Source organism: Sinocyclocheilus grahami, unplaced genomic scaffold, assembly GCF_001515645.1.
Source record: "Sinocyclocheilus grahami isolate Dianchi unplaced genomic scaffold, SAMN03320097.WGS_v1.1 scaffold2253.1, whole genome shotgun sequence".
Lineage (NCBI taxonomy): Eukaryota > Metazoa > Chordata > Actinopteri > Cypriniformes > Cyprinidae > Sinocyclocheilus > Sinocyclocheilus grahami.
This window is the reverse complement of record NW_015507432.1, coordinates 1-57194: the sequence shown is the minus strand read 5'-3', so window position 1 is coordinate 57194 and position 57194 is coordinate 1. Positions and strand designations below refer to the sequence as shown.

The 57194-nt window shown below is 40.0% G+C and overlaps 7 protein-coding genes across 8 annotated transcripts; 2 read left to right on the top strand and 5 right to left on the bottom strand.

Annotated features, from left to right (window-relative positions):
• Positions 1 to 1503: 1503 nt before the first annotated feature.
• On the bottom strand, positions 1504 to 5426 carry rgrb (retinal G protein coupled receptor b). Its single transcript, XM_016260953.1, has 7 exons — positions 5328 to 5426; positions 4757 to 4913; positions 4277 to 4398; positions 3892 to 4051; positions 3540 to 3657; positions 1743 to 1856; positions 1504 to 1647 (listed from the first exon to the last, which is right to left on the bottom strand). Exons 1-7 carry the CDS (start codon positions 5401 to 5403, stop codon positions 1519 to 1521), a joined length of 876 nt encoding a protein of 291 aa, XP_016116439.1. The 5' UTR covers positions 5404 to 5426; the 3' UTR covers positions 1504 to 1518.
• A 1880-nt stretch (positions 5427 to 7306) lies between these two features.
• On the top strand, positions 7307 to 10375 carry lrit1b (leucine-rich repeat, immunoglobulin-like and transmembrane domains 1b). Its single transcript, XM_016260957.1, has 4 exons — positions 7307 to 7594; positions 7995 to 8455; positions 8556 to 8861; positions 9123 to 10375. Exons 1-4 carry the CDS (start codon positions 7446 to 7448, stop codon positions 10196 to 10198), a joined length of 1992 nt encoding a protein of 663 aa, XP_016116443.1. The 5' UTR covers positions 7307 to 7445; the 3' UTR covers positions 10199 to 10375.
• Positions 10376 to 19792: 9417 nt separating this feature from the next.
• On the bottom strand, positions 19793 to 21069 carry LOC107574496 (cadherin-related family member 1-like). The gene has a single exon (XM_016260950.1). It carries the CDS (start codon positions 21052 to 21054, stop codon positions 20341 to 20343), a length of 714 nt encoding a protein of 237 aa, XP_016116436.1. The 5' UTR covers positions 21055 to 21069; the 3' UTR covers positions 19793 to 20340.
• A 644-nt stretch (positions 21070 to 21713) lies between these two features.
• Positions 21714 to 27642, bottom strand: LOC107574495 (cadherin-related family member 1-like). Of its 2 annotated transcripts, none has more exons than XM_016260948.1 (14): positions 27126 to 27642; positions 26569 to 26664; positions 25934 to 26079; positions 25772 to 25822; positions 25047 to 25136; positions 24878 to 24964; positions 23994 to 24146; positions 23664 to 23807; positions 23301 to 23379; positions 23082 to 23182; positions 22781 to 22981; positions 22212 to 22364; positions 21954 to 22118; positions 21714 to 21814 (listed from the first exon to the last, which is right to left on the bottom strand). In XM_016260948.1, the coding sequence occupies exons 1-14, from the start codon at positions 27172 to 27174 to the stop codon at positions 21743 to 21745; spliced, it is 1587 nt and encodes a 528-aa protein (XP_016116434.1). In that variant the 5' UTR covers positions 27175 to 27642; the 3' UTR covers positions 21714 to 21742. The 2 variants fall into 2 exon arrangements, with proteins under 2 accessions (XP_016116434.1, XP_016116435.1); XM_016260949.1 differs by having other exon boundaries at positions 23994 to 24110.
• A 1498-nt stretch (positions 27643 to 29140) lies between these two features.
• Positions 29141 to 31726, bottom strand: LOC107574497 (cadherin-related family member 1-like). Its single transcript, XM_016260951.1, has 6 exons — positions 31562 to 31726; positions 31005 to 31100; positions 30370 to 30515; positions 30208 to 30258; positions 29483 to 29572; positions 29141 to 29400 (listed from the first exon to the last, which is right to left on the bottom strand). The coding sequence occupies exons 1-6, from the start codon at positions 31608 to 31610 to the stop codon at positions 29269 to 29271; spliced, it is 564 nt and encodes a 187-aa protein (XP_016116437.1). The 5' UTR covers positions 31611 to 31726; the 3' UTR covers positions 29141 to 29268.
• A 2932-nt stretch (positions 31727 to 34658) lies between these two features.
• On the bottom strand, positions 34659 to 37932 carry LOC107574498 (growth hormone-inducible transmembrane protein-like). Its single transcript, XM_016260952.1, has 9 exons — positions 37802 to 37932; positions 37467 to 37568; positions 37268 to 37358; positions 36752 to 36863; positions 36121 to 36262; positions 35812 to 35920; positions 35504 to 35692; positions 35242 to 35413; positions 34659 to 35102 (listed from the first exon to the last, which is right to left on the bottom strand). Exons 1-9 carry the CDS (start codon positions 37802 to 37804, stop codon positions 35015 to 35017), a joined length of 1008 nt encoding a protein of 335 aa, XP_016116438.1. The 5' UTR covers positions 37805 to 37932; the 3' UTR covers positions 34659 to 35014.
• A 665-nt stretch (positions 37933 to 38597) lies between these two features.
• Positions 38598 to 45001, top strand: LOC107574494 (carbohydrate sulfotransferase 3-like). The gene is made up of 3 exons (XM_016260947.1): positions 38598 to 38895; positions 41813 to 41965; positions 43322 to 45001. The coding sequence occupies exons 2-3, from the start codon at positions 41886 to 41888 to the stop codon at positions 44523 to 44525; spliced, it is 1284 nt and encodes a 427-aa protein (XP_016116433.1). The 5' UTR covers positions 38598 to 38895; positions 41813 to 41885; the 3' UTR covers positions 44526 to 45001.
• The last annotated feature ends 12193 nt before the right edge of the window (positions 45002 to 57194 follow it).

The window sequence follows — 57194 nt, the reverse complement described above, 5'->3', positions numbered from 1 at the left end:
AAAGTCTCCTGTGAGGGGTAGGTTTAGGGGTAGGGTTGGTGTAGGGCAATAGAATATACGGTCTGTACAGTATAACAACCATTACACCTATGGAGAGTCTCACAAAATCACAAAAACAAACCTGTGTGTGTGTGTGAGTGTGAGAGAGAGTGTGTTTGTGTCAGGTGAGTGAGAGAGTGTGTGTGTGTGTGTGAGAGAGAGAGAGAGTGTGTGTGTGTGTGTGTGTGTCTTCTGCCTTTCTAAAAATAGTGCTCAAGGTGTTTTTTCTGTGCATTTCTTGAAATTAATCAGTGTTGACCAGTAATTGTTAAAATGCTTTGAAACCTGTTAAAAATATATTTTGAAGAGCTTAAAGAGCAAATAACTGGACAAATAGACAAAGCATTGCCATGAATTTGTGCAAATAGCATTAAAAATTTATTATTTTTTGCCATGTTCAGTTTTTTATCATTTAGCTCATGTTAAATACACCTGATTCCAGGAACTGTGGAGGACTGAGAACGGATAGACGTCAATACATACAGTTCACTCGCATTAAAAGAGTAAGAAAGACAATAAAGGGAAAAAGCTCATAGTGAATGAATGAAAGAATGAACAGACGCTCTTCTTCAGCTCTGCTCTGCTGTGTTTCTGAGGAACAGAGTCGTGTCAGAGTTCGGTCGCTGGGTCCGAGAGTCGCCCGTGACCGGCTGCAGTAAAGCTCTCCTGATCCTCTTTGGTCTTCAACACACGTCAGAAACCCAAATCTACTGATATAAGAGCAGCTCCTTGTGCAGAGGAATTACTGCAGATTACAAAACCCTGGAGAATTTCTAATCCTAAACGTGAATGTTAATTAGCCTCCGCTTCGAGATCTGAGCTGGAGAATAAGAAGATCTGTGAACTGTGTTCCTTGAGCAACAGACCGAACCTGTAATAAGTGAACGTGGTTTTGAATAAAAGCATCTGCATAAATGAGCATTCGAACTCCTAACTAACACACACAGAGGAATCAGGGCATTTACTGAGTCAGATGACTGTTTGTGAAGGAAACCAGCTAAACCAGTGAAGATGACCATCTGCAAGCCAATCCTTGATCAGAGATTCTAGTGGAGTTCATTCACCTTCATCAGTCCCCTTCTGAGCCCCTAAAGAACCAGTGACAAACTGTCTTGTGCCTCACAGTTTATTCTGTGGATTAACAATGAAAAGCCCTTTTGTTTTTAGCAGTTCATTCACTGGTCTCAAGCTTTGGTTACTTTTACACATGAATAGTGGATTCTCATGCACTGATCAACAGCAACAGTAAGGCAAGAACAATTAAATGGTGAAATGGTGTCCTGAATGAACTGTGTAAGTCATCTCTCACACTCCAGGAAACTGAAATAAGGCTTCATATGTCAGTCTTCAATAATTCTGGACAAATATCTCCAAATGTGTTAGGCACTGATTTGACATATACAGTGAATTACAGTCACATCACGTGTCAACTCTTGCAGACTCGTCTGAATACAACAATACATGGCTAAAGCTCTTTCACTATTTCTTTTTGTCTCCAGACTTCTGCCCGGTGAGGAACTGCCAGACTCCTTCGCGGTAGAACTCGTTACCGAACGCGAACAGGACGGCGTGGAAGATCGGAGACGTCTTCGCCAGCACCGGGAGGACCTAGAGGATCAGACGACCGTCATCAACACTGAGATCAACACGAGAACAATGATTTATCAAGCTAATGAAAGATTTTAAAGTGTTTGTTTTCTAACCATTCTGAGCTTTGGTGAAACGAGGTTAACGTTCTCGAAGCAGGCATATGTGCACATCAGAACATACGGACCCCAGCAGAACAGCAGCGCTTTCAGAGGTAAACCTGTGTTAAACTGAGAGGAGAAGCACTGACACAAGACACCAACACACACCATTCACTGCTCAAACCATGCTTTTATCTACAACATCACGAAAAAACAGACCAGAAATCTGACGCTTGCATTACTTAAAGGCACAATATGTAATTTAACGCCGCTAGAGGGCGCGTATTCAAAACAAACAAAGAAACAAAGGCCACAGTCGAGCGCTTCCGCTGCTTCCGGTCGTGCGTATGTGGGGTAAAGCAGCAGAGCTTTTATTATGCCACAGTCGAGCGCTTCCGCTGCTTCCGGTCGTGCGTATGTGGGGTAAAGCAGCAGAGCTTTTATTATGCCACAGTCGAGCGCTTCCGCTGCTTCCGGTCGTGCGTATGTGGGGTAAAGCAGCAGAGCTTTTATTATGCCACAGTCGAGCGCTTCCGCTGCTTCCGGTCGTGCGTATGTGGGGTAAAGCAGCAGAGCTTTTATTATGCCACAGTCGAGCGCTTCCGCTGCTTCCGGTCGTGCGTATGTGGGGTAAAGCAGCAGAGCTTTTATTATGCCACAGTCGAGCGCTTCCGCTGCTTCCGGTCGTGCGTATGTGGGGTAAAGCAGCAGAGCTTTTATTATGCCACAGTCGAGCGCTTCCGCTGCTTCCGGTCGTGCGTATGTGGGGTAAAGCAGCAGAGCTTTTATTATGCCACAGTCGAGCGCTTCCGCTGCTTCCGGTCGTGCGTATGTGGGGTAAAGCAGCAGAGCTTTTATTATGCCACAGTCGAGCGCTTCCGCTGCTTCCGGTCGTGCGTATGTGGGGTAAAGCAGCAGAGCTTTTATTATGCCACAGTCGAGCGCTTCCGCTGCTTCCGGTCGTGCGTATGTGGGGTAAAGCAGCAGAGCTTTTATTATGCCACAGTCGAGCGCTTCCGCTGCTTCCGGTCGTGCGTGTGTGGGGTAAAGCGGCTCTGTTTTATCATACTAGATACATTTAGTTCTGTTATAATGCTACTCTGTGCGCTCGTCACCGGTCTATTAAAACACACAACATATTAAAGCGTCTTTGCTGTTTCCATGTTTTCTACAAAACAAAACTCGGAAATCGAGGGGTTATGACGTCATCGGCAGGCGACACAATGACACTATAGACATGGTCTGTGCTTCTAGTTAAAATTGCTTATTTCTCTGGATTTAAACATTCTTTGAAACATTTGGAATAATGTAAGTACACAAGTCAGCAAAATATATAACACTGTTCTAGTGATTTTTGGATATTTTAATAAAAAAATCTTACATATTGTGCCTTTAATGCAAGCAGGGGATCTTAAAGCACACAGAATGCTGAGCATGTGGCTGATCTATGGATGATTCATGTCATTCTCACGGCAGATAAATGTCAGAGACGTGCCTCTCTTCTGCATGTACAGAGTTAAACACAGCGTCATTACAGCCCACTGGTTTAGTTTGCTGCACAAAACGCATCACTGATTATATTCGGGTTATAAAAATTGATAATTGAAATTTACAACATCATAGGGGACAGCAATTACTTAAAATGATCAATTATACACATATATACTAAATGAATTTAAAATATGATTTTTAAAAAATGTTTTTTTATGAAAAATGCAACGTGAAATCATACTAGGTGACAGCAAAGTTCCTACAAATCAAGATACGTTGTGTCTAATTGGAGCGTATGTTGACTAAGGAGAGTGCGAGTACCTTAAAATGGTGCGTCTTTTTGAAATAAGCATAGATGGCATTGTAGGAGGACTGTAAAACCATAACAGGGAATGCTAAATACAGTACAGTGATGGACAGCATGTAGGTGATGTAACTCCTGAAGAAGACAGAGAAGAAAACTACGTATTACTCTTGCATGCAAATTCACATCATGATATTCAAAATCATCAGTAGTCATGTCCAGGCAGGACAGACATTATTGTTTGTCCATATTTTCTTAACATGATTTCTGATTAGTAATGTGCTGTAGTTTTTGATTTGAGTTGCGTGAGCTATGAAACAGAAACTAGAGCGAAGTCTGTTTGTGTTCTCATGTGTGAGATGGACGCACCGGTCTCCTTGTGTGTAGTCCAGCGTACAGCATGTTTTCATCGGCTCAAAGTCAAAGACGCCCCATCCGATGGCCGGCAGCGGCAGAGCGGCCCAGAACACAGCCAGGATCCAGATGATGGTGCTGATGGTCACAGACGTGCTCCAGAACATCTTCTGCTCTGAAAACAAACACAATTAACTCATCGATTTACAGCCGGTCAGTTGAGACAGTGCAGGAAAGCTGTATTAAAATGACGATAAAACCCACTAAACCCAGGAAAACTACTGAAGAATTGAATGCAAGCCTTACAGAAACAAGAGTACCACTAATGTCTTGCATGTCAATACTGAACAATAATAAAGTAACATTTTATGGATGGCAGATGCTCTCCGTTTATACTCACTAGTACAGTACTGATGATATCTGTCCCAAGCAATGGCAGCCAGAAAACTGATGCCGGCGAGGATCGACACCATTCCCTGAAAAGCGTGCATCTGACAGCCCTCCGACCCAAACGGCCAGTATCTTCCAGAGTTCAGCAAAAACACAAATATACACAGGTGTTTGAATATTTATATATACGTGTGATATTTTCATATTAAAACTATATGTTCTTCTGTGTCTAGCGGTTGTATTTCTTTTCTTTCTTTCAAACTTTTGTTTCAAGTCAAATTCCTTGTCTACAATAACACCAATAAGTTATGTGAGAAATAGTCATAACATTTTTATTTATTTTTGTCATATCTTTTCACACAATTTTAGAAGTTGCTATTTTCCAAATTTCAGAAGCAAGTGTTCAATTTGGAAAGATTCGGTTCTGGATTCTTCAATTTGGAAAGATTCTGTTCTGGATTTATACTATAGTTTAGCTGGTTAGTCTCACCTCAGGTAACTAGCGTAAGCAGCCACTAAACCGTTAATGTTGAGGCTCAGATCAGCCACAGCCAGGTTAAAGATGAAGAAGTTATTGGGCGTCTGCATCTCCCGGATTCTGAGGAACGCCATCACCGAGATAAAGTTAAGAAAGAAACCGAGAAGACCTAGAAGAAAATATTCAGATATTCAGACTGTACAGAATTCATAACACTGTGCACCGTATACAAAGAGCAATCATAACAAAACAATATATAATGCTGTTAGAAGAATTACCATGTCCACAGTAACAAGTATCAATAAGCACCACTGTGATCAGATCAGATGCCATCACTGTATGATCATTACACCACGGAACTGACTGTTTTGTTTTGTCTTTTTCTAATCCAGAAACTATTTACGAAGCTTTCTATAGATCAATAAGAGCAGCCCTCATTAATCGATAGAACAGCCTTCACTAATCACAGACATAAATAACTTTTGCATGTTTGTCAATACATTCATCATTGAAGAACAATCCAGCACTGATGAATGGATGGACTGATTGATTGATTGATTGATTGATTATCAGTAGCACTCACCGCCCACCAGCAGCGCGGAGCCGAAGGCGAACATGTCGAAGTCACTGAATCCCTCCGGTAACGTGTATGAAGCCATTGTCCAAGATACTTCTCACTGCTGACCACTGCGCTACAGTGCGAGACTTTATATGTGTGTTTATTCCTTATGAAAGCACGTGTGTGATTTAAAGCCTAGTCTGAAATCCCCGCAAGAATGTTTTAATACCACAAAAGTTTGTGAAATCAGATCTGCAGCGCTCGCTCGCCTCAGTCCTGCGTCTGAACTGTGCATTACAAGCAGATCACAGTCCTCCATATACAACTCTCTCTGGCTTTACTGATGCTTTAAAAAAACAAACGCTTATACAACAATGAAATATAATGCTGCAGCTGCAAAATATTTTGCAATAAATGATCAGAATATATTAACTACATATTATACAAAAGTGTTGTTGTCATGATAAAGTTTTTGGAAAGGAGTGCAATTGCAATTCCACTGCCAGCTAATCCAAAATTCACAATGTTTGTAAATGAAATGTTTGTGTCCTTCATAAAAAATAGTGGGAAATTAATTATAATTGGTTGTCCCGTTCTTCTTAAAACACATTGATTTAAATACCTTTTATTGTGTTATGTTTGAAAACTTTATATTGTGAATGAAATGAAATCGTAGCCATGACAATAGAAGCGACAACAAAGTAACATCACAAAATGTTTGAGGTATAATGTGGTGATCTGACTACACTGGGCTCCAGCGCAAAAGGCTGTAATTAGGAAACAAATTCTTATATCTCAGCTTTCAGATGTTAATGCCATTGGGAAATAACATACGTACACTTCAGTGAAATGTGTTCACTGTAATCTCTCTAAATTCTTTTGGCTGACTCTTTCTAAAGAGCGCAGAACAAAACATTTCAGAGCAGCATATGTGCTTTCTCCTCAGGATGAATTGCTGGTGTTGTGGTTTCCCCAGTTCCTTTGAGAGAAGTGTCTATTAAATTAATATATTAAAATATACAGTTCTGAATGAGCCTGAGAATTCATTAAGTTTGAAAGTGAGTTTATTCATAGACTGAATAATTGGTGTGGATATCCATTATGAACTCTGAGCCTCATATCCTTTATCTTGACACTGGACAAAATGTGACATTGGATAGTGGAACAAACATATATTTGTTATAATATAGTAATATGTTTGTATGTAGTATACAAAATATAGGCTAATATATTTTGAATAAACACACACAAATATCTGTAGGCTACTTTAGTCTGAGATGAAGACTTTTGCTCTGTACTGCCACCAGGTGTTTTAAATGCATATTCACTCTGATTTTAATATGTTAAAAGTATCACCATCTGCTTTTTTTGCTTTAATCATATAGGCATTATAGACCAAACAGACAATAAGGATAATAATATTAGGTAACCACTATTAATATGTGAGTAAAGTTGATGCAATAGTAAAGATATTATACCTGAAAAAATTCATATTTTTATAAATTTAAACATACTTTCATATTATTATAAATTTAATGCATCATAAACACTGTGTTTTATGCTAAATTCCTGCCTTTGCTCATTACTGAATCAATTGTAGTTTTGATGTCTTTGTATGTCAAGTCAAAGGTCAAACTAACAACACTGATCTTTTTTGCATGAATAAATTAACCTATAGTGTGCTGGGTTTCCATTTCTATGTCTGTTATAACATTTTCAATTGAAATAATCTTCAAAAAGACACATCACAAAAAAAGCAACATTTCCTCAACACTCTATAGATTTACTCAGTATGTCTACTGAAAATAGAGCAAAACAAAGCCATTCACCAATAAGATGCTGTGAATTCACAAACTGTTGTCCAATCCCAGGTCTAAAATTAACTCTCCAATCAAAAAAAGAAATGTCTGTTCTCTATATATACAAAAGACAAGCACACAGCCTATGGGCTTCCAGGAAGGAATAATCGTGTAAGTCAAAATACCCCAAGTCCTTCCTCTAATCTGCTCTATCCCTTTTATCTGGGGATTCGGAGCAGAGCGAGCAGAAAGTGCTTGAGAGAGACACAGAGATGCTGCGTGTGCTGTGTGATTAACAGACTCAAACCCATCCGGACAGTAGCTAGAACAGATAGAGCAGAAGATGTGCGCTCTGGGCTTGTGTGCTTTTGCATCCGGCCGTGTGTTTCAGGTTTATGCGCTGGTGCTGTGCTGCTTTCCATTGATTTGCAGCACCTGTCCTGCTCAATGCAGCTGCTTCTACCACAAACTGAGCGACGGATCGAAGTCGAGGTGAGATTTCACATGTACTGTCATTTACCTAAATGAAACCATCCTGTAGAAAAGTCTCATATGGACCGTTGTCTACAGAATATTGACAGGCCAGATTGACTGTGCTCTTTATTTAGTCGTTGGATTAACGTGTGTGTGATTTTTAATCTTCTCTGCTTGTTAGTTGCAATGTTTCAGACACACACACACACACACACACACACAAACACAGTAAAGATAATAAACTACAATTAAAGAAAATTCAGAAATGAAAGCTAGTCAAAGAGAACTTTATCATAGCACTATATTGTAGCAATGTTGAGTACGATAATCTCAAAGTGGAGTTTTCTTACTTGACTGGCATTATCAAATATCTCAACAAAAGGAGACTGTGCTTGACCCGTGTGATGTGTTTTTATAGGAGCGTCCTGTGTAACGACCCTGACCTCACCATCATCCCAAACAACTTTCCCTCGGACACCTCCAAACTCCGCATCGAGAAAACCGCCATCAGCCGTGTCGCCAGCGAATCCTTTCATTACCTCAGCAGCCTGGAGTACCTCTGGATATCCTTCAACTCACTCTCCTCCCTCAGCACAGACAGTTTCCGAGGACTTTACGCCTTGGACGAATTACGGATGGATGGGAATGTTCTCACTTCCTTTCCTTGGGAATGTTTGATGGACATGCCTAACCTTCGGCTCCTGGATTTGCACAATAATAAAATCAGCAGCATCCCAGTTGAAGCAACCATTTACATCAAAAACTTGACCTACCTGGATCTGTCCAGCAACAGTCTGGCCACCGTTCCAGCAGAGGTTCTTACTTCATGGTTCTCTCCGAAACCTCCTCGGGATGCAGAGAATTCCAAAATGATATTAGGTGAGTTAGTTTCTGCTCTTAAACCATTTCAGTTCTGTTGTAAAGTCTTAGTCATTGACAAATGAAGAAACGTTGACAAAAGCGTCTGTTCTTTGTGCAGGTCTCCACGACAATCCCTGGCAGTGTGACTGTCGTCTCTTTGATTTGGTGCAGTTCCAGAAGTTCCCTTCCTCCTCTGTGGCGTTCATCGATACGTGTCTGCGCTGTGCAGAACCGGAGAGCCTGTCGGGAGTCCTGTTCCCTGATGCTGAGCTCCGCAAGTGTCAGGTTCCCCGCGTGCACACGGCCGTTGCGAGGATACGCAGCTCCATCGGAAACAACGTCCTGCTGCGCTGCGGGACCATCGGCGTTCCCATCCCTGAGCTGTCCTGGACCCGAGCCGACGGCAAGCCCATGAATGGCACCGGTACGTGTGATGTTTGCATCTCATCTCATGTCTCCCTTGGTGTATTGCTACTGTTAAATAAAGCATCCAGGCATGGTTAATGCATCTGTTAAATAAATGGAATCTGTTGCTTGTGTATTAAGAGAGCAGCAAATATATAAATAAAGCATGCAGGCGAAATTTGATGTAATTACTGTTATGTCTAACTGTACTGCACAGTTAGATGCAAAATGCAACTTTAGAACTTATATTAAAGTGAGTGTTTTTTGTTTGATCTTGTAGTTCAACAGGAAATCTCTAAAGAGGGCATCATCTGGTCCATTCTCAGCGTTCCTGCCGTTTCGTACAGAGATTCAGGGAAATACGTTTGCAGAGCCACTAACTTTGTCGGGAGTGCCGATGCCATTATCTCACTTGTCATTTCTGATACGTGGCAAATCGACGAAGCGGTCGCCAAGAGAAGTCACGGAAAGAAGAAAGCTGGATACGGCCGAGCGGCGTATCAAGAGAAACTCATCGCCAGATACGTGCCGCCAGCCACAGCAGCTGCTGTGCCCATCATTGAGCCCCTAAACGGACCCAAAGCCACGTCATCCATCCAGATCGAAAGCTACAGCATTTCTGACGGTGTTTCCAAAGCGAAGGCCACAGCAGCACCTGCAGCAGCCGCAGGAATGGACAGCGGCATGGCGGAGCTTCAGAAAGACATCTTGAGTAACCTGGAAGCTAATGCATCTTCTCTGCAGCAGGGTCCGGAGCGCAGAGTGGTTCGGTCGGTCAAAGTGATCGGTGACACGGACCACACGGTCTCGCTGAATTGGCGCGCACCCGCCGCCACCAACACCACGTCCTTCAGCGTTCTGTACGCCGTCTTCGGAGAGCGGGACATGCGTCGGATTAATGTTGCCCCGGGCAAGAATCGCATCACGATCGGAGGCCTCGTGCCCAAAACCAAGTACATAGCCTGTGTGTGTGTGAAGGGCCTCGTCCCCAAGAAAGAGCAGTGTGTGATTTTCTCCACGGACGAGGCGGCCAGCGCCAGCGGCACACAGAAGCTCATTAACGTGGTGGTGATCACAGTCGCCTGCGTGATCGCGGTTCCTCTGACGCTCATCGTCTGCTGCGGGGCACTAAAGAGGAGGCTGCAGAAACTGATGGGCCGGAAGTCCAAAGACATTCAAGACTCGTACGTGACGTTTGAGACTCTGTCTCCAGGCACCAAAGCCAAAGGGCTGGAGGGGGAATATCTCAGCAGACTCAACCCAGACGAGTCCAACCGGCTGCTGTCGGCCCGCTCTAGTGTGTACTCTGAGGCCACGGCCAGAACCGAGGGCCAGCCCAACGAGTACTTCTGCTGACCGACCGGCGGCGTTTCAGACGACTCTGTGCCTAGGGCACCCTTGGTATGGGCAGGATTACCCTTTTAATGTGTCGAAAGCTTCAATACATATCAGCTTTGTCCTTTCTCAGCCCTGAAAGGGTACAAACCACCTTAGAGAAAGTCCGGTGTTCAAAAAGGGAAAATTATCACACAAGAGTGAAATAATAATGTCTGTATTTTTTATTTTTGTCATGCACTTTTCCAATGGTATGTTTATCATTGACTCATTTATCATACATATTCTGCAATGAAATGTCTGTGTCCAACACATAATACCCATCTGTCTAATACAGAAAGTGAAGCATTAAAATTTTCTGTTTGGACCGTCAGGATGTTACAAAAAGAGAGGGTTAGTGATGTACATGCTTAATAATTTTTCCTTTTTACTTGTTTTCTTTATACTGTTATCTTGTCACAGTGTACTGGGGCAACTATTTTCCACTTTAACCTTAAAACTGTGCTTATAATCTGTCATATCAGGAATATGTTGATGTCTGTACTTATTAAACATGTTTTAAAATATGACTGAATAAAACCATTTTTATATGGTTCTTGTTTTCTGAATGTTTCCTCTTTGTTTATAAAGTGAAAACACATTAGCTGTGCTATTCCTAGATTGTCCGAATGTTCAAAGCAATATTTAGAAAATATTAAGGATAATAGGATTTACCCCACTGAACCAGTGAACTGCCGTCAGTCATGCAGAGCTGCTCGTGTCTCCTGTAAACGTGGAACTGCACCGCAATTTATTTGTGTATTTGACATTTTATGTCTGAGATCCCAAATTTTATTCTGTACTGAAGATATTTACATAATAGAGGGAATTCATGTCTTCACGCTTGTTTTATCTCGTTTTTTGTCTAGTCTCTCTAGTCTCTCTTGTTCTCTCTAGTCTCTCTTGTTCTGTCTAGTCTCTCTAGTCTCTCTTGTTTTGTCTATTCTCTCTTGTTCTCTCTAGTCTCTCTTGTGCTGTTAGATACGTGTCTGACCGGATGCTCCTGCAGAGACCAGCCCATCAGCAGCATCCCTGAGAAATTTGTGAAAATCTGTATTGAAATATCAATACCGAAATATCAAAATGGCTTATGGCTAAATTTGAACAATATAGCACTCATGAATGTTAGAAGCTTGGAGGGACTGCACAACTTGACAGAATTACGCATACAGGGCAACAAATACTTTTGATACCATGGACTGCTTTTTAGGACACACTGAACCTTGAAATTTTGGACCTGCACTGCCAACAATTTCACCGCTAACTCGTCTGTCAGTGTCCGGCTTGGTGTCCTTCTATCCCAAAACCCCACTCTCCCGCTCTCACCCGCCTTACCTCTGGCATCAGTGGATGAAAACATCTATATTAATACACGCATCGCCAATCAGACTGTCTATGGCATCACTATCGAACGGTTTGCCCTGACAAAACCTGCAGAAACCTGGTTCACGGTTTATTTCAGCCGTTATGATGCATATGAGATGTAATTTACATGAGTTCAGGAGCCAGCCGCTTCTCAGTGACCTGCTGCCACTTACAAAATATGAAGTGTGTGTGACGTGAAGAACCCTAACTAACCCTAACCCTAACAACCAGTGCATGGTGTTTGTGACGGGCAGCGATCTGAACCTGCTGGAGCAGAGAGACTCATTATTGCCATTGTGTGTGTCATGCTGCTGGCTGTGCCTGCTGGGATGTGTGTTTGCACGAGCGACACAGAACACTGCTTCGAGCGCTGCACGATAGAAGAAGCGACGCGAGAGACACGAGATGCCGGTGATGAAGGAAACAGCACTGCCCAGCTATACTAGACCACATATTAATACACGTGTCAGAGACCAGAGATTCTGTGATTCTTTGTGAATAGAAGCAAACACTGACTGCACTTTAGTTTTCTTCCATTTTCAGTGGGAGGGTTTTCTTGTATGTGCATTGTTTTAAATGTTATAAAATGTCAAACATTAAAGCCAGTGTTGGTAAGTAACTAGTTACATGTAACGGCGTTACGTAATTTAATTACAAAATAAATGTAACTGTAATCAGTTACCGTTACTAAGAAAAAATGTGTAATTAAATTACAGTTATGAAAATGTTAACGATTACAAAGGGGATTACATTTGAATATTTACACACATTCACATACAGATTTAATTGATTTCTTTCCCAAATTGCACTGACTACTCTGCAGTTGTGGAGGTAACGAATTACAACTACTCACGTTACTGTAATTAAGTCATTTTTTCGGGTACTTATACTTTGAGTATATTTTTAAAGCTGTACTTTTACTTGTACTTAAGTACAAATTAAGCATAATAATCTACTTCGTTACTTTTAAATCATAGTTCGTTACTGAGTACGCCCACAATTTGAATTGATATTCAAACCTTTGACTGCACTTCAGTAGCCAATAAAGATATCTGACCGTAAACGGACCAATAACAGCTCTGATATCTGAAGCGGGAAAAGCAGGTGAAGAGCTGATCAGACAGTGAGGGAGCTCAGCGTAATTTATGGACTCAAAGTCTGGAGAAACAAACTACATGGTAGTGTTATCATAAATATCTATATTTTGATACCGATACTGAAACATCTGACACTGTTCCATTACTCATTTCCCACAGTATCTACCGAATATACACCGACACACGCTGCGTCTCTCTCCTCTCCGACAGTGAGTTTGACACGCATCGTCTCCTGTCGATTACAGAGTCTGAATATTCGCACGAGATTGCAGGTATTCCGCATAATTTTATTCATTCCTGCGCAAATGTGGAGAGCGCTTTATTGTAACATGAGAACACAGTCATGTAATCACAGAAAACTCGATGCAAGCTCTCAAATAGGCCTAACTTATACAAATGAACTGCCTGTCCTCTCACTCCGATATTGCTTGTGCACAGACAGTGTGTAATCATGATCTCTCCGTGTTTTTAAAAGTAGACATTATTTCTCTTTGCTCCTGGATTAAACTTTGTCAAAAGTTATCAACCATTCAGAATAGATCCACACCTGACTGATGAAAATGCTACTGGAAATTTTATTGGCTGTAAGTGAAATGCACCAGAAAGCCTTTCAACAATCAAAGATGGAACTTTAATTTCTTTACAATGTGAGTTTATGCTAGAAATGTTTTGGAATGGTATATTTGTCTGATTTGTACATATAAATATCCTAGTCTGCCTAACTGCATCACTACATTGTACAGTCACTACAGGTCAAAGCCATCTGATGTTCCATTTATCTAAATAAACCTCATATATGGCTCTTAAATCACTGCTAATAAAAATTCAGTGTTGTCATATTTTGAATACCTCAAACTGAATTGAGGTAATTTGTTTTATAATTTTATTACTGACTGTGTACTTGTCTTTTTTTGTAAATTCAATTCAGTTTGAAAGCAAATTTGAAATCAAGCTTCCTGCTGTAAGCTTTTGCAACAAAGTTTCCCTATTTTAAAGACACAAATACACAGAATGAGCAAATTTATTTCTCTTTGCTCCTGGATTAAACTTTGTCAAAAGTTATCAACCATTCAGAATAGATCCACACCTGACTGATGAAAATGCTACTGGAAATTTTATTGGCTGTAAGTGAAATGCACCAGAAAGCCTTTCAACAATCAAAGATGGAACTTTAATTTCTTTACAATGTGAGTTTATGCTAGAAATGTTTTGGAATGGTATATTTGTCTGATTTGTACATATAAATATCCTAGTCTGCCTAACTGCATCACTACATTGTACAGTCACTACAGGTCAAAGCCATCTGATGTTCCATTTATCTAAATAAACCTCATATATGGCTCTTAAATCACTGCTAATAAAAATTCAGTGTTGTCATATTTTGAATACCTCAAACTGAATTGAGGTAATTTGTTTTATAATTTTATTACTGACTGTGTACTTGTCTTTTTTTGTAAATTCAATTCAGTTTGAAAGCAAATTTGAAATCAAGCTTCCTGCTGTAAGCTTTTGCAACAAAGTTTCCCTATTTTAAAGACACAAATACACAGAATGAGCAAATGTTTAAGATTTAGATTTTTGTAATGGTAATTGATCAATATTTATACGTATGTAAATAAAAGCCTATATAAAATCGGTTCATCATATAAAGCCAATGTGTATTTTTAGAAGACTTGGATTAAACCAATTTCAAAGCTTTTTCAAAGCACATTACTAGTCTCGTGGCGAACAATTGAACCATGCAAGTCAATACACTATAAAAAAAATCGGGAGAATCCTCTTGTTAAGTCATGATGTAAAAGGACTGCTCTTTCCAGGTCCATGCCTCTACTTATTTCACTTGAGAATACTATCTCAGCAGCCATTTATTAATTCACTATTGAATTAATATTACATATTTAAGCTAAGCAGTCTTAGCTTAACAGTCTCCGTGCTCACAGTATCTCAGACACTAATATTTTAGCTGAATCACTGTCAGGCCATCTGGGATTTCAGTATGGAGATAAAGGTTAGGGTTATAATTTTTCAGTATTACATGACATCATGAGTGTGTATATGCACAGTTTGTTGTTTTTTGGGGGGCGTCTGGCAGAGCGTTAGGACCCAGAAGCGGTGAAGCATGATGTCAGACGAAACAAGCAGAGATTCTTAAAGGGGTCCTATTATGCTTTTTCACTTTTTGAATTTTAGTCAGTGTGTAGTGTGTATGTTTGGGCATAAAAAAAGATCTACAAAGTTACAAATCTCAAAGTCCACTCCAAAGGGAAAAAAATCCCTTTTCAAGAACTACAACGAACAGCTTGTTTGAACTACAGCGTTGTTTTCTGGGGGTTTGTGATGTCACAAAGCAGCCCATTAGAATATCAGTAAAATAAATCCCGCCCACGGAAATTCGAATGGTTGGGGGGTGGGGAGGGGAGGGGCGAAGTCGTGGTTAGAACGCTTGGTTGAGTGCATCAGACAAGACGATGATGAAGAAGTGCTGCTCTAGCATCAAGTTTTGAGGGGAGTCATGAGGGAGTACAGTGCTGGTTTCGCCAAAAAGCTTTTGCTGAAAGACGGAGCAGTTCCCACTTTGTCGGGACAATCTGCTGTATCTGCATCACAGCCTGTAAGTGTGCTGCTTTATTTGTTGTTGTGTGTGTTATTTAAGTTTCAAAGTATAAGTTGTATGCCGTTTCTGCGATGTAATACATATTACCGTTGCACTTATCTGTACATAGTAAATGCAGTTGTTTTAAATTGGTTGTTGACATCCTATCTAAAACATGATTTAGCCAATAAAACAACAATAACGTTTCCACTCTAATATGTCTTGCAATATCCGTGCATGCAAAGGTTCTGCGCGATCCTCTTGTTCAATATTCTCTGGGTCTGAATCCGGCTCAGATTGATATGGCAATATTGACGCCATCCTTAACTAAACCGGAGCAGACGGAACTTGCTGCTTTGGCAAGGGGCGGGGCAGTACTGAAACACTGTCTAAGCTGTTCACCAATCACAATGCACTGGGACAGCTAACCAATCACAACACATTTCGTTTTTCGGACGGCGGGCCTTCATCAAACCCGGAACTAATCGAGCCGTTTGTGCCAGGATGGAGAGAAAGGTATGTTAATAATGTAAATGATGTGAAAAATAATGCGTTTTTCGAACCACCAAGCATGAGAGCATGTTCTAGTACACCCCCAAAACTAATTCAAGGCTTTGTAAAAGAGCATAATAGGACCCCTTTAACCTCTCCTATCCAACCGTGAATCTGCTCTGAGCAAGAGCTGGAGTGGAGGTGCACCACAATAAAACCCCGCCCTTTATTCTATATTCCGTTTCACTTGGAAATACATCACAACGCTGAAGTCAGTTGCAACTTCCGGTTCACGGGTACTTTGATACTGATATTTTTCAAGGTATTGAAGTTAGAAATTCCTGTATCATGACCACTAATTCACATACTTTGTCAATAAGATAAAAGTGGGTTTTGTTCAAAGTAGCTATTATCCACATAGATCTTTGATATGAATATTTTTGGTAATTCATTAAATATTGCCGGCTAAAAAGTAACTAGTAGTACTCTGAGTAGTTTTTGAGAGGAGTACTTTGTACTTTTACTGAAGTACTGTTTTGACACCAGTACTTTAATAGGACCCCTTTAACCTCTCCTATCCAACCGTGAATCTGCTCTGAGCAAGAGCTGGAGTGGAGGTGCACCACAATAAAACCCCGCCCTTTATTCTATATTCCGTTTCACTTGGAAATACATCACAACACTGAAGTCAGTTGCAACTTCCGGTTCACGGGTACTTTGATACTGATATTTTTCAAGGTATTGAAGTTAGAAATTCCTGTATCATGACCACTAATTCACATACTTTGTCAATAAGATAAAAGTGGGTTTTGTTCAAAGTAGCTATTATCCACATAGATCTTTGATATGAATATTTTTGGTAATTCATTAAATATTGCCAGCTAAAAAGTAACTAGTAGTACTCTGAGTAGTTTTTGAGAGGAGTACTTTGTACATTTACTGAAGTACTGTTTTGACACCAGTACTTTTACTTGTAATTGAGTATTATTTCAGCAATGTAACAGTCCTCTTCAGTACTCTTTCCACCACTGCTACTCTGAGACGCAGACTGGTTCGTAGAATCCAGCCATAAAAACGGAATTCCTATAGCCTAACGCGGACGGAACATGCCACATTTTGGACGAATAAATCAAAAGAAGGTCAGTACTCTTGAATCAAAACGCGATATGGACTTGTGTCTGTGAATATTAAGTCGCAAAAAGACAATCTATGAATCCTGCAGGTTCTGCCTCTCTGTGGAAATCAGGCGTGGACTGGCCATCGGGAGAACCGGGACTATTCCCGGTGGCCTGGCAGCCGATTTGGCCCGTTATTTTAATATCATTATTGTATAATTGCCTGCCGAAGGTACTAAAGCGATTATTTCCGAATTAGCCATTTGATAATTAAATCTCTACTAAATCATGAATCGGTTAGTCATGGCAAACGGTTTGGATCAGAGTAATCAATGCGAGAGAGAGAACGGAGAGGACTGTGGAAGCGCACAGATGGAGCAGAGAAGCACAACTACTGTTCAGGGTTTCAAGAGCAGGTCAGTTTCATCTGTAAATATGCTATTGCAGTTTTCTCTTTGTTTACTTGGTTAAGCAGCAGCAGCCCATTGCTCATCAGTCATCACTCAAAATACTGTATAAAGGACATCATTATTATCTATTGTAATGTTACAGTAGTGATTTAGCAGAAAAATAATCATATTTTATAATAGGTTTAGGGGGAGCTAGGGCAGACAACAACACAACCCATATGAAAATTAACGATGATTTTACTATAAATCCAAAGACAATGGTTACTATTGTTAAACCATGGTAACCACAAATTAACCATAGTTTTTGCTACACTAACCATAGTTTAACCATGGAATTTGTAGTAGAAATAAATACAAATCAAATCTGTTTTATGGAGTTTTGTCTAAAATTTGTCTCTAAAAGATGTTTATTGAGCTGACCATTTATTATGTTAAACAACAGTACAATCCATTGAACGCACTGTACTTCTTTTCCTCACAGCTTCATTGTCATTCCTGTCAAAAAGTAAAAGACGGTTTCCGGTCTACAGTCTGTACACATTACATTTCTGTCAGGACCAATATCATCAGAGATGATTGACAATTAGCATACAGTTTGGATTGGCGGTATGGTTCTGTTCTGGGCAAGAACTCCCTGCGCATCCATGCAGCCTAGCATAAGAGAGGAGCGCAGCGATAACCCCCCAGGGTAAACAGAACAGAACCAACATGAATGTATTGCTGATATCGTTAAAGTTCAATAATTTTATGTACACATTTTAGAATTAGTCTGATTCAAAGGAGAATCAGAAGGCTGAATCTCGACTGACAGAGGAGGAGCTGGGGATGGAGGAGGGTAATTAGCTATTGAGCAATGCGAAAACTGCTGATAATACTGAGGGACCTTATACAGTATATGAATGCTTAGATAGGTGTTGTATTCCTACAGGTTGATGGGGATCAGCTGAGAGTCAGCTGATGCGAGCTTGACTAACGTGACCTGCCAGAACTAACGCTACACTTGATTTATTTTGCATGTCCCCAACCTAAGGATTTAAACCTTTTGTATGTGAGGCCCATACAAAAAGTAGGGTTGTCCATGTTTCAGAATATGTTGTGTGGGGATGGAGGAGGGTAATTAGCTATTGAGCAATGCGAAAACTGCTGATAATACTGAGGGACCTTATACAGTATATGAATGCTTAGATAGGTGTTGTATTCCTACAGGTTGATGGGGATCAGCTGAGAGTCAGCTGATGCGAGCTTGACTAACGTGACCTGCTAGAACTAACGCTACACTTGATTTATTTTGCATGTCCCCAACCTAAGGATTTAAACCTTTTGTATGTGAGGCCCATACAAAAAATAGGGTTGTCCATGTTTCAGAATATGTTGTGGGTGTAAGACTGTGAGATTTCCCGGCCTGAAATTTTTTTCCCAGTCCACCCCTCGTGGAAATTAATGGCGCAGACATGCGGTTTCATTTAGAAAATTTTACACATAGGCCTAATGAAGCTCGCGGTGTTTTCAGCCTCTGCCGCCTCAGTATATGAGTACATGAATACATAAACAATCTCTAGAACTGCTCTGAGTCACTTCATGAGCATTTTACTTATTTTGAGAAAACTATCATCATATCATATACAGAGACACCAATGTTTCAGGAGTTTAGTACACAGAATAGGACACATGCTTATTAGATAACCGTATTTGAGTTGATGTATATGTTTTTATTTATTATTATTAATTAACTATTTTTTTCCCAAACCATTGTTAGATGCAGCGATTCCTGTAGTTATGCAAATATTTGGTTTCAAAAACAGTATCAGTAAACTATTTCTTATGATTTTAACAGAACTTCAGATCAATCTCAAAGTAAAAGGTGGTACTAAAGTCTGATTTTGTGGAGGATGTGTTCAAATTTGATCTTAATTCAAGTGATGAAGGATTGTGAAAGTCTGGCAGTGTGAGCACTACTGTAAGGTTAAGCCTGCATGGTGTAGATGTTTGAAAATGATTAACAGTTGCAAATAAACATTCATTAGAAATTTAGAAAAGTAATGTTACATTACTTTAATAAAGTAATTGAAAAAGTTACACTACTATTACATTTGATATAGGGTAATTTGTAATCTGTAACCCATTACATTTCCAAAGTAACCTTCCCAGCACTGATTAAAGCTTAGTGGGAGTCATTGCTTTCTTTAATGTAAAGCGGACCTAAAAACGAGATGTGAAATATTAATGCCAAACACTTCTCAAGATATACTGTACTACAGTTATAGGAATCTGGGTTAGATTACAAATACAATTATAATTTATATTATTATTTAACAATGTAAGAAAATGTCAGTAGAAAGCTCTGATTTTACTAGTATTGCAGCACTGTTATAACACATATTCTACACATATTCTTGCTTTCTGTTATAAATCGCTGGTTTTACCTAATTTAAGTTGCCTTCAATAAAAATGTTTGGTAAATGTTCATGTAAATGTAACAATAAAAATTGAATAGTAAGACAATTACATCAGTCTCTTTTAATTTCTTTAGATAACACTTTAAAAAATTTTTATTTCTAAATTCAGTTATAGCACAGACTTGATATGATGATTCATGATAAACACATTTGACATTCAGATATGCCCTACAGCAAATAGCACATGGATGTTCATCTGCTCTCTTTCTCAGAAAATGTACAGGAAAATTAAAAAACTTTCAAAATATCAGTGAAAAACTCTTTATAAAACAATAAAAAAAAAAAAAGGTTTGACAGCAGTAACTACAAATGAGAGTCCGATGTCCATACAGTCTGCAGACTTTTACCAAAGATCCTCAAGGCAAAAGCTGAAGAAATACAGTCAGTACATACAAGTCACATAAATAATCTATAGAAATCTTAAATGACTGTACAGCATGTTGAAAAACAGAAACACTTAAGGGTAAACCAGACGGCCACTTTAAAAACACTTTCACAAAAAAATAAACATTCTTCTCAGCGAGCTGTTCGTAACATCAAGCGTCCAGCGGTCCATCAAATACGCATCGTATCTGTTACTCACACCGGTCAGTGTGTCAGTAATAGTAGCCTTGATTTGCCTCATTGATTTTCTGTTCTATTCTCATTTTAAGCTCAGACACTAGAGCGGAGCTGATGCCACTGCCGTCTTTGTTTTGGCCAGATCTCTGGGCGCCGTCTGTGCTTTTGCTGGTCCTCCAGCTGGAGCTGCGGCTGGTGTTTCTGGAGGCCAGGGAGCCGGACACCGTGGGCACTGACCGCAGCCGCTCGCTCGGAGGCGGAGGAGGGAGCACCGGAGCGCTGGGGGCCGGCGGCTTGGCTCTGGGGCTGCTGTGGTATGTGTTGTCCCTCGTCTCATCATCAGTGAAGAACTTTCCAAAGCTCAGGTCGCTCCGTCCAAACCACGGCCTGAAGGTCCAACGGCGCGGCTCTTTGGGCCTCCTGCGAATGATGCGGCGCGCTGGTTTGATCCTGTTGGACTTTGTGTTGCGAAAGTACATGATGGTGGAGATCATAACTGTCACCAAAACAATCACAGTAATGATGCTGATGGCCAGGCCAAGAGCTTTCATTGGATTGTCTCGGCTCTGCATTAGAAAAGCAGCCATGGGCCCTTTGAGCCCATTCTGAAAAACACACAAGTGTAAATAATTAGCACATAATGAACTTTCATTTTCTTCACATAAACCACAGTGATATACTATTAAATCATGAGTACATGGATGAAAAAGTACTGTGGATGAACTATGAAATACTATGTTAACTTCCATGTTAGCTCCATGTTTTTATACCAAGGAATTCAGATCATAAATCAAAGTACTTGTGTTTTTTGGCCGCTATTTTTCACACCATTATATTTGCCTCCTGCATTGGGGAAGAAGCAAGGCATAAATTTACAGGTTTTGCATTACCCGCATGTGTTCTACCTCCAGCTGTCAGATCGCTCGTTAATTGGGCCCTGACTCACTCGCGGGTGTGGAGACGCTATTTTTACTTCTCCAATCCCATTACAAGATTAGCCAGCTCCCTCGCTGGAGTCTGTCTGTAAACTGTTTTGTGCTTGTCCTTTAGTCCTTATAAAAACAAGCGAAGCGTCCAGATACGGACGAGCGTGAGGTCATCTGTGCCACTTTTCCTGAACTTGACCTCTAACCCTAAACTCAAGCACATGACTGACAGAACTAACCAACCTGTGAGAATGTCACACACCATCCAGTTAAAATCACAGACTTTGAGTTTGGTCCCCTCCTGTTTGAGCTGAATTGCCCATTAAGATATCTTTTACTTGCAAAAATATCAAGCTGTTATTTGCAGTGATGTCCATTATTATTTAAAGCTTAATCTAAACAGATGACTGAACAAAATTTTTATCTCCGTTATTGGACCTCTGAATATGGCATTGCATAAGAGAAAAATCACTGATTAAAAGCCAGCAATGTTCAATACTAAGGTCTGTACTCACAGATCAGCGCCAGAGCCGTAGATGGAATATTTCACTTCTCCCCAAAGCCCTGAATCCGGGTCTGTCGCCTGGAAAAACACCAGATACACCTCAGTGCTCAAACACAGACACATAACACACACAAACGCTCCAGACGTCCAACATTAGACCCGGAGCTGCAAGAGAAAGCTCATTCTTTACTGTTAAACATAATGTCAAGCTGCTCACGGTCACTGAGACGAGGTTGGAGCCTCCTGGGGAATTCTCAGGGATCCTGGCGATGTAAAACTCAGAGGAGAACTTGGGAATGTTGTCGTTTGTGTCCAAAAGATTGATGACGATCTCCGCAGTGGCACTGAAGCGCTCGGGAGTGTTGATCTCCACCGCTAACAGCTGAAAAACAGCACACACACTGCTCAGGATAAAACATTCAGCTAAAAGATAACCTACTGTCAGTGTGATCAAAATAAAAGATCAGGATCAGACCTTGAATGTTAAGAACTGGTATTTTTCGTAGTCGATGGCGGACGAGTTTTCCACGATGATGGTGACCTGGGCTTCATTGAGAACCGTCTGAGGAACCACACGGAGAACTCGAGAAGGTCCCACCAACAGCAGCCTGAACTTAGCATTTGCTCCCTGAACGAGAACAGGAGATTCAGAGAATATGGAACATTAATGGGGGAAAAATATATTAAAACAGTCACAGAAAAAGCTCCTCATAATTTAACAAAGTGCTATTTCTAATAAAAGTGTTTTTTTAATGCATAGAAAACAGTCAAAAACAGCTAATCATTTGTATGGCAGGTGTCAACAACCTTAATCTTAATCACTGTGCCATAATGTGTGTGAATCTCAAGAGTTTGTGGTTTGTGTGTGAAATGTGAAGGACTGAAAGCATACAGCACTGCTGCCTTATTCTTCTGTTAACCTGGAGTTTAATTCTCTCACTTTTAGTATTTATAGCTTAATGCTATTAATTTGAGCTAAATGAAATACACCTCTCTCGCTCTGGTAGCTAACCCGGGTGTATAAAGCAGCAGTTTAATGTGCACCTGGTCCGAGTCGTTGACCGTGATCTTCAGGCCGCGGAGTATCTCTCCTTCCGGCGGATGCTCGTACATGCTCAGCTCGAAGCAGTTCTGTGGGCCGTTCTCATCGTAGAAAGTGGGCGGATGGTTGTTGAGGTCCACCACACGAACAGTGACTGTGGTCACGCTGTAATCAGAAAACCTGTCGGCTCCAACCTCTGCAGCCTTGATTTACAATAAAATAAGTTTTATTAGGCCATGTGTGATGCTACTTAGAAACACTTACTCAAGCTTTAGTGATATTCATATCATAAATATAGACAACCTTGACTTGTAACTCGTATAACTCGTTCCTCAGCTGTACAGGGAAAGATGTCAAGCTGATACAGCCGCTCGTGCTGTTGATGCTGAAGAAGCCATCGCTGCCTTTAGTGAACAGAAGAGGAGACAGGAGATATTACTGATGGAAGTATTTATGACACGATGAATGTCTAGCTCTGGAGTTCAGAAGTTAAATGAGCAGTGAGGTGATAACGCAGCTGACCGCTCAGAATGGAGTAATGCATGGTGTTGGGGTTGTTCTGGTCGCCGTCTTTGGCAGAAACAGTGAATATCTCTGAGCCCTGCACACAAAACACACAAACAGACAGAGCATCGCCATAAAAGCTCAGTTACTGGACATCCTCCGCCAGTCAATACAGTCAAATACATTGGAGTCTAGCACTCATTTATCACTAACCAGTTACAATGAGTAGAATTTTTTTTTTTAATGTGACTCCTCTAAATGAAAATCTCTGAAGATTTCTTGAAAAGTAATTGAACACAAGCACAATGAAGGTATTACTTGAGCTGGAATGTTTAGTTCTATTTTTTCAGGATTTTAGATATGAAATCATGTCACACTTACTGGTACAGAGACTTCATACACAAATCCAAAATACGGAGTAGCAACAAACACTGGAGGAGAATCCTGGGTATCGAGGACATTGATGGTTATGATGGCTGTGGAGGTCATGACCTGGTATTTTCCATGATATTTACCCCCGCCATCCTGAAACAGACACACAGCTCTGAGCATCTGGTACTTACTGAGAAATCAGGAGAAAATTCTTCTCCTCTTTGCACTCCATGTGGACTTCACTGTTACAAGATAAATGCCTTTACGAAAGATCACCACAAACAAGCTGGTCTATCTCAGAGGACAGAGGGATTTCACACGGTTGAGTCTGTTGTTCACCTTTGCAACCACAGTGACAAAATGAGTCCTGGAGACCTCGTAGTCCAGCGATTCTCCGGATCTGATGCGCAGAGCTCCACTGTGACCGTCGATGGTGAACTTAGTGCTGGGTGTCGACTGCAAACGAAATGATAACTGATGAAGGAATGTCTCCTGAAACAAATAATGCAGAGATTCTCAAATCTGGCCCACGAGATCCACTGTCCTGCAGACTTCAGCTCTAACCCTAATCAAACACACCTGAGCATGCTAATCAATGTCTTCAGGATCATTAGAAAATCACAGGTAGGTGAGTTTGATCAGGGTTGGAGCTAAACTCTGCAGCGCATTGGCCCACCAGGGCAAGATCTGAGGAACCCTGATATAATGCATCTCTCAAACACTTCAGGAAGCAATCTGTTCCAAAATATGACATATAAAACTCTCACTGAACACCGTCACAAGCTGCTGAGATATTAAACAATACTGGATGAAGTATGCAGTATGCATGGGCTCACAGTGCAATTTTGATGCGCTTTGGATGTAATTATAACAGAACTGATGAGAAATGATAGACATTCACTTGTCATGTGTTTTCCTCGGGGGAAGCTGCACTGGAGGCTGGATGCTCCGCTGACCTCAGATGCCTCACACTAAGCCCTCAACCTGCCTAAATGTAATTGAAATTTAATCCAGTAGCAGCACATTTTCTGATGGTGCTTTGGTGTCACGGTCTGTTCGATGGCCAGCGATACGAGCCTGTGACTGTCCTCTACAAACTGAGCCTCACACAGATTTAATGCTGGCATTACAGATTCAGATATCCTCACTGATTATTATCTTGTTCCCTTGAAGAGAGACTAAATGATTGAAGCGTGACTCCACAGGAAGTGGTTCTGTCTGACCTGCAGGTAGTAGGTCACACTTCCTCCGGACCCGAGGTCTCTGTCGACGGCCTGGACTCTGTAGATGCTGCTGCCTGAAGCTGCGTCCTTCAACACACACCACACACACTTCAACAACAACTCATGATGACACTTATCTGTTCATTTCCAAACCGCTTCTCATTCTTACCTCGGGGACGTCCACTACGAGCGGCAGATCCAGAAACTCAGGCTTTTCATCGTTAGCATCTGTGATGAACACTCGAACATTTTCTACAACCTGGAGAAGAGAGATATAAAATAAATCTGACTTTACCAACAGTACATACACCCTAAAAACACATTCAACACGATACACATAATAAGCAGAAGACTATGGGATTAAATAATAATTAAGGAACAATATAATATTTATGAAATCAGCTGTCAAAGGCAAGCATATTTCTTAAAGGTGAAGCGTGTAATTTTGGCACCAGTAGGTATTAATCAAAATACAATAGGTAACAATATATTATTATTATTTTTATTATTAATCAAAATAAAATAGGTAACAATATATTTCTCCAACAATAATTATACTAAAAAACAAAACAAAACATTTAAAAACATTGAATCAGGGTTCTATATTTTTAACATGGCATAACATTAAGTATGTATGAGCTTTATCTAAACTGAGAGTGTTTGTTGTCTGTGAAACAGCTGTTTCGTCATCAGAGAGACTGCTCTGAAATCACTCTCGTGGTGATGTTGTCATTTCAGTCCGAAGCGAATCGATCTGTGCAGCGAACACAGCGGTTCTCTCTTCAGGGATGACTGACTTACACACCACAAACTAGCTGAACATACAAACAATCACACACTTCAGCTTTAAGAAATAATCCTGTGATCAAAGCTTAACAGAATCATGTTTTTCACCTTATTTCTGCCATCTGTGATGGTCACAAATGCAACGATCTCATCCTGAACCTTAACAATCGAAACGAGTGAATTACTAACACAGATACGTTTGACTTCATGGTTTATTTTCCAGAACTATGTCGACATATTGTGTCGGGATCGATCCCCATCTACTCTCACCTCTCTGTCCAGTGTTTGGATGAGAGTCACGTTCCCTGATTTGGGCTCGACGCTGAAGTACTCTTTGGAGCCCTTATCAAAGGTCATGTCGTAGGTCACCGGCTCGCCTTCGGGGTCAGAGCCGTTCAGTGTGTAAACATGAGACCCTGTGGAAGAATGAGTCAGAATTACACATGATCTCCGGTGAACTGTGTGTGTTTATGATCTTAAAGACAATATTTACTACTATAAAGTATCTTAGTAGCAAATATTATCATATTTGTTAAATGTAGTACAAGCAGGGTCATATCCACCATAAACAGATATAGACACGTCCCAGAAATTCAGCTAACATTAAAATGTGCTCGTCAATATCGAGAAGATCCTAGAACCCAAACAATTCCCCATCACTCGTATTAGATTACAATTAGCTGAATATTTCTTTCTATAAAAATCAAACAAATATTTGCACACAATAAATATGTATTCAGCAGGATCAGAGTGATTAGGCTCATTATATCGATGTTCTTTGATTAGTTCAATATGACACATTCAATCTGTGCTTATATACAGTAAGTACATGTGATGTTCTTTTATCATATTGTCTGTTATTCCTCTCTATCTGACAGTACGTTATCATAGAAGTGAATGCTAACCAACGGATGTGTCTTCAGAGATGCTGAATAACCCCATGTTTCCGTTGCTGCTTCCAGCTCCATTATCATAGAAACACGGCGCAAAGTCAGATCGCCCTGAAAAATACAAATCCCTGAAACTCAGCATTAAATGACATGGAAATACACATCAAACATTTAAACCTACTACACCTCATGATGATGTTCACACACACAAAATCACAGACAATGTGGTAAATAAAGTGTGGGCTGTGATGTGATTTTGAGTGAAATCATTGACATTAAAATCATCTGGACCAATTCAACTGAAATTCAGTCTCAGTAAAGAATGTCACTGAATTTTAGATAACTGCTCCAAAACTAAAACAATAGTTCTACTGCAAATTCTAATGATTTAAGTCAAGAGTGTATTTTAAAGCACAAAGTAGCTAATTTCCGAAGCACAGCTCTGCTGTCCTGCAAACACTCGCTCAGTTCTTCTATTATACTTAAAGGATTATTGAGACAATCACAGTTTGAAGCGGATTACACACAGACTACAGACTCGTCTCTAACCAGTAAAACAGCCAGTAACTCACCCATAGACACGCACAGTGAGATGAGAAGAATTAAAGTCATACTCTTCATCCTGCAGCAGAAGTGTAAAGAGACTGAAGGATCATATGGAGAGCGCTGCAGCTGCTGCTCGTCTGAAGACGTCTTTACACACGTCTGAGCGCAGCTTCAGTAATCCTGTGACTCAAACCAGACCCAACACAACACCGCCGACCCACAGGAATGAAGGGAAACTCAATGAAAAACTCAATTTGAATAGAAAGTGTCAGGTTAGTGTGTTCACTTAAGAGTTTTGAACACAGTGCCATGTCTTTATTTTCAAACGTAAGATGCAAGTTTATCCTTCAGCAGCAGACTCCATAACTCCCGCTGTGACCTGGACTCAGAACTAAATGAAATGGAATGACAGAACCTTCAATACATCCATACTTTTCCTATGAAGTCTACAAGTGCATCAGCTCCTGATAAAGCACAGCATGTCACTGACCTATTTTAAGGGCTGAATGTGACGTACATCTGTTTTTTTGCATCACACATTTCACACATTATGGAGCGAAAACACAACAGAAATTGAGTTCTTTCTTATTTGAGTAAGTGTACGAGTAACTGAACATTAAAGATATGATCGATCTGCCCTGAACACACAGACTAGCAGACACTCCAGAGTTTCACTGCAGGAACAAATAGTTTCAAAGAATAGTCTGGATTTCTGGATAACACTTGATATGAATGACAGCGAGTTGTTGAGTACAAGGGCTGGAATGATGGAGCTTCTTTTTGATGCTGTAAAATGTTATATGCAGTTTGAAAAATATGAAATATGATCAAATAAACAGATCAGATTTACTCTACTCAACCAAACAACTCACAGAAGCAGTTCAAGGACGAATCAGACAGTAAACAGTTCACTGAGGTTTTGTGTTTTTTTGTCTGATCAGTTTCTATGCCATCGCTGAAAACATCCTACATCCATTTCAGTGCGAGACGAGCCTATCTGTGTTCCTACTTCTACTGCAGAACAACTAATGAACACAGATCATATTTGAAAACATATTTAAATCATTAAGCCACTTAAGGCATGCATTACTGTAAGTATGTTGTCAGTAAAGCGTGCTGATAAGATTTGGAGTGAAATCACTGTACTCATGGTCTCAAGCAGATTATTGCTTTATTAAATGGCGGAAACAGTAATTTAATAACAGACATCCTTCTCAATACAACATTAATATTAGGAATAAATAAATTATTGTTCCATCGAGTATTATAGTTTATTAGCTGTGGCTGTTCACAATTCTCAAGCAACATAAAAAAATAGTCTTGTTAATATGTATCATATGCGTCAAGCTTCATACGATTCATCCACTCTGAATTTAGATTTGTAACAATCTGTATTAAATATATATAATATGATGGCAAATTAAGAACTTCTTAAATCGTAATTATGACTGAGTAACTCAGGATCTTGAAGCTTTCAGTCGCCAAGGGTTTTCAAGAAGGTTTGGTCATTATATTTTAAAATACAGCTACTTTGTTTGCATCTTACCTCATATGTGTTTAAGTGTAACATTTGTTACATAGCGTGAATTTTACTGTGAAAAAAATGTATTCTGTTCACTCTGTGAACTGAATCTGTGATTGTGACTTCAGTGTTTCTCCTCTCAGGGGCGTATCTACAGCATTTTAAACGAGAGGTCAGTCTCTGGGGCAGTGTATACACGATGTTAATAATATATTAATTGCGCAGTGTGAGATTAATTGGTAACAGAACTTTGTGAGATCGCGATAAACAAAGAGTGACAGCTGTTTAGTGGTTATGATCGCTCTCTGCGAGCTTTCTAGGCTTATAATCCATTTAAAATGTAGAACTTTGTTTTTCGGCCACACACACACATTGCGAAGATTCGGTTACCATAGCAATAGACGGGACAAAATATGTGAAAATGTGCATTAAGACTAGAGCACCCTCACTCATTTCAGAAGCACCCGCAGTGATTATTTCTGGAACCTGGTTGATACACTTTTATTGTATGGTGTCACGGTCTGTTCGATGGCCAGCGATACGAGCCTGTGACTGTCCTCTACAAACTGAGCCTCACACAGATTTAATGCTGGCATTACAGATTCAGATATCCTCACTGATTATTATCTTGTTCCCTTGAAGAGAGACTAAATGATTGAAGCGTGACTCCACAGGAAGTGGTTCTGTCTGACCTGCAGGTAGTAGGTCACACTTCCTCCGGACCCGAGGTCTCTGTCGACGGCCTGGACTCTGTAGATGCTGCTGCCTGAAGCTGCGTCCTTCAACACACACCACACACACTTCAACAACAACTCATGATGACACTTATCTGTTCATTTCCAAACCGCTTCTCATTCTTACCTCGGGGACGTCCACTACGAGCGGCAGATCCAGAAACTCAGGCTTTTCATCGTTAGCATCTGTGATGAACACTCGAACATTTTCTACAACCTGGAGAAGAGAGATATAAAATAAATCTGACTTTACCAACAGTACATACACCCTAAAAACACATTCAACACGATACACATAATAAGCAGAAGACTATGGGATTAAATAATAATTAAGGAACAATATAATATTTATGAAATCAGCTGTCAAAGGCAAGCATATTTCTTAAAGGTGAAGCATGTAATTTTGGCACCAGTAGGTATTAATCAAAATACAATAGGTAACAATATATTATTATTATTTTTATTATTAATCAAAATAAAATAGGTAACAATATATTTCTCCAACAATAATTATACTAAAAAACAAAACAAAACATTTAAAAACATTGAATCAGGGTTCTATATTTTTAACATGGCATAACATTAAGTATGTATGAGCTTTATCTAAACTGAGAGTGTTTGTTGTCTGTGAAACAGCTGTTTCGTCATCAGAGAGACTGCTCTGAAATCACTCTCGTGGTGATGTTGTCATTTCAGTCCGAAGCGAATCGATCTGTGCAGCGAACACAGCGGTTCTCTCTTCAGGGATGACTGACTTACACACCACAAACTAGCTGAACATACAAACAATCACACACTTCAGCTTTAAGAAATAATCCTGTGATCAAAGCTTAACAGAATCATGTTTTTCACCTTATTTCTGCCATCTGTGATGGTCACAAATGCAACGATCTCATCCTGAACCTTAACAATCGAAACGAGTGAATTACTAACACAGATACGTTTGACTTCATGGTTTATTTTCCAGAACTATGTCGACATATTGTGTCGGGATCGATCCCCATCTACTCTCACCTCTCTGTCCAGTGTTTGGATGAGAGTCACGTTCCCTGATTTGGGCTCGACGCTGAAGTACTCTTTGGAGCCCTTATCAAAGGTCATGTCGTAGGTCACCGGCTCGCCTTCGGGGTCAGAGCCGTTCAGTGTGTAAACATGAGACCCTGTGGAAGAATGAGTCAGAATTACACATGATCTCCGGTGAACTGTGTGTGTTTATGATCTTAAAGACAATATTTACTACTATAAAGTATCTTAGTAGCAAATATTATCATATTTGTTAAATGTAGTACAAGCAGGGTCATATCCACCATAAACAGATATAGACACGTCCCAGAAATTCAGCTAACATTAAAATGTGCTCGTCAATATCGAGAAGATCCTAGAACCCAAACAATTCCCCATCACTCGTATTAGATTACAATTAGCTGAATATTTCTTTCTATAAAAATCAAACAAATATTTGCACACAATAAATATGTATTCAGCAGGATCAGAGTGATTAGGCTCATTATATCGATGTTCTTTGATTAGTTCAATATGACACATTCAATCTGTGCTTATATACAGTAAGTACATGTGATGTTCTTTTATCATATTGTCTGTTATTCCTCTCTATCTGACAGTACGTTATCATAGAAGTGAATGCTAACCAACGGATGTGTCTTCAGAGATGCTGAATAACCCCATGTTTCCGTTGCTGCTTCCAGCTCCATTATCATAGAAACACGGCGCAAAGTCAGATCGCCCTGAAAAATACAAATCCCTGAAACTCAGCATTAAATGACATGGAAATACACATCAAACATTTAAACCTACTACACCTCATGATGATGTTCACACACACAAAATCACAGACAATGTGGTAAATAAAGTGTGGGCTGTGATGTGATTTTGAGTGAAATCATTGACATTAAAATCATCTGGACCAATTCAACTGAAATTCAGTCTCAGTAAAGAATGTCACTGAATTTTAGATAACTGCTCCAAAACTAAAACAATAGTTCTACTGCAAATTCTAATGATTTAAGTCAAGAGTGTATTTTAAAGCACAAAGTAGCTAATTTCCGAAGCACAGCTCTGCTGTCCTGCAAACACTCGCTCAGTTCTTCTATTATACTTAAAGGATTATTGAGACAATCACAGTTTGAAGCGGATTACACACAGACTACAGACTCGTCTCTAACCAGTAAAACAGCCAGTAACTCACCCATAGACACGCACAGTGAGATGAGAAGAATTAAAGTCATACTCTTCATCCTGCAGCAGAAGTGTAAAGAGACTGAAGGATCATATGGAGAGCGCTGCAGCTGCTGCTCGTCTGAAGACGTCTTTACACACGTCTGAGCGCAGCTTCAGTAATCCTGTGACTCAAACCAGACCCAACACAACACCGCTGACCCACAGGAATGAAGGGAAACTCAATGAAAAACTCAATTTGAATAGAAAGTGTCAGGTTAGTGTGTTCACTTAAGAGTTTTGAACACAGTGCCATGTCTTTATTTTCAAACGTAAGATGCAAGTTTATCCTTCAGCAGCAGACTCCATAACTCCCGCTGTGACCTGGACTCAGAACTAAATGAAATGGAATGACAGAACCTTCAATACATCCATACTTTTCCTATGAAGTCTACAAGTGCATCAGCTCCTGATAAAGCACAGCATGTCACTGACCTATTTTAAGGGCTGAATGTGACGTACATCTGTTTTTTTGCATCACACATTTCACACATTATGGAGCGAAAACACAACAGAAATTGAGTTCTTTCTTATTTGAGTAAGTGTACGAGTAACTGAACATTAAAGATATGATCGATCTGCCCTGAACACACAGACTAGCAGACACTCCAGAGTTTCACTGCAGGAACAAATAGTTTCAAAGAATAGTCTGGATTTCTGGATAACACTTGATATGAATGACAGCGAGTTGTTGAGTACAAGGGCTGGAATGATGGAGCTTCTTTTTGATGCTGTAAAATGTTATATGCAGTTTGAAAAATATGAAATATGATCAAATAAACAGATCAGATTTACTCTACTCAACCAAACAACTCACAGAAGCAGTTCAAGGACGAATCAGACAGTAAACAGTTCACTGAGGTTTTGTGTTTTTTTGTCTGATCAGTTTCTATGCCATCGCTGAAAACATCCTACATCCATTTCAGTGCGAGACGAGCCTATCTGTGTTCCTACTTCTACTGCAGAACAACTAATGAACACAGATCATATTTGAAAACATATTTAAATCATTAAGCCACTTAAGGCATGCATTACTGTAAGTATGTTGTCAGTAAAGCGTGCTGATAAGATTTGGAGTGAAATCACTGTACTCATGGTCTCAAGCAGATTATTGCTTTATTAAATGGCGGAAACAGTAATTTAATAACAGACATCCTTCTCAATACAACTAGGAATAAAGGAATAAATAAATTATTGTTCCATCGAGTATTATAGTTTATTAGCTGTGGCTGTTCACAATTCTCAAGCAAAATAGTCTTATAGTCTTGTTAATATGTATCATATGCGTCAAGCTTCATACGATTCATCCACTCTGAATTTAGATTTGTAACAATCTGTATTAAATATATATAATATGATGGCAAATTAAGAACTTCTTAAATCGTAATTATGACTGAGTAACTCAGGATCTTGAAGCTTTCAGTCGCCAAGGGTTTTCAAGAAGGTTTGGTCATTATATTTTAAAATACAGCTACTTTGTTTGCATCTTACCTCATATGTGTTTAAGTGTAACATTTGTTACATAGCGTGAATTTTACTGTGAAAAAAATGTATTCTGTTCACTCTGTGAACTGAATCTGTGATTGCGACTTCAGTGTTTCTCCTCTCAGGGGCGTATCTACAGCATTTTAAACGAGAGGTCAGTCTCTGGGGCAGTGTATACACGATGTTAATAATATATTAATTGCGCAGTGTGAGATTAATTGGTAACAGAACTTTGTGAGATCGCGATAAACAAAGAGTGACAGCTGTTTAGTGGTTATGATCGCTCTCTGCGAGCTTTCTAGGCTTATAATCCATTTAAAATGTAGAACTTTGTTTTTCGGCCACACACACACATTGCGAAGATTCGGTTACCATAGCAATAGACGGGACAAAATATGTGAAAATGTGCATTAAGACTAGAGCACCCTCACTCATTTCAGAAGCACCCGCAGTGATTATTTCTGGAACCTGGTTGATACACTTTTATTGTATAACTATATATAAAAACAACAAAATACAAATGCACTAAATAAACTAATTTAATAAATGCATATTTACAAATTAAGCACTTAACTAAAATAAGTATTAATAAAATAAATAACTAGAGAAGGCTGACTATAATCAGCTTGCTTCCATTTAGTGAGAAAAGCCTACTCTTCACCTGAATTAGAAGAAAAGCTCCTCTGGTCTTCAGTGATGCGAGGACAACGTTTACACGTAATATCTGAGCGAGAGCAGAGCCAATTCATAAAAGAACAATGTATATTTAATAGCACACATGCAGTTTTGTGAGAGTGAAGGAAATTCGCGTGGAGTGGAGAGCATTACATGGATCGCGTAACATTATGCGCTCTCGACATTGTCATTAAGATCACGCTATAGAAACCGCCTAAAATTAAGTTTATAGAGGAGAAAAGCGGCCCTAGCCAGCTGCCTACACATGCCAGATGCAGTTAGTAATTCACTAAAAACAAGCCTATGGCAAGACATCTGGGGGGCAACCGAGTGATGTGTCTGATGCTCCCTCTGCTGGTTTACAGTCAGAGCGACTACATGATCACACAAACACACACCAGATCTGCTCCTGTGGACACTGACAGTCACTTCTCAATAACGCACTTTAAGTGCTTTGACAGTCAAAGAGACCTGCAATCACTCCACAATATTTCCTAACGTTTGAGTTTTTAAAGTAAGTGGCACCTGCAGCAGTGCTGATGTCCCCATCCTCTCTGGATTAATCAGCATCAGAATACAGATGGAGACACGAGAATTATTCTCTAATCTCACTGTCATCTGCCGCTGGTCAGATACTCTCATAACAGCACAACACAGACTTCATGGAAATAAATGGAAAAAATCTGAAGAATCAAAGACCCTAAAATCAATGTGTAAAATCATCAGACAACACTGAATTCAACTAAACGCTCAAAGAAAACAATGAAACGACAAGATAACAGAACACATGAGGAATTTCTGTCTTGAGGATTCAACATCAGCTGCTCTAAAGTTAAGTGTCTTCAGCTTTTACAGTGCCAGATATGTTGTTAAAATGTCAGAAAAATGGTGATTAAACGTTAAAGATGTAGTTTGAGATACCACTAAAGTTTATTGAACCATGAACCCCAAACTGCAAGAACAGAACAATCACAGTGTTTTCTGTGCAATAACTAAGTCTGTTGTGATCTCTTTCCTAAAATAAATATACAAAAATATTTGTTATAATTACACCAGCTGTGGAAGACGATCTGCATTCAGCCTAATTTGAATTAACTATGCCAATTACCTTGTACTGTTGGACATGTTTAAAATGCAATTCAGCTGAAAGCAATCCAAAGGTTTTATCTGCTTTTAAACAAATAAATGCAAAATAAATGAATAAACTTTGTTCAGCTAAATCTTTCTCGTCCAGTCAGTGTCATGTGTTCTTGTCTCCTTACGGCTACTTCCTTCTGTTTCCGCCGCCGTTAGCTAGAATCATCACCAGTCGCATGAAGATGTTGAGCGTGTCCATGTAAATGCCCATACATCTGGAAGAGCAGGAGCAGCGATGTTAACAGACGCCAGTCATACTGTGTGTCGTTTAAATGATAGAAAGACTGAATGAAACTAAACACATATTACAAATGCACAAATCTGACTCTTAGCTTGCCCACAGAAAACACTTACGCATTAATGGGGTCATATTTCTGAACGCCATAAAGAGGGTGCGTCTCGGCACGCTTGATGACTTTCTGTGTGTCATACAGCAGAAACATGCTGAACAGGACCAGACCTCCATAAACCGCCACCGAGTACAGACCGGCCCCGAATGCAGAGGTGGGGGGCAGAAACATGGAGCCTGCAGAGAGGAGAGAGCAGAAGAAACTCCTGTGAAGTCTGTAAGATTAAACAGCCACACAGTCTGCGGCGGACTGTAAATGCATCTCACCCAGAGACGAGGCGAACACCACGCCGAAGCCCACGGCCAGCGGGCCGCCCAAGCTCAGGAACTTCTCGCTCGGCGCACACATGGCCACCGTCGACAGACCGCCCACGATTCCTGCGGTGTACCAGGCTGCTCGAACCATCAGCGGGCCACCCAGCAGAGTTAAGGGAGCGATGACGGCTCCCATCACACCTGCACACGACGTCATGAGCACCAGAGAAACATTAGCAGTGCTAAACTAACCCAGCCGAAGCACAAACGCAGACTGCAGTGCCCTCTGGAGGTCAGTTAAAGCAGTGAAAGCACTTTACCTGCGTGTAGAGCCCAGGCCAGGTGTTTCGTCATCGGACTGTGTTCGTACGAGATCGACCTCACCAGCATCCCGGCACCGATCATAGCAGCGAACGTGGCGCCAATAGCCTGCGGATCGTTCATAAGGTTGTCACAGCATTAAACATCAATGTGAATATTAAACTACAAGCTGGATCATTACTGTGCCATAGGATGCTATAATACAGTATATAATTAGTAGCTGCCTTACAGTACGTTTTGTTGATTTGTTGTTATGAAGAGTGTATGTAAAAGGCGATGAATAAAAAGCAGTATGATCTCTAGCGTACCAGCCAGGAGCCCCTCATCACGAGTCCCATGAGCGCCGGTGTCCTGCTGACCGCGACGGCCGAGAGCGCCGTCAGACCCACGCTGCCCGCGAAATACATGTATGTAGAGTGGATCCTGTCCTTCACATACTGCGGCCAGATCCTGCAAACACAGCTTCAGTCGGCATCAAGCACAAAGTGTTCCTTCAAAGACTTCACATGAGGAGATCTTACAGAATATCTGCAATGTAAGCTTGTATACATGTTGACTGTCAGTCACATTAAATCCAGCTCAGTTGAGTGGATCCTAACAGGTCTCACGAATGACATGATCGTACCATGAAGCTGTTCTTTCTCAGCGCCACATTGTAAAACTCAAACGTTAAAATGAGAAGTAAACCATGTCAGCCTTTATCTACTCTAGTTTAACTCAACAGAAACTTCTGCAGAGATCGAAATGAACTGCTTTGTAGTGAATCAGACATGATCAGATTACACCAGTTATCACCAAGATTACAAAACCAGTCGTGTGCCGTCTGCAGATCAGACGAGAGCCGCTGATTCAGACAAGTTCATTTAACAATCGAATCACTGTGCTGGCATCATCAGATCAGTTCTAGCCTTTAGTGTTTGATGTGAAGGTGATTCTTACACTGCTTTCTCGATGGCTCCCATCTCGTTGGACATGCCTAATCCGTAATAACACAAAGCTCCGAGTCCAACAGCGGCGCCTCCAGCGAGGACGATCCGGCCCATGCTGTCGACTGCAGAGGACAGAATCACAAGCACCACATACAGCTGAGAACAGGGTCTAAAGCATTTAGGACAACATTACTTGTAACTAAGTCAGAAGTTAAGACTAAAGAGTTTCCCTCCACAATCCAAAGACACACAGAACCGGTGCGAGTCTGAACGTGTGTGTTTGATGCTTCTAATCCAACGAGCATGAGCTGACAGTCATTTCCCTTCGTGATTGTATTTTGCTGGTAAATGCTGCGGAGTATTTCTGACCAGCATGCAGAACTGGTCTGTCTCAAACAAGCCTAACGACTCTAGATCAGACACAGGGTACAGCGGTGTGAACGGCACCACAAACATAACCATTTCATAAAAATACATACATGTGGAGAAAACGCTCTTTATAAAAGGACATGTTAACAGAATTCACTTTTAATCGCCGTGTCTGTAGCAGGCTGAAACGCTTGGTCTTTGGCCGTCTTGCTCCGGCGGAATCCCAGTCTAGTCTTGGTGGAGTAACCCTGAAATACACGAAATACAGCACAACACATGATTAGTCAGAACACAGCCCTGGCGCTCGACTGCTGGTCCACAGGCGAGGCTGTTATCTGGCTACAGAGCTGCGGAACCTGCTGTGGTCTGATCAGGGCTGGACCGGACTTCATCAGGACTGGACTCCGCAGGGCTGACCGCAGGCATGACAGGCGTGTGAGCAGCATCACTGAACAATACTGAAACACAGGCAGAAAGCAGAGCGCATTATCTATCACACACTCGCGTGAAGCAGAGAGAACACAGCCGCTAAACAGGACAAGAGGGACATTTTATGCAACGACGAACTCAAGAACAAGCAGAGCATGTTCAGTGCTATCAGTGTTTGCCTACATATGAGTCCAGCGAATACTCCTGTAGAACGACACTTACACGTTACGCTTTGTAAAACATTACATTAAGTCAAACTCACCATTTGGTTTGTTATCTAACTTCACCTTTCCGATGCGCCTTCACCAGTGACGCAACACACTGTAAACACCTTCCTGAACGTGCCTGAGTGTGACGTCACAGGCCGGCGACAGCCGCGCAATGCACTATGGGTCTTGTAGTTTGGACTTCTTCAGCTGGGACAAGCGTTCTGCATTTGTTAACGTTTCAGAGTTAGCTTTTAAATAATTTATGCTCCGTTTGTTTATTTTATTTTTTTAATCATTAATCACATACTAGAACAACTAGACTAAATAAACAAATAAAGTAACGGTCTGATACTGTTAAGACTGAACAATATTGCATTTAAAATGATTAATGAATACCGAATATTGTTGCAAAATTGTCTTTGTTTTGATCGTTCCTAATAAACAAAGCAAACAGCCATATCATTCCAACATAACTTACAAAGTCATTTGTAAAATGTATATTCCATTCAAATGTTTTAATGAATCATATTAATACTTAATCTTCATATATAATATAATATTGAAACCTTTTCCAGCAAGTAGCCATACTTTCTCCCACAATGTAAAGGCTGTTACATTATTCCAATAAACATTCCATCACGCCTTGAAACAATGAGGGAATCAGTCTTTTATTATTCTTAATTCTACGAGAAATACACATGTTACCGAGCTGTGATACACTGTTGCGCGGTGTTGGTGCTCCTGTGATAAAATATCATGTTGTTGTTGTTTTGTGATTATGATGCGGGGGCGCGCACGTCGCGGTGACGCAGTGACGCAGTGACGCAGTGTTGCGTCGGTCTCGCTCCGCTGATGAGCGCATCTGTCTCTGCAGCCCGATCGCTTTTATACTAAACGTATCTCGATCCACAAATACAATACATTTGTGAGGTTTTTTGCATTCCCCATCAATGTTAGATGTGTGTGTAGGTAATTGCTTGATTTAATAGTTTTAATGTGTTACAGAGCTGGACGTGAATGATTATTAAATGATGGATTCGATTTTTTTAAAACTACTGAATACTGAATTTTACACACCGTGATCCGGATGCTACTGTGTTTTTTTCATCAAGTGATCGAGGAAAGTAATGGACGCGGAAATATAATGGTACAGTATCATCATGCTTTATTCTGCTGTCATTTCAAGAGGATCATGAGTGACTTTCGATGTGTTTCTCATTGTCTGATATAACTGCTGAACTGTTGAAGTCATGCATGTAATGTATCGCTCATCTGCGACTGCGACTGATGCTGTAACATCTGCAGATGTATCACTGCATCATTCATCTGATCATATCGCTGTGTGTTTGGCGAAGGCTGCTTTCAGTGCTGGTCTTTAGTTGATCCTGATCAGATGAAGTGCTGTTTACTGAGGACTCGCTGTCCGTCTCTCTAGTGTGTGTGTGTGTGTGTGTGTGTGTGTGTGAGAGAAGTGAAATGTATAGTATTGCAAACTGACCGATTAAACTTGTCTATATCTGTCAAATGCAATAAAACCACAATCAGGAGCGTGAGATCCTATTACTTGTGATCTCTGCATGGAAAATGTATAGAGTAAATCTCAGAGCTGTAAGATGTCAAGCCTGTGACCGTTGACAGTCCCGTGACGTTTATGAGGCAAGTGTGACCCCGCAGCTGCTGTCAGTGATCAAACTCACAGCTCTGCATGACTGAAACACATCCACTTGCACACTTGCACTGTTAAATAAGCAGACTGTTTGTGTGTGTGTGTGTGTGTGTGTGTGTGTGTGTGTGTGTGTGAGGAATCTGACATGAGTGTGAGATGAAGCACAGCTTTCAGGTCTTTTACAGGATGATAATCAATCATTATTTGCTTTTGACCAGCAGTCTAAATATGAGTGTGAATAACGCAGGCACAGGGTGAAGATCTCCTGTTTTGTTGAGATTTGTATTTTGCTTATTACAGGCATGTAGATGATTATTGCCAATAGACAAGAATAGAAACACAGAAAATATGAAGCATTTTAGGTTCGGTTTTTTGGTGCAGCTTCCAGTTAGTTCAGGTTTTGGTTAAAAGACTAGAGATGAACGAGTAACAGACCGCGTGGGAAGATGAGCGTTCACTCGGCTAAATACATGACATGATTTGATCAGAGTTTTGGTGGTGATGTAAAGGTTTTCTGAGGCTAATTTGTGGCTCAGGTTAACAGTGCAAGACAGAACTTGCCTCCTAACCACCGTCTCTCTCAGCCTCCGACAGTACTGTGTTATTATCATCCCACACAAGACACTCTTACAGGGTCACAGATACCCCTGCTTTAGACTGGAGCACTGGTTATCTAGTGTTCCTGAAGGTGAGAGTCTCATAAACCCAATAACACATACTACTGTACTGTGTATGTGTGATGCTATACTTTTGTGTTGTTCCAATGTCAGCTTTTTTAAAAACTGCTTCTTCGTGAGAGCAAGTGACTATCTGCGACACTGAATGCAGCGGGTTTGATCTCTGCTCAGAAATGTTCATAAACATCTTGAAACTGGAATCTTACAGAATCACATTTATTTATCCAAATAACAGACTACAGAGGATTTACTCTGTCTGAACCTGTAAGTGTTGAGTCAATGTGTCTGGGATGATCCTGTGATCTCTGCTGCTAAACATGTTTTTTTCACCAGTATAATTGCAAATTTACGCCATCTATGCACAGACACATAAAATGTGAAGACTTGTAGACAATCTGGATAATTCATATGTCAACACAATTGCGTGCATGAAAGAAAAAGATGTAACTCGAACTGTAGAGGTGTAATTTAGCTGTATTGTGGCTTTAAGGCAATATTTCCGTCACAGTCGCTGTTTAGTGTAATGAATGTTTTTTTTTTGTTCTGTCTGTCTGCAGTTTCAGCAGTTTCTGGGAGAAATCTTCAGATTTACACAGCAAATGTTGCTTATCAATGTATTTGTTTTAACTGTAAAGGTATTTTTCAAATCATGATGAGGTGAAATCAGTTTAATCACCTCACCCATTTCTGAAAACTCTTTAATTGAGCTCAAACAACACAGATTTCTGTAAGTCTTTCTTACCGAAGGTATGATAAAGTCTCATTTGTTAATGTTAGTTAATAAAAACACAGTTGTTCATTGTTTGTTTGTTAGTTCACAGTGCATTATGTAATGTTAATAAATGCTACAGAGGAAGAATTTATCATAGGTTTATATTAACTAAAGATAACAAATGAAACCTTGTTGTAAAGTGTTACCCAAATTTCTGTTGTTTGTATTAATGAGTGATTGTTTGCATGTGAAATACCCTGACTTTATATTTTAGTGGTGTTTATAGCTTTTAATTGAAACCCTTCCCAGCATCCTTTGCTGTGGTGTCAGTATTGCACATGATTCACAGCGAGTGATAATTAGTGCTGTTTACTAAAACAAGAATCACTATTATTATTACTACGTCTTTGTCTTCTGCTTCCAGAGCAAACGTCAGTACGTCTTTAAGCAGCATGTTGTGCTATGAATATATCTCAGACTATGCAGAGTACATAACTGTGTAGAAACAGCATAGAAATGCAGCTGAATTGACTCCATATGAACGGCCTGCCAGTCGCTCACAGAACTACACTTACAAACACGTCAACATCCACTTATCTTGCATTTGATTCGTCTCTTTCAGCCTCATCAAGAGATTTATTCAGATTATTTATGAAAACCAAACCTGTTGTTATATGTCAGATTGTAAAGCATAACTCATATATTACATTTGACTATGCTATTAATAATATAAAACACATTTAAACGAATGCTACTAACTATGCTCCTATATATCGTACAGTCATACGAGACCTAAGAATAATTATCTACAGTAACTACTGACAGAAAAACATGGACTATCCATGACTGCAGCGAGACAGCTTGAATTAATGATTACGCACATGCTATAAAAAGGCAAATACTTTTAAATCAGATGTATTTGTGGGTATGAAGTGGAGAATAAATCTAGATTAGTGTGGTTTTACAGTGTTTGTCATGACTCATGTGTCACGTGTGTGTTTTATTTCAGAGTCCAACCAGAGAAAAAAGATGAAGGAGTGATCTGAGAGTGAATCACCCGCTGAACACAATCACACACAAGAATGCGCATTAAATATACCATTTCTATCATCTTTATTGTGGCTCTGGTCATCATAGAAAAGGAAAACAACATTATATCAAAGTAGGTTGTTTTCTCACTCTCCTCTTCTGTTTGTTCCTCTGTATGTGTGACACCTGTGTGTTTAGTTTGGTGATGCAGTGGAGGATTACAGTAATCTAAATGTCAGAAAACATTGAAATCAAAGCTTGTCGGTTGTGTTGATGAATATATGTTATTAATTGTGCTGTGTACAAATGTCTGTTCTTAGAGAAATTGCTTCTTTGAGAAGAGATTAGACATTAAAGTGCCCCTATTATGCCTTTTCAAATATTACCTTTCATGCAGTGTGTCATGTAGCTGTATGTGAACATAAACTATCTGCAAAGTTGTGAAGCTGACAGTGCACGATAAATAAAGTTATTGTCTATCAAAAAAAAGAGTTGGCTCGCAATCGCCTAAATGAGTCGTCAGGAATTCGAATCTTATTCTGTTACGGCTCTACGTCATGAAGTAACACATCTGCATAATGTCCGCCCACGTTCTATGTCGCCAGCTTCAACTTACCCGCCTACAGACAGTAACATGTGGTTAACATCATGTCGAGAAGATGCTATATCCTACGCTGTGAGAATAAATTTGTTTTATTACATCTTATAATTACCACAAACTTGTTAACACTTGACACTTACACACTGAGAAACGTCCTGCTCCAGTTGTGCTTGCGAATCAGTCTCTTTCCGTTTCACCGTTTCATCATCAGACTCCGGCTCGAATTGGTAAGGTACAATCGATACCATCTTTTCTATGTATTGACAAGTCCCCAGGGCTGTCACTCCATCATGGCAATGAGCGTTTCGTTTCCGACACGGTAGACCAATCCAGAGCCAATCTCTCTACGGCTCTGGACCAATCACAAAGGACTGCACCATCTGACCAATCACAGCAGTGAGGGCTCACGGAAAGGAGGGGTTTAGAGAGACTAATTCTTTGAACTGCTTTGCACGAGTCGTTTATGAATCATTTAGAAATTAGGTAAAATTAAATCTATTTTTTGAGAAAACTAACGTGTTTTTTGACCTTGCATGCATGTAAACCTGTTTTAGGAGACTCATAAAACAATATTAGCAACCTTAAAAATGGCATAATAGGGGCACTTTAAAGGGATAGTTCCATTGAAAATGACCATTTATTTATGTTCTAACCCTAACCCGTATGACTTTCTTTCGGAAAGAAAACATTTTGAAGACAAATTGACTCTCGTTGTATGGACAAAAAAATGTTTGTGTGTTTTGCAGAAGAAAGGAAGTCATACACATTTGGAAGGACACGAGGGAGAATAATCGATGACAGAATGATCATTTTTGGGTGAAATGTCCCTTTAGCACTAATAGCTTTAACCAGTCTGTGTGTGACTGTGGTTTCTTCTGTGTTGTTCAGGGTGTCTGATAAACTGACCCCCAGACTGACCCCGCTGACCCCGCTGCTGATGCTCAGTGCTTCACTGCTGTCCGCTGCGCAGCACAATGTCTCGACGGACGCCTCGGCCCACCAACACCTGAGTGCTCTGGAGAACTCGACTCGGAGCCTCCAGCGGAGCGGAGGACGCAAGCACATCCTTCTGCTGGCCACGACTCGCACCGGCTCCTCGTTCGTGGGAGAGTTCTTTAACCAGCAGGGCTCCAGCATGTTTTACCTGTTCGAGCCACTGTGGCACGTGGAGCGCATGCTGACGGTCGAGAGCGGCGGCACCAACGCCTCGGTCGCAGGGCCGGCGTATCGAGACGTGCTGCGCCAGCTGCTCCTGTGTGACTTCTCGCTGCTGGAGAGCTTCATTGAGCCGCCGGCGCAGGACCATGTGACCGCTGCGCTCTTCCGGCGTGAGTCCAGCCGCTCGCTGTGCGAGGATCCCGTCTGCACGCCGCTGGTCAGGAAGGTGTTTGAGCGCTACCACTGTCGCGAGCGCCGCTGCGGGCCGCTCAACCTGACGCTGGCCGCTCAGTCCTGCATGCAGAAGCAGCACCGCGTGATTAAGTCCGTCCGTGTGCGGCAGCTGGAGACGCTCCGGCCGCTGGCAGAGGACTCCAGGCTCGACATGACCTTCATCCAGCTGGTCAGAGATCCTCGCGCCGTCCTCGCCTCGCGCATGGTGGCCTTCTCCAGCAAGTACAACGTCTGGAAGCGGTGGGCCGTGGACGGAGACCTTCCGGTGGACGAGGATGAAGTGAGGAAGCTCAAAGGAAACTGCGACAACATCCGCACATCTGCTGAGATCGGACTGAAGCAGCCGCCGTGGCTCCGCGGACGCTACATGCTAGTGCGCTACGAGGACATTGCGCGATTCCCCATGCGCAAAGCTGCAGAGATGTATGACTTTATAGGCATTCCCTTCACTGCAAAGGTGGAAGAGTGGATCTTAAAAAATACCCAGGTGTCTAAGGTGGTCAGTGGAGTTTATTCCACCCAGAAGAACTCCTCGGAGCAGGTGGAGAAGTGGAGGTTCAGCATTCCCTTTAAACTGGTGCAGCTGGTGCAGAAAGTGTGCGGCCCCACTATGACTCTGTTTGGATACAAGTTTGCAGAAAACAATGACATGCTGACTGATAAATCAGTAAGTTTGATTGAGGAGAGAACATTTTTATGATTCTACACATACTTCATGAAGTAGAATGATGAGATTCGTGAAGTAATATGTGACATGATCAAAACTAGCTGCAAAATGAACTCCTTGCATCACTTCTAAAGCAGTATTGAAAAACAGAATATTATTTCCTTCTTTGATAAATGGCCAGTGAGCTCATTTGATGAGTAGTTGAAGACAGGGATTGCATTGGGATCTAGCAGGCGTTTGAAGTCTTCTTGACTGTATATACTGTACTGTATGTGTGTTTCTTTGGGGAGAAATGAGCTGCTGCTGTGTGTTCAGATATTCTTACTGCAGCCGGATTGCAGAACTCTATGAACCATATCAAAGGAGGACTCATACAGAAAAAAAAACAGTTTCATAGATTTAATATATTGTCTTATTTGACAAGGGCTCTTTGTTAGAAACAAAAGTGACAATGAATAATTTCATAATTATGTTCTTATATTACATTAGTTCACTTTGTTACGAAAAACCCATGGTGTCTTGTAATACAGGCTTTACATTTTCCCTTAAGGGATTAATAAATTTGACTTAACCTTGCCTGAAATTCATTGTGTTTTCTGTGTTCTAAAGATTTGATCAATCAATAATAAACAGGTTCTTTAGTTGAGTGATAGATTACTTTGAGTGATAGTTAAGGTTTAAACATAATAAATACATATAAGCTGTAGAACATGTGACTGATGGCCGTTCTGTAGGAGCAGATTTCACATGGGCCTGTGAAAAGAGCATGAAATGAACAACGATCTCTTTCATTTGGACTGGAGATAAATTTGACTGGAAGCTGGCCCTTCAAAAGCATGAATATAATTCTAACCCTGCTATAGTGCTTCCATTTACAAACATTAATTATAGAAATGGTAAGGGATATTGAAGCATTTGTAATTTTAGATGAACAGACTTGATGCTTAACGATACTAAAACAATAGTTCTCAATTTGTTTGTGTCCAGCAAATTGAAAATGCTGCTCATGTTGTTTAACGTTTGAAAATTCCTTTGTCTGACTGTATTGTAAATTGTAATTTAAATAACATCATTCTTTCTTTTTCACATCTCAAAGAACCCAAGGAAAAGAAGGAAAACAGGCTGATGAGAGCCAGATTTTTACAGCTCAAATTTTTTAACCACTTGCAGTCATAATGACATCAGACTCCTACAACAAATTATTATTATTTTGTCTCAATTTTTACTTTACGGAGCCGGTATCCTTTCTGAGTTTTGTCTAGTTTCTAGTTACAGTCCAGTTTAGTCATGTCTAGATTTGCCTTATTGTCTGTTTCCTGATTACCTGCCTGTCTTGGATTTCTCTCTCATCGTGTTCTCTGGATTCTGTTCGCACCTCGCCTGGATTTATTATCTGTCTGTGGATTACTTTCTTGCCTCTTCCTTTGGATCAACCTACACCTGTTTATCCGAGTACTCTTCTGTCTTGCCCTCTGAATACCTGTTTGCCATTGTCCGACCCTTGGCTGTTTTGACCATGTTTCAGAATAAAGCTTTGCATATGAATCCGCACACCTCTCGTCTCGTCGGCTTCGTTACACAACCTGTTCAATTAATCAACACTGCACTTTTTTTTGTTAAAATTTGTAATACAAAAACATTCAAATGTTTTAAAAATAACATTAATTGAGGGTCGAAACATAATGTTGAATTGACATCACATTGATTCAACCACATTACCATCGATTCTTTGTTAATTTCAGCATGAATCAACATAATGTTGATTTATGTGACATTAATATTGATTTTGTTGAAATTTCACTGTTGATTAAAACCACAGTGAGACAAAGGAGCCTGATGTCAGACTCCGTTCCGTGTTTTGTGGTTGTTTTGCTCCTCATGTGCCTTCCTTTCCTATGGTTAATTTGTCCCAGGTGTTTCCCATGATGTTTCATTGCTCCCAGGTGTGTCTCGTCATCCCCTCCTCCTGTGTGTATAAATAGTGTTCCCTGTGTGTCCTCTAGTGTCTGGTATTGCCTATGTCTACCTGTATAGCGTGAGTGGTCCATATTTCTTTGTGGGAATTAAACCCAGTTGGATTGATGTACTCCTCATCTCTTGCCGTTCCTTGCGCCTCAGTCCGCTCAGCAGTGCACCTGTGACACCTGAACTGTAAATTTTATTTATTTTTTTTACTTTTAATTACGGAATTACACTTTAAATGTAAGTATTTGGTTTTGACTTGAATATTGTAATGATATGAAAATATATATATATATATATATATATATATAAGTGGTTAAATGTTAACTTCTATCTTACTAAAATAAAATTATATCGTTTATTCTATTAATTTATGTACATAAATGGACCATGGTGAATATATTTAAACAGGTTTTCAACCCGGTTTAGTTTTATGCAGCTGAATAGAAGTCCACTTAATTAAATTGTTTTTCTGATGTTGAATTTAAGTTTTGTAACTAGTTGTAAAGTACTTTTAATATAGAATTTATTTTCATTTACAAATGTTATTTAGAGGCAAAAAGTGTGTGAAATTTAATTTCTTTACAAATTATAATTTGCTTTGCAAAAATTTGCAAGCTTTTCTTTTATTTACATGTTTTAACTTGCAATACAAAATAAAACAATGCACAGAAATTACTTTGCTTTATTTACAAATAACTTAAATTACTAAAGTACAGAACAACTTCATTAATTTCATCAGGGCCGCTGTTGGCCAAATGGGTGCCCTAAGCAGAATTGTATTGTTGTGCCCCTCCCCCAAATATTATAGAAAAATAAATCAAAACACCTACTATAGGGGTCAAAATAGAACTTTAATAACACATAAGTAAATACATTTATTAAATTGTAGTAATTACTCTTGTAGCTCTACAGCAAATACAAACTAAAATTACACATTAAATAAAACATTTTAAAAGCTTAAATGATCACATTAAATAATAAATTGAATCAATGGCAGCGGCTATTTTCACTAAGTGAAAATAGCAGTATTTTCTTAGCGATATGCTTTACACCAAGTGCAGCTAGCTTTAGATTCCATGTACACTATGATAAATGCATGGGGTTGTCTTCTCTTCTAAGAGACAAAGTAAGCAGATCTAGCGGTTTAGAGCATTTCTGTAAGTAGATGTACTTTCTTGCGATGCAATACGAAATCCCTCTACTTTTGTTTTCTTCCAGCTGCGTTCCATTTTCCGGGCTGCTCTCTTTAAGGCGTGAGTATGCTTGTTATACCATGGTGTCTAACTGTTTCCCTTAATCTTTAAGCGTAAAGGAGCAACTGTATCTGAAGTGCAAGAAAAGGGAGAGTTAAGTTTCTTTTACACCAAGTTATTCTGAGCTATTGGATATGCTGAGGAATTGAGACGAGTCAGGAAGATTATTTACAAAGCAGTCTTTTGTGGTCGAAGCGATTGTTCTACCATATTTGTAATAAGGAGTTGAATTTGCAGCTTTAGCTGTATGGAGTATACACAAGACTAGATAGTGATCCAAGATATCATCACTCCACTGCAGAATTTCAACACCATTAACATCAATTACATGTGACCGTACGACAATGAGTAGGCCCTGACATGTGTTGTCTAATGGAGTTCAGAATGTCTATTAATGCTGATCCCAATGCGTCTTTTTCATTATCAACATGGATCTTAAAATCACCAATTAAGACTTTATCTGCAGCCAGCACTAACTCGGATAGAAAATCAGCAAATTCTTTGATTAAAATCTGTATGGTGGCCTGTATACAGTAGCCTGTACAAACATCACAGGGGATTTATCATTAACACTTGTTTGTCTGGATAATGTTATATGAAGCACTGTTACTTCAAACGAGTTATACTTGAAGCCCGCCCTCTGAGAAATACTGACAATATTGTTATAAATTGTAGCAACACCTCTCCTTTGCCTTTTGGACACGGCTCATGTTTATAACAGCAATGTTGGGGGGTAGACTCATTTAAAATGTAATCATCTGGTTTTAGCCCGGTTTCTGTCAAACAGAGCACATCTAAAGATGATCTATGATATCTTTTGCAAAAAGTGCTTTTGTATAAAGGGATCTAATTCATTAAGCCAAGCTTTATAATTTGTTTCTGTATATCAGTTTTTTTTTATTTGTTGAACATCAATTAAATTGTTACATTTAAATAGTTTTGGACGTTTTTTTTTTGTGTCTTTGCTACAGACACCGTCTCTATAGTATGATATCTAGGTGAAAGAGTCTCTATGTGCTGAGAATTAACTGACTTCTGTGACGTGAGGCGGCTAGCAGATGGTCAGTTTAGCCAATCTGTCTGCTTCCTGAACTGGGCCCTGTTGTTTGTTCAAATAAAACAAATAAAATTTGGGACAACAATGGTCAGTTCTTTTTGTTTTACTGTGCAATAACCTAATCACAAACTCCGTTAACACGGGTTTCTTTTTGGACCATTAATTGGCCAACCAAAATCTAACCCAGAGTACCCCAACAGTGCTTATTCTTGTGTATGCATCAGACGTTCAGCAAGCGGTCTGTGGGCATGACTTCTGAGCTAGACGGGGAGCCCCAAACTTGGTTAAAACAAATTTAGGTGTTTTTTTTTATGCTGCTTTTTTCTCTTGTACTTTTGTTGCTGTAATTTACCATGCCTGTATAGTTGTGCATTTAATGGTACTGAAACAACTAACCCAGGGTTGGCCAACACTGGTCCTGGAGAGCCTCAGTCCTGCAGAGTTCAGCTCCAACCCTAATCTAACACACCTAAAACTACTAATCAAGGTCTAGGTGTTACTAGAAAGCTACAAGCAGGTGAGTTTGTCAAGGCAGGCCATCAGGCTCTCCAAGCTAACCAGTAGAAGGTTTATATTGAGTTTGAATATGAGCCAATCAGGAGGTTGTTTTTTTTAAAAAAAAATTATTTCTTGTCCATTAGCAAGTGCTGTTGGATGCACAGCTTGACTCTGTAAAGAGCTGCATCAAGAGAAACTGCCTCGGAGGAGAGTATTCTACATGTATTGTGAATTATATTTCCATAATGGTTTCTTTATTTTTTCACTAGTGTGTGTGTGGGTTTTTTTTTTTTTTTTTTGTCGTCTGCCGTTAAGACTCGACGCAGGCACATTCTGCAGGAACTTGATTCTTATTTTATTCACCAATGATCTGTGAATTTGAGCATTAAGTTATTCACTTTTCAAATGCTTCGTTGTCGCTGGAAATGGGTGCGTAACATTAAGAAATTCATACACAAGTTTGTATAGGTCTATTTGTGTGTTTATTTGCTTCCAAGCAGTGCTGAATCAAACCTTCCTTAAAATATTTACCGCATTGGTCATTTTACTTGGTCAACCGCTTACAATCCCTCTTTAAGCTCCGATATCAGATAGATGGGGTGCCCCAAACTTAGTGACAAGAAAAGTTAGAGATCCATATAGCAATGTGCACAAGAGTTTCAATGGTTGTTCATTCATGGCTGCCTTGATAACTGCTTGTAACTTTACCTCTTGTGACTTATTGTTTGTTTAATTAACGCAATCCACATGTCTGCTGTGCATCTTGATTTGTCTCTGAGGGGAGTCCTCCTGTGATTTCTTAATATTTACAACATTGTGTATATTGTCCTTCTAACTGGGTCGAGCCATGTTCCCCAAAAAGCCTTGTGTTGGAGAATATGATCCTCCAATGCTAGGTAGTGGGTTGAGTCAGTCACCTGCAGGTGCAAATCCATTGCTGCTGAGCTCAGATATCAGATAGATGGGGCAATCCATCACTATAAACTTTTAATTAGACTTGGCTGTCATGTTGGAATTCGTTAAATCCTACATTTGAGCTGAGGACATGGCAAGACACCCTCTACTTCAACTTCTTGCACAACTTAAGCCAATCAGGAGGATAGAGAACTCCCTTTTGTTCTAGAACCATGTCGGCCACAAATGGTTGATTGTCCCCTTTTGAGCAGCTTCGCTCAAATTCATGTAGGAGACACAGGAAAAGGGTAATTTACAGGATGCTCTACAGGTCTGCAAGCACAAAGGATCTTAGGAAAAGTGATAACGTTTAACTCGAGCAACAGATGGCCCGTGATGCACATGACCATTTTCAGCATAAATTGATAATCAAATAAACCCAAATGGACCTTTACAGCTTCACTCTGAGCTGGGAAACTCACCAGAACCCCACCGCGTGACACTTCCCTGACCTTCTACCGTTCCTCTCTATTCCAGAAAACTTTTTTTTTTTTTTTTTTTCTTTATTTGCAGACAAAGAAACGCACGCAAACTCGTATGGACTATTTAAAAAGACAATCATTTAAAGGGTGACTATACTCCCAAATATGCTTTGTCTTCTATATGCTTGATGTGTTTATTGTAACCTATGAAAATGAATCAATGTTTTATAACCCCTTTTTATAGATAAAGTTATTAAATGTATTGTGTATGGAAGATATTTGATAGAATAAAAGCTTGTTTTATTTGCAGAACCTTGGGGTGAATGAAAAGTTGGTATGCTATACAGCGTTCGTAGTACAACACTTTTTATTGAAGTTAACTAAACTTGCAGGGGTATTGCTCATGTGGAAGACTAAGCATTGTTAATGTATGCACGGAAAGGAATTGTATGGGGCGTGGCTCCACCCTGAAACAACGTCTGATTGGGACAATCGTTCCTGGGATGGACTTAGTCGGCTCTCTTAAAACCCAATGTCAATAACCGATTCGGCGCGCTTTTGACTTTGTTTGATAGCGCTCCCTCACCACACCATCACGCGATTGGGCCGTCCAGAACTCTCAAACACTCCGTGAAGCTTTTGTGACCCTGCCGAAATCTTCAAGGTCTAAGCCATTCAACACTGACTCTCAGAAGAACTTTGAACGCGTCACCCTGCGTAAGTGAATCCCAAAGACGTCATAAAGGAAGATCGCCAGCCAATCAGCAACGCCGGGACTCCCTTAGCCAGATAAGGGAACCCTGCTTTCCAGTGCAAATGTAAGTAAACTGACTTAACACCAGTTTAAGCAAGTAGAAGATTGTGTATCTTAAGCAGCTAAAGATGAGCCAAATCTCTTTTTTTTTTTTTTCTTTTTTTTTTTTTTAAGAACTAGGAGCAAATACTAGACTTTTGGGACTTCAGTCAAACTCCGTTAACTCATCCTCTGAAGTGTGTGTGCTTTTGGTAGTTTTAGTTAATGTATCCTTGGAGTGACCAATAAATTCTTGTTTCATTATAATGAATCATTGTCTTCTGTGGTGTATTTTAAAGTTAAAACTTTGCTGAGATTGTTACGTAGCTTAATAAATGATCACTAACAGTTATTATGACCTTGTCCAGGGTATAATACAAATATTAAGATATACTGATTTTAATGTTCGCTGGATGAATGGTTGATCAAGTGTAAACTATCAATTTTGAATCAAGCTGATTTTGGATTCGATTTCCCTTTGAATTTGAAAGCACTAATTTCATTACTGCCTCGATCACAACAATATAACGGGCACCTTCCGAGTAGAGACCTGCACGATCGCGGAACCCAATGCAGCAGAGTGTGGCGTGGGACAACACTTGATGGGCGAGTGCGGCCGGGTAGAGACTGGTGCATGCAGGAGAATAAGGGTGTATCAGACCAAGCAATCTTAATCGTGCCCGAGTGCATTTGACTCACAAAGCTTGTTTCATTTGACTAATGTGATTGCTCCGTGCAGCACTTGGGCATGGTTTGTTTAGCCTTCCCTTGCTCAGTTGGATGTGGGCCAGAGCACGGTTCAGTTGGGCTCAGGCGTGGTACACATGTAGTGTTGGAGCGCTGAACTTCTGATACGCGCAGCATGATTGTGTGAACATTTCTGAGTGGCTAAAGTTAGCGCTGCTGCAGTCTTAGGCCCACCCCAAATGCTCTCATTGGTTGAGACGTGTGATGATGCTCATCCCAAGCCAGTACTGATCAACATCCCACCCCTCCTGTGACCCATCGTTTGTCTATGTGTATTCAGAGCCAGCTAGCAACAGACTTTCATAGTAAACAAAACTGTTAATGTGCGATTTAAAATAATTGTCTGTTAATCAATTAGTTAACTTGCTCAGCCCATATATATATATATTAGCGCTTTATACAATACATAGTGTTAAAGCAGCTTTACAGTGTTAAACAGGAAAATGTGTGCTGATAATGCAAGAGGACAATAGAAAACGGTCTTCGGTTCCATAACTTGAGCTTCATTCAATTGCTAATGGAATTTTATGTTTGTGTTGTCCTACAGGTACCATGGGCAACTTGGAGGAGCTGGATGTGCTGTAATTCTCTTTCCTCAACTGAAGTCCATTGTCATTAGTGACTGCAGCGTCTACCTGTAAGTCTCATGCTACAAGCTCCTCTATAGTTATTTGACCTTAAATGGCTCTCTGTTACATGACCTAAAGACTGGACCGGAGAACCATTTTTCCACTGGTCAGATGAAACCAGCATGGTGTGGTTTTAATTTCAGGCTGCCACACAGGTCAGATTGTGCTGATGGTCATTGAAGGGACGAGGTCTTCGCAGGGGATCTGTCTCTGGGGCGCATGTAGTTGACATGGTCTCCACTGACATTTCAGGGCTGTAGAGCTCGTTTCTGTGTTGATCCACCATCTGGTCTGGATATGGACTGGATCTGGGTGTGTACAGTGACCATCCAATCTGGATACAGACTGGATCCGTATTGCTACATGAAGGTAGGCAAGTGCACATAATGTACTTTAAGAGTATTAAAAAAATTTCTCAGAAAACAAAGAAAAACTACATAATTAGCTATGCACTTCCCCCCTATATGTGTACAGTGGTTTGGCATTTCTGTAGTCCAGAAGCTGCTCTCCACCCATCTTTGGCTTTACGGACATGTTGAGTCTACCAGAGGCCATGGCGACTTCATTTTCTTCCAGACCACACAAGTAAGCGTGTTTGCAGTCTTTAATATATTGAAATATAATAGTCATCTATTCAAAACTCCTTTTAAATGTAATGCTGTTAAGATCGCTTTTAACATCATGCTATTGTCCTCAGGTCAGCTTGGAGTTTGAGTTGGATGTGCTGTTGTCCTGTACCTTGCCATGAGGCCAACTCAGGTAAAAGCCAAGTATTTCAAGCTATTCTAGCCTCATTTGCACTTGGCCTTTGGAAATGGCGAGAATGTTTCTTGAGTAATCTTAACTACTTGAAATGGATCTGTAACTGGTTGTTTCTATTTTGCATATTGGTCACTTTACAGGGTTGAGTTTTTTTTTTTTTTTTTCTTTTCTTCCTTCAAAAGCTTTATAATGGTGAATGCAGCCAGCCTTTAATGCAGCTTTTAATTGATCAATGCTAGTGATGCTAGTATCTATTTTGGTCTTTCTTATGTGGTCTTGTATTTGTTTCCCCCCTTTTTTATGGATTGTGTCTTGCACTTTGGATTAAAGTGATCGATCACTATTAATTTCATTGCCTGTTCTGACTCTGAACGTTGTTTGTTCCTTCAAGTCAAGTCGCCTTTATTTATATAGCGCTCTTAACAATACAGATTGTGTCAAAGCAACTTTACAGCATTAAATAGGAAAATAGTGTTAATAATGCAAAATGACAATAGTAAACTCAATTTTCAGTTAAAGGCAGTTCATCATTGAATTCAGTGATGTCGTCATCCAGCTCCGTTCAGTTTAAATGGTGTCTGTGCAATAAAGTCGACGATATAGCTGGAAATTAAGTGTCCCCAACTAAGCAAGCCAGAGGAACAAACTCCATCGGTGACAGAATGGAGAAAAAAAACCTTGGGAGAAACCAGGCTCAGGCAGGGGGCCAGTTCTCCTCTGGCCAGAGGAAACCAGCAGTTCAATTCCAGGCTGTGGAATTGTGGTCTTGTCCTGGTGGCCGTCTAGGAGACAAGGTCCTCATTGGGGATCTGTCTCTGGGGCTCATCTAGTTGTTCTGATCTCCGCTGACATTTAGGGCTGTAGAGGTCATCTCTAGGTGCTGATCCACCATCTGGGGTGGATATAGACTGATTCTGGATGACTGCAGTGACGATATGATTTGGATGCAATAGGGAGCCAGAGCAGTGTTGATAGAACCGGGTTAATATGGTCATATTTCCTGGTTCTAGTAAGAACTGTAGCTGTTGCATTTTGGACCAGCTGAAGTTTAAGCATGCAGAACAACCACCCAACAAAGAATTACAATAATCTAACCTTGAGGTCATGAATGCATGAATTCGCATTTCTGCATTTGACATTTTCTTTGAGGATTTTTATTTAAATTTTTTTTTGGAGTTTGTGTGTGCATGAGATTGCAAAAACGAACGTACATACTTTTGTCGGATTATGCAATGTACATAATAATAAATTTTTTTTTTGCATTTATTCATGTTGGTATTTGATCTTTTCATATTTATCGTTCAAATGTGTTACACCTTTTATTTTTTTGGGGGTGGGGGTTCATTCAATGATATTTGGTCATTAGATTTGTCCCTTTCAAAAAAAAAAAAGCATTTCCTGCTTTTTATATTCCATGCCGTTGACCAGTTGCATTATGCGCTCTTTAAAAAAAAAAAAGTGTGTGTGTGTGAATATGCATGTTCTTTGTTTTTGTATTTATTTTTTTTTTTTTTTTTTTTTTTGGGTTTTTCCCCCCCCCCCCCCCCCGAGCCTGTTAGGGGAGTTCTCCTTTGGTCTTTGTCTCCTTTTATACAAAAGGGACAAAGCCATAAAAAAAATGTCCTCTTACATTTGTGTATTACTGCAGTATAAATTGACTTGTCTTAACTGCTTGTTCCTTTTTTGTCTTTAGATTAGTTTCGTTAATGGGTGTGTATGTAAACCAGTGCAGTTGTGGTCATTTCATGCTACTTTAGTGCTCTTTGGTTTAGGTTTAATTTGTTAGTATTCATGTATAATTTATTTGTATATTATCACTGTGCTGTTCTTTTGTTTCTGTCTTTTGAGTGTTAGAGGTTATGTTTCTATACAGGTTGTTCAAGCCTCTTGTTTCGATGGTATGTTCTCCCCCCCCCCCCCCCCCCCCTTTTTTTTTTTTTTTTTTTTTTTTTGTTTTTTTTTCTTTTTTCTTGTGTTTTTTTTTTAATTTCTTTATTTGTTAATGTTGATTTTGTTCTCTGTGCTTTTTAGCGTCTTGATGACAACAAGTTAATATTTTGTCCATGATGGGTTTTTGTTCTTTTGACCCCTATACCTGTGCGTGTATTGTATTTGTAATAAGTACATGTTTTACTTATCCTGTGCGGCACTCTTATATTTGGACTTTTTGTGCTCCTATTGCATTCCTTTACCTTTCTTTAAAAACCCCCCCCCCCCCCATAGTTTTTTTAAAATTTAGCTTTCACTTGTGTCCCTTTTAACTAAGTTAGTTTATTTTTACTTTGTCTCGTTTTTAGCTCTTATCTCTTTTTTTTTTTTGTTTTTTTTCCTTTTTTTTTTTTTTTTTTTTTTAATTTCTTTATTTGTTAATGTTGATTTTGTTCTCTGTGCTTTTTAGCGTCTTGATGACAACAAGTTAATATTTTGTCCATGATGGGTTTTTGTTCTTTTGACCCCTATACCTGTGCGTGTATTGTATTTGTAATAAGTACATGTTTTACTTATCCTGTGCGGCACTCTTATATTTGGACTTTTTGTGCTCCTATTGCATTCCTTTACCTTTCTTTAAAAACACTTGTTTTTTTTGTTGCTTTTTGAGTTCCTCTTAATTAGTTTGAAGCAATCGATGGTTAGGGTTAGGTGCTTTGGTTTGCCATTTTGCTTTTTGTATTAACTTTTTTTTTTTCTTTTTTTTTTTTTTTTCTCCATTGATACCACCAGTCACCTTGATAGTAGGTGTTTTAATCGAATCTTGGCTTTAAGATAAAACAAATCAAATGTGTACAACTAATACATTACATAGTGTGATGGCCCGTTTACCATTTGCCTTTTGTGTGTGGTGATTGTTTATGCCTAAGCCATTATGCATTGATATTCATCCTCATTGTGTGAATGTACATTGTCATTTAAAGTTGTAAATTGTGTGCATGCGTATTTTTATTTCTTTTGTCTTGACATCTATATTTATAACTTTATCTTGTAATGCTATGTGTACAGCTCGTGCAGGGAGTGTTGTAAGTGCTGTAGTTCAAGCTGTGGTGTTGATTAAGGCTCTCTTGTTGTGGTCAAAATATCTGCCCCTACATCAGTACTGCCTTTGCCTTCAGGTCTGCTTGTGATCCTTATGCTCTGTTCAATGGGTCCTCTAAGGTCTGTCCACACAGCTGGTCCTCCAGGGGCCTTTATAAACTGGCATGCTAAGATGTTGCAGATCTGTTGGCTCTCCGGCTGTTCGTCATATCGCTGGAACCCTAACTCCTCCTTGCTGCCATCTCTCTGGAAGGCTGGGGCCTCCAGCTTGGAATGTCCTCCAGGCCTACAGACTTGACATTGGCTCACAATTGTGTCAATCCGAACTTGGCGCTTTGCTTGTTCTCCCTGAGCTCATTCTACCAATGGTTCCTGGACATTATAGTGTTCTACACAGTGCAAACCGTCCTTCTATTGTTTCAGTGCACTATGTTCAAACTTTGCAGAGTCTGTTTATCTGGTATAACTACGTAGTAACTTGCAGCACTTATCTGTACTGATGTTCCTGTGCAGTTGTTGCTTTATGACTTTTAAAATGTAAGTAATATTTGAAAAAAAAGCAGTAATTTAATGAATGTAAGTTTTTTTTTTT

What these genes read in the sequence shown, in the direction of transcription:
- lrit1b (XM_016260957.1), top strand. Translation starts at nt 7,446, where the DNA reads ATGTGCGCTCTGGGCTTGTGTGCTTTTGCATCCGGCCGTGTGTTTCAG. An exon ending in AGCGACGGATCGAAGTCGAG is followed by an intron (nt 7,595 to 7,994) that starts GTGAGATTTCAC and finishes GTGTTTTTATAG; the next exon opens with GAGCGTCCTGTGTAACGACC. An exon ending in GAATTCCAAAATGATATTAG is followed by an intron (nt 8,456 to 8,555) that starts GTGAGTTAGTTT and finishes TTCTTTGTGCAG; the next exon opens with GTCTCCACGACAATCCCTGG.
- LOC107574496 (XM_016260950.1), bottom strand. Translation starts at nt 21,054, where the DNA reads ATGGAAGTTAACATAGTATTTCATAGTTCATCCACAGTACTTTTTCAT.
- LOC107574495 (XM_016260948.1), bottom strand. Translation starts at nt 27,174, where the DNA reads ATGAAGAGTATGACTTTAATTCTTCTCATCTCACTGTGCGTGTCTATG. An exon ending in TGTATGAAGTCTCTGTACCA is followed by an intron (nt 23,380 to 23,663) that starts GTAAGTGTGACA and finishes TTTTGTGTGCAG; the next exon opens with GGCTCAGAGATATTCACTGT. An exon ending in GCATTACTCCATTCTGAGCG is followed by an intron (nt 23,183 to 23,300) that starts GTCAGCTGCGTT and finishes TGTTCACTAAAG; the next exon opens with GCAGCGATGGCTTCTTCAGC.
- LOC107574497 (XM_016260951.1), bottom strand. Translation starts at nt 31,610, where the DNA reads ATGAAGAGTATGACTTTAATTCTTCTCATCTCACTGTGCGTGTCTATG. An exon ending in TCCAAACACTGGACAGAGAG is followed by an intron (nt 30,259 to 30,369) that starts GTGAGAGTAGAT and finishes TCGATTGTTAAG; the next exon opens with GTTCAGGATGAGATCGTTGC. An exon ending in TCGTAGTGGACGTCCCCGAG is followed by an intron (nt 29,401 to 29,482) that starts GTAAGAATGAGA and finishes TGTGTGTTGAAG; the next exon opens with GACGCAGCTTCAGGCAGCAG.
- LOC107574498 (XM_016260952.1), bottom strand. An exon ending in TGATGAGGGGCTCCTGGCTG is followed by an intron (nt 35,921 to 36,120) that starts GTACGCTAGAGA and finishes AACGATCCGCAG; the next exon opens with GCTATTGGCGCCACGTTCGC. An exon ending in GGCCTGGGCTCTACACGCAG is followed by an intron (nt 35,693 to 35,811) that starts GTAAAGTGCTTT and finishes CGTCGTGTGCAG; the next exon opens with GTGTGATGGGAGCCGTCATC.
- LOC107574494 (XM_016260947.1), top strand. Translation starts at nt 41,886, where the DNA reads ATGCGCATTAAATATACCATTTCTATCATCTTTATTGTGGCTCTGGTC. An exon ending in GAAAACAACATTATATCAAA is followed by an intron (nt 41,966 to 43,321) that starts GTAGGTTGTTTT and finishes TGTGTTGTTCAG; the next exon opens with GGTGTCTGATAAACTGACCC.
- rgrb (XM_016260953.1), bottom strand. Translation starts at nt 5,403, where the DNA reads ATGGCTTCATACACGTTACCGGAGGGATTCAGTGACTTCGACATGTTC. An exon ending in CTCCGCGCTGCTGGTGGGCG is followed by an intron (nt 4,914 to 5,327) that starts GTGAGTGCTACT and finishes ATTTTCTTCTAG; the next exon opens with GTCTTCTCGGTTTCTTTCTT. An exon ending in GACTACACACAAGGAGACCG is followed by an intron (nt 3,658 to 3,891) that starts GTGCGTCCATCT and finishes TGTCTTCTTCAG; the next exon opens with GAGTTACATCACCTACATGC.